At 33.7% G+C, this 60,948-nt stretch overlaps 2 protein-coding genes across 2 annotated transcripts in view; one reads left to right on the plus strand and one right to left on the minus strand.

The window, feature by feature from the left end:
• The window catches only part of LOC138334262 (homeobox protein slou-like), a 9,217-nt gene extending 854 nt beyond the window's left edge, over positions 1–8,363 (minus strand). The window contains exons 1-2 of the mRNA XM_069282898.1: positions 7,912–8,363; positions 1–887 (exon numbers count right to left, since the gene is read on the minus strand). The exon at positions 1–887 is cut by the window's left edge and continues 854 nt beyond it. Coding sequence (XP_069138999.1) covers positions 319–887; positions 7,912–8,293 — 951 coding nt within the window. The 5' untranslated portion in view covers positions 8,294–8,363 and the 3' untranslated portion in view covers positions 1–318. The remainder of the gene's footprint in view (positions 888–7,911) is intronic.
• Positions 8,364–37,167: 28,804 nt separating this feature from the next.
• Positions 37,168–43,064, plus strand: LOC138334263 (allantoicase-like). Its single transcript, XM_069282899.1, has 5 exons — positions 37,168–37,338; positions 38,287–38,341; positions 39,027–39,076; positions 39,969–40,026; positions 40,852–43,064. Exons 1-5 carry the CDS (start codon positions 37,195–37,197, stop codon positions 41,088–41,090), a joined length of 546 nt encoding a protein of 181 aa, XP_069139000.1. The 5' UTR covers positions 37,168–37,194; the 3' UTR covers positions 41,091–43,064.
• Positions 43,065–60,948: the final 17,884 nt, after the last annotated feature.

The following is a 60,948-nucleotide window of genomic DNA, read 5'->3' on the forward strand; positions in this document are numbered from 1 at the left end:
TTGTGTCGTTCATTATGACGTCAAAATAGTTTTACTTTGTATCATATAAATTTTTTATAAAAAAATCTTAGATTGATACATAGCAAACCAGCACTAAATGTATCTTACTTATATGATCCCATCTTAAATACACTGTATCGTGGATAAATTTTATATAATTGGTTAGAACGTATTGATACAGTTTGTCTGTCAAGTTTCACGACTGGACGAAATTCATGTACAATTTGGTGGTAAATTCGAGACTCTTACCAAAACATCAGTAAGGGAAATATTTGTATACATTTAGTCATGTGATATAAAATGTTATGACGTCATTTTCTACGTGCTCTGACTAAAGTAAGGGTAGTACACGGGATGGTTCTGTCCAGAGTATGCAGGGTGTGCTCTAAGAAGTCCGAGTGCGCCCATTATATTGTGACTAGGCAGATAAGGATGTCCATAGAGCATGCTAGAAGAATAGGGGGAGGTAAATGATGACAGACTGGATGGTGTTGGTGGAATGGTGGGGCTATTCACATCCATCCCTGGGTTCTGCTTCTTCCACTTTGTTCTCCGATTCTGAAACCATATCTTGACTTGCGTTTCGGTGAGGTTTAGCGATAGCGCCAGGTTTAGTCTCTCACAAACAGATAAATATCTCGTGGTTTTAAATTTGTTTTCTAATGCTACAAGTTGTTCGTATGTAAATGCTGTGCGTGCACGTCTAGGTTTTCCAGCTGATTTTGATGAATCGAATCCACTCTTACACCGTTTATCGTCCCTTTCACTGTCACTCTCACCAATGTCATTGTCCATGTCATCTGTTTCATCTAACAGAGAATTATCATCTGTATCGACATCTATTCTTTCATCTTTAGGACCACAATCCCTGTGACTTGAATGAGATCCTGTGGACAAAAGAAAAGAGAGTTAATATAAATCCCACAACTCGTTATGTAATGCGTTTATTGGGTTAAAACATGCTGTATGAGTTGTTTTCAGCTGTTATTTAACAAGGTATCTCACATGTGTACCGAGAAAACCTAATAACAAAAGAATGTTTTTAATTTACTTTTTATTTATTTCAATCAACAGATTTCCCACATTTTATGATCTAAGTATTTTAGATATGGACCTACCTACATATATTATTCAATAATTTGACATAGATATACTAAATATGATAAAGTTTATACACAGGTGTATGTAATTACAATTTGATAAAAAATATTTCTGAACTACATTTGCAAATACATGTAAGTACAATATATGTTTAAGAAAACTGAGAAAAACAGTTTTCTCTCAAATAATATTTTCTACCTAATAATAATGTTTATCATACAAGTTTTGTAGTGTATATTGTAAGAGTCTTGTTTTTATCATTTTGACTTTTATTTAAGTCATTTCAAATCGTTACTATCATCCTAGTATAATGATGTAGCTGTATAGTGTAATTTACACTATGACCCGGACCCGAGGAAGAGATATGCGTATACCTGATGTAGCTGTAAAGAGTAATTTACACTATGACCGGACCTGAGGAAGAAATATGGGTGGATCATTCTGAGGTGGTTGAAAGTATATATTTGATATTATAAAAGGCGAGGGGATGATTTAAAATCGACTAATTGGATATATATGATTATAAAATGTTGTAACTCTAAATAAATGAATAACGGTAATATGGAGGAATATTATAATATATGTACCGCTACAATATGTATCATCGGTTTTATTTTACACGTCTTTAAATAAGTTCGCATTTTACATGTACCCGATTGTCCTTTAACGATTTATCTTAATTTCAGAATGGCATTGTTTGACAGCGCCTGCTGTTGGTCAACTCGAGATAAAAGTACACAAACTACATTATCATTTCCCGGCGATCAGTAGTAAACAAGCTGTTTATCCGCATCAATCTGCTACATAGCCCACACAACAAACACACACATTCATAAATTAGCATCACTAATTGTTTCATCAAATAGCATTAAAAGTTTGATATATTGTAATTACTTTAACTCAGAAGCCATTACTGTAGATTAGAAATAAATTGGTAGTCTTTATATTCTACGTAGTATACAGCGATTATTATCAGAACATATTTATAAACAATAACATGTATTTATAGTTGTTTAGAGATAGGAGTAGAGTTGATAGCTGTTATATATGGCTGATTAAGACATGTACCAGCTGCCGGTCCTCAGGTGCCAATACTCTCAATAAAACTCACACACTTAAAAATCTTCTCTTTTTTTTACAAATTTGAATTACAATTAATGAAAAAATCCTTTGCTATTCAGAATTTATGAGATTTTTATATTGAGGTAGGACCGAACTGAATCCGTAATGATGCGGTTTACAATTGTGACTAGTGTGTGTTGTACGGAGTTTTATCTCTCCACCATACCCAATCCATCCTTCGCTTTGATTTATCGCATAGAAATGCAGCATAATAAACGGAATACAGAGAAAATGCAGCAAAATGAAACAGTTTCCTGTTTTTAAGTGGTCGTAAATGCGCTGAATGTAGATATCGTTCCGAAACAACTATAGTTATTAAATAGTATACCGATATTTCACAACAAAAGCAAACATTTTGATGCTAGCTAACCGCAAATACCAATCTAATATCAGCAGACAAATATTCAAATAAAGATGAATATATTGTTGATCAAAGTAACAATATGGTCCGTACTATCGTTTTTCTAAATGATAAACATTTTCTGAATTTGTTTTTATTATTTTTTTTATTTAACATACATATCTAATATCTATTTATTCTGTGTTTAATGCCTATTATATTTCGTTATAACATTAAATAACAATGAACTATAATTAACAACGAGAAAAAAGGTAAGTATACGAATAACGGATACTCTATGATCCCAACTCATATTTCGTCACTCGTGGCATAAAGTGATTTTGAAATACAATTGTAAATATAATCTATTTCCTCTTGATCAAGGTTGGGAACAACAATGTAATGAGTGTCATTGATTGGAAAAGACCCATGGATTTTGGATATCAATTATATTATGCGTGTGAGCATGTTGTTTTGAATTCCAAAGCTTTTAATTTGTTGCTCCTGCATTCCCAACAACAATACTAAGAACAGTCATAGGTATGTACAAAGATAATTTACTATCAAAGAGAACACCGAAATATTTCGCTCTGAAATACTAAAACACATTGTTACATCATAGTGTTAGAATAACGCGTAACGTTAACTCGGCGTTTGTGAATGGATTAGGAAGAGAGAGTGCGGTGAGTAAATGTTTATTTTCCCCGTCCGATCAATGGGATTAGGCCACTATAAGACATAACACACGAAAACATAACACATGGGATTAACATTGCCGAAACCGTTAATTGCTTAAGAATATACAATAGATAAACTTTAAATGACGTGATTTGTTTACAATCATTACGCTTCGTTTATCCTATCTGCTAAGGGAAACCGTTAGACTAATCTTTGTCTTCTTATCTATTTTTGGTCGAACTCTAGTCGCTTGCAATGTCGAAGTGCGAAGTCTACCTTTCCTATACCAAATCATTAGAAACGTACTGCAAGAAGTTTGTTGATCACAACAAGGATTTATAAGTGAGATATACGTCCTTGATCACAACAACAACAAAAAAAAAAAAAAAACCACCTAGAAATAGTGCCCGTGATTTAAATTTTATTTAGTAGTTTTGCGGGATTGGAGAAACGTGGTCAAGAGTACACTAATTGTCCGTTCACCCTCGTAAACGGCATTAAATGATGCATGTCGCGGATGTGGACGTTTGACATTTGAGTGACAAGGACATGTGGCGCAAGCACTTGTCGCTGCTGTCGGTCCGGTGACCCGCGGAGGGGGTCAAACTCATGCTAGTAACGACTTTTACAGAAATTTTAAAAGCATTGCGAAAAACGTGTGAAAACATTTCACCCCTTATTGGAATTCATGTAACCAAATTGTCTGTCATTTTGTTTAGCTTTACGGTAGTTTTATTATCCTAAACAGCAAAGTTTTATGAGTCTCAGAAATGCATCTAGCAAAAGTCGACCTACACAGGTCAAGTCAGCGAACAAGTGCTTTCTTGTGAGAACCAGCAACAGTTGCTCGCTTCATCAACATCTTGGTGTCGACACCATGTTCATGTAAATGGGAAACTTAATAAACCACCGGCGCAAAGTCCTGATTCATATCGCAGAGATCTGTCTCCTGAAAATCATAGATAGGTTTTACTGGGAACCTTTCATCAAACAGAGGGTATATACCTACACATGTATCTAATTCAGTTCCGACATATTGGGACCGATGAATATATCACTATTGGTTAAAACACTCACGCGAATTAAAAATTCTTTTTATCCTGTCATTATGATATTAGCATACATTTAATGCATGGGATTAATTGATGTATAATAACATAACCATAATTTAATATCCTGAAAGGAGAAGCGTTAAAAATTTGATGTTTTATGGAGTTTTAATTATGTGTATCACCTTTACAATTACCAGTAGATAAGGGAACTATACACATCAGGTATAGACTATCGATCAGCGGCCCAATTCATTGTAACAAACACAAATCCAGCGTATAAATTCTGGTTCCGCTAACAAATCTTTCAACCCATGTATCATATTCTCCATAGATATTTATTTACGTAGATACATTTGGAATAGTTATAATCAATATAAGTATATACTATATATTTAACAAAAACAAAGGTGACTACTCAATTTCACTGCATTGACAAAGGTTGAAAATTTACTATTATACATCATCATAGAGGACACAGATCTACATTAATTCATTTACTCGCTTTCACATTCCTCAACACAATTGTTTGACCACAGAAGCCGGTCATTTCCATTGATAGTGGTCAGTGCCTAAGGTAAAATCCCGGAAAATAACCGTACAAATCCAATTACTAGGGTATACGTGTGAATGTTTAAACATTAATGATTGGTTAAACCTGTTTAGGCCGAGGACAGATAATCGGTTTAATACATTTACTGTTGACAAAGGCTTCTGTCCTGAGGTTTTAGGGTCAAAAGACCAGTGTTGTGTTTACTTAGTAAAATACACATAATTTCTTGTTATTTATCCAAGATTTCGACCTAAACGAAGACGGGCCGTTCTGGTCACGCGCTACTACCTAAACCATTAAACCAATTGTGGAGAGGTTTTATGTATCGTAGTTTTGTACTTATATAATTAATAAAAACTTTAAGTTAATTGGGAACCTCTTCATTCTCCTACAGTGGCACTCGAGTGGTGAATCTGAACCCTAGCCGGACTGATATCGGGTGAAATGTTTCCAGATGGCGTATGATGTCCCAGTAGGCCTCATGCCCAGACCCGACCTGGTCTGGCTCACGTGTCAGATAAACGTTTAATTTAGTTATCTTTATTACGTTAATTAATCTTAATTGGCGATAATCATCTAGCACATTGGTTAAAACAAGGGTAATGTCTTTATTTACAATGAAATTGACACTGGATGGTAATAGATGATGGTGTTTACGATGTGTCGCTATGTAGCTGAGGTGCAATGATCGGGCGATGTCGATACAGAACACAGATAGAAGTGTTAGGTTGTCTATAGAACACAGAGATAGAAATGTTCTGTTGTCTACAATCTCTCATCAGTAATGACTTGCGTCATAATGAATTATTTAAGGACGTCGCAATGTGCTGATGTTTGACACAAGGTCAGATATGGACTGGTACAGTTCTACTAATTTCCTACAAATACGATTAACACCCTACCATTCTGCAAAAATTATCAAACAAAAAAAATCTATTATAATATTTACTTTGTTTAAAAATGACAAAAGAAAATGAACACTGATTAATTAGAGTGTGTTATAGGAAATATGTCGTTGTAATAAGAGAATTTGATTTGATACAGACTTTATCAAGCGCTCCATCATATGCAAATAATTACCTCGAGTATATTTCACACCAAACCATGCAGTACATGAATTTATATTGCTTATGTGAAGTATAAGAAACTATAAGATTAAAAGTGTTTGATCTTTTGACATTTGTTAGATGTATCCGCACTTTGATGGAAAGTCCTGCGTGTTATTTTTATATTTATTGCATCTCGATAAAAATAAACAGATAACACTTATTAGTAAATGACAATTGTCTATCACTATATTGTACTGTATCTTGTATAAACAAAAAAACTACTTAATTTTACCATTTAAAATAATTCTTCAAAATATCAGATAAGTTTTTGCACATGTAGGCTCTATTTCCCACATATTATAAGGCGAATGGTGTATATCTACCCTATAATTTAATTCAAACTTACACTGTTATTGTATAACAAATTTGCATTTGTTTTTGCAAAACATTTAAATTTCTATATTTACCAAAATACATTTAAATAGGATAGACTAATAGCTATCTTTACCAGAAACATAACACTTATTACGCTTTTTATTCTGTATCCGTGTATCACAGGAGGAATATACGTATCTATACAAGTCCCACGTGCAATAAGTCACGGTATTTCACGAATAGGGTCACACGATTATCAAAATATGTATCGGCAAATTATTATGCTCATGTTAATTCTATATATAAGTAAATTGAACACACAATACAGAATGAAACAAATAACTGACTGTATGTTATCATGTCGATTACTTGTGAGTTAAGATTGTATGAACATATTTAACAAATTTACAACAAAATTTCACACAATTAAAAACCAGAAAAATAAATTGCTAATATATTACATGAAGGAAAATTCGATTTTATCTACTGACGATGACTTAACTTAGAATTTCAAAAGATTTTTTAAAACATCATGTAGCCTCGAATTTGAATTTGTTTTGTCCCTTGCCGCTGATCAGAAGAACCGAAGAAAAGATACAAAAATATAGATATTAATTAATTAGTTTTATAGACTTTTATATATTTCCCTTGCCATAATATTACACGGCTAGATACATGTACATTGGAGAATGTTATTGTTAAAATCGCTGAGAGGTTTAATATGCAACTTTTGTTATTACGACACGATTTACAATGTAACTGTTTGTATAATAAGAAATAATCACAGATTGCAGTATAAATGAAATACAGTGTAATTATGTGGGTAATTATTATTAAATGTACCTGTTGTAGAATTGTTTTCAATTTTTTCGCTCTCTGAAATGAAATACAGTGTAATTATGTGGGTAATTATTATTAAATGTACCTGTTGTAGAATTGTTTTCAATTTTTTCGCTCTCTGAAATACTGTATGCCGTTAAAATTAATTTCTACAGTTTAAATGTTAAATATAATATTTATCAATGATTCCGTTACAGCAAAATAAACATATTTTTTGCAATTTATTCCTTCATTTAAACGCATATCTTCCTGTTTTATATATATTAAGCTTGCTGTAAGTAAGAGTAACTGCAGGTTTGTCCAAATATTTCAAAACTGATAAATTAGTGAAATTGGAAAATTAAATCTAAATGTGAAACTGCATGCATATTTGGGATGTTATTTTGTTTGATAATTGTATTTCTATGAAATACTTTAAATGGTCTTGAATAAAATGAAAAGATGTTTCTTATAAGTAATTAAATTTTCCTTACTTACAAGTTCTATTTCTACAACAAAATACCACATTAATGAAAGTAAATTACTATTTTCAGTAAAATTTAAACAGATAACATTTAGTAATAAAAAAAAGTGTTGTAAGACTATTTCTCAGAATCAGCAAGCGGATAAATTAGTTTCTAAACTCATAACTGTAAAAAAAATGTATTTTCTTTTGATTTAGACTATTAAACTAATGAAATGATAAATAAATAATAAAATTTCGTATGAAATAAAACCGTATTTTTGTCTTTATCTAGAATCATTATTGTCATGTTATAAGATTATTTTTGAATTGTTTGTTTATATTTTGTGTCCCCAATTTACCTGTATGTTCGGACTGTTCCTCTTCCAGTGCGGAGTCGTTGCCCTCGGAGTCCCGGACAGAATGGTCCTTCCACGGACTCCACACCTGTCCCTTTCCTGTCACGGGGCACCCTGTAAATTTCTTAGGGTCTAAAATGTCAGCCATAGAAAAGGATATAGGCATGGTTGGAGACTGTGCCTGAGTCGGGGCCTTGCTCGATAAATTTTGTTTTGATTTCTTAGATTTGTTTATAGATCTCGAAGAACTGTGTGTTTCCGGAGACATATTACTATCCTCCTCATGCGACTCGTCTCCGTGTTGGCTATCAGAATCGCCTTCGTCACTGATATTTTCGGGAGTCGGACACCGGTGAACCGGAGAAGCCCTATTCGTGTTCTCCATTAGGGTGTCCAATCTATTGCACTAACAGTCGAGAAAGTGTGAAATACCAAAGCGACCAGAATATAAAAGTTTGTTAAGTAGTCAGTCACACTGCTGATCATAATGAGGATGTTACACTTTTTCTGATTGGCTTATTACAGGCTCTTAAAGCGAGCGCCCGGAGTCATCATTCTCTGGGCATGCGTAGATGATATCGGTCTGAGGGCGGCCACAGATGGGTTACACCACTTGGCCATAAGTACGGGTTTATCAAAGATTAATTTCACGGAGCCAGTTAATTGGCTGACGACTAATTGATGGCAGTGAGTCTGAATTAGGACGATCATTTGAAGGGACACGGTAAGATGATGGAAAATGCTACCAGCAGTTAGCGTAATATTCACGGCATCATTAATAATAAAGTAAAATATTTATACATACCGGTAATAATATATATCGAACGCTTCACATCAAGATTAAGGTTTTCTTTACATTTTTCCTTTACGTTTTTCTTCATAATTTTCTTTGGCTCTAAACTTGACAATTATTCACGATAATGCATTCTTAAATAGTTTTTATACCGATTTTATATAATCGATTACATTTTTGTAGTTTAAATTATACCCCGACATAATTCTATAATGTCATGAGCGTTAAATCTGACTTTATGTAAGTTGTAAATGTATAAATAAATTTCTTTTTAATGTGATTACTCTGAAAAACACGTATTAATCACAAATTATCGTTACACTGTAACATAATAAACACTGAAATAATCAATCTTTTCATATTATTTGTGTATCTTCATCTTATTATTAGCTTCATCTAAATCATATTGTCTATTAGATATAATATATAGCGTACAATACAATACTGAGGGCAACTATATTGGATATAAATTTAATGAAAAAATGAAAATTGAAGAAAAAAATATTGCATGTATATTTTTATAGATTTTCCTTTGAACTAATTTTTTGCAACACCGAAGAAATATTGATTTCTGTTTTCAAGTTAACCTGAGAGCTTTTATAATACTCTATTTCATAAAGAGTTTATATTTTAGTTCGTTTGTGTATTTAATCATTTCAACCTGTCTTCTACGTTGTTTATGTACAAAAATAAATAACGAACACTACGGGCTAATATTTTATAACAGAAATTAATTTAAGATTTTGAGATTTTTCAAATCTTACTAATGTTGATAATTGTGTCTATTTCATCGGTGGATTTAGTTAAATTATTTCTCATTTTACAGAAGTACATTATTTAATTAAAGCTACATGTTAATGACAGTCTATAACTATGTTCAATCAATTAAAATCTGACGAAACTTAAATTCAGGGGAAACAACTAAGCGAAAGGGATGTAGAAAATAGCAATAGTTGATCAAATGGACCGTTTACAGAATACAATATTGAATATTTTTTTTATTTACTAGCATGTTTTCAATACAATGATTTATAAAAGCAGCATCAAGTATAAGCTTAAGTTAAGTGTAATATTACAATGGTAGAACGTTTAGATAATAATATCCTCTTTTGGTTTTGTAAATACAGTAATGCAGTTATTGATTAACTCCTCTGATTAAAAAAGCACGCGCTCAAGGTTAAACAAATTAACGGAGAAAAAAACCAACATTATTTTATTAAACTAATTCAGCGAATATTTAATACTGTAAAAGGATGGGTAGGAATTAATCAACAAAGTCAAACAATATAACAGACATGAGCGATGAAGCACCGTACGACAACAATTTTAAAGAAATAAAATTCAGCTTTGGTAAAAAAAATATGTGCGACATTAATACCGAAACTCCGTGACCGTAACACCAGATGTTATCAGAAAGTATCTCTTACCTACACGGTACATGTCAGTAATGAACTACGGTGTGAAAATAATTAGTCTTCAAATGAAATTGTTTCTAAACCAATCAGATATCGACTAATTTTACATACCACTTAATTATATAAGTGCTTGATATATAGCGATCATGTATGAATACCAATTTTGTGCATTTACTTAATTCCAGGATTTTAATTACTCGACATGCATTATCTCAGTTAATTAACGACTATTATTAGTTTGATACTAAAGTAGTGCACTTTAAGATAATGTAGACGTGATAAGGTAAATTGATTAGAATTAAATCTAATTGTAGAACACTCTACCAAGCTACATTTGGACCATACGTAATTACTGTTCACAACCACAGTACAAAACATATCCAATATTGTCCTGATAGTTTTTCGTATCACTAAAAGTATAAAAATAACACCAATAAACACATCAACAAGAAAATTAAACCCATTTATTTCATCAGATATATTTATCAAACACACAATATATATACATTTGTTAAGATCATAACACTTATACTATTATAGATACTAGACCATCACAGTTATACTGACTCAGATACTAGACCATCACAGTTATACTGACTCAGATACTAGATCATCACAGTTATACTGACTCAGATACTAGACCATCACTGTTATACTGACTCATCAGATACTAGACCATCACAGTTATACTGACTCAGATACTAGACCATCACAGTTATACTGACTCAGATACTAGACCATCACAGTTATACTGACTCATCAGATACTAGACCATCACAGTTATACTGACTCAGATACTAGACCATCACTGTTATACTGACTCAGATACTAGATCATCACAGATATAATGACTCAGATACTTGACCATCACAGTTATACTGACTCATCAGATACTAGACCATCACAGATATACTGACTCAGATACTAGACCATCACAGTTATACTGACTCAGATACTAGACCATCACAGTTATACTGACTCATCAGACACTAGACCATCACAGTTATACTGACTCGGATACTAGACCATCACAGTTATACTGACTCATCAGACACTAGACCATCACAGTTATACTGACTCAGATACTATGCCATCACAGTTATACTGACTCAGATACTAGATTATCATATTTATATTGTCTTAAAATAGTTAGAATTTTGTCACTAAATAACCATGTCTTTATATTTACTGTTGTGTATATAGCAGGTACTACCTATCCATGTTTAGTGATTTTATCACTGGAGCATGCCGCCGAAGACAACAAGCAACACACAATATATATACATTTGTTAAGATCATAACACTTATACTATTATAGATACTAGACCATCACAGTTATACTGACTCAGATACTAGACCATCACAGTTATACTGACTCAGATACTAGATCATCACAGTTATACTGACTCAGATACTAGACCATCACTGTTATACTGACTCATCAGATACTAGACCATCACAGTTATACTGACTCAGATACTAGATCATCACAGTTATACTGACTCAGATACTAGACCATCACTGTTATACTGACTCATCAGATACTAGACCATCACAGTTATACTGACTCAGATACTAGACCATCACTGTTATACTGACTCAGATACTAGATCATCACAGATATAATGACTCAGATACTAGACCATCACTGTTATACTGACTCATCAGATACTAGACCATCACAGATATACTGACTCAGATACTAGACCATCACAGTTATACTGACTCAGATACTATGCCATCACAGTTATACTGACTCGGATACTAGACCATCACAGTTATACTGACTCATCAGACACTAGACCATCACAGTTATACTGACTCAGATACTATGCCATCACAGTTATACTGACTCAGATACTAGATTATCATATTTATATTGTCTTAAAATAGTTAGAATTTTGTCACTAAATAACCATGTCTTTATATTTACTGTTGTGTATATAGCAGGTACTACCTATCCATGTTTAGTGATTTTATCACTGGAGCATGCCGCCGAAGACAACAAGCAACACAGAGTTCCACTACACAAGAATACGAATATAAAGCAGTCTTCCAAAACACCTATAGTATTTAGCACTGCACTCACGCTAAAAACCGCATACATATATATGGAAGGCCGTCTTTACATGACCAAAGGTATTAATAGGACGTGGATTTAATAAAAAAAACAAAACAAACAAACAAACATAGAAAATATTTGGTCATGTTTGACTTTGTTAAAATAATACATAGTGATTCCTTTTGACCTTGGCATGCGTATGGCTGTTAAAATTGATACGATAGAAAGAACATTAATTCGATTATCAAAATGATCATATTAGAACTTTTAAGAACATTGAACTTGGTACTAAGACAGGTTTTGATAATTTGTTAAAAAAAAATAAAAAATTGGGCAAATCATGCAGACATGTGGGAAACGACTGATAATAACTGTTCACTATCCTCAGGTGATATGATAATATTGGAAGCCTCCATATATTCCATATCTAAGTGATATAACTTACAATCGCCATATGCATGCAAAGGTAAAAGACTCAATTTTAATTCTTTTGTAAATTTAGATCTGGTCACACAGACGCTGGTAGTACTGCTCTAGACTAACATAATGGACTGTTGATGTGGTAACAGGCAAATATATGTCAAACTTGGTGGACGTTTGTCCTTAAATTTACATTTTGTTGCATTTATGTCAATTGACAAACACTTTATGATTTAATTGTATTACATAAGGCTAGCCATCATGCATGTTCAAGTGTAAACAATAGGTTGTATTTACGGATACACAATATCACTAATAAAAAAGAGTGATATTAGAAGTTCTTTCATCACTCATTGTACTTATTCTATGATAATGCAATTATCTGAGTGTTTATATGTTATCAAACGTTGTGGGTCGTCATAAAAATAAAGAAATAATAAAATATCGATCAAGGATTAAACAGTTTTACTGACATGATAGATAACTAAATGAAATATACCATCGAATAGAATCCCTGTGACTTACACTGTTTCCAGTTTTCGATAAGACTCCCTACATCATAGATTATTTGTGTTCTTAATGTATAGCCGATGTAGCGGTCTATTGAATATGGTTGGCTATAAGGATTACCAATATATAACTTATCTAACATTCAAACAGTCATATGTAATGTGCGGTTCATTTCCGTTTTTACTCAAAATCTTTCAATTAGATATTTAGAGAATTTTTTTATTAGAAAAGGTTTAAAGATACATTTGTTGGTTTAGTTTAACTTCCTATTAACAGCCAGGGTCATATAAGGACGTGCCAGGTTTGTTGGTGTGGAGGAAAGCATTAGTACCCGGAGAAAATCCACCGTCCAGCGGTCAGTACCTGGCAACTGCGCCACATGGGATTCGAACCCGTATCCCAGATGTGGAGGTCTTGTGGTAATATGTCGGGACATCTTAACCACTCGGCCACCGCGGTCCTTTTTAAAGATACAACGACTGTTTCAGGATTAAAACGAAGAAACATACCAACAGTACATTTTGTTATTTAGTAGAGTTAATAAGTTCAATAAGTTTTATTATCAATAAGTCAAACCAACAAGGTACTAAAATCAATAGAGGTTTTCTTATTGCATGTTTTACGGACTTTTTCGCGTATTCTTGAATCACTCAATTTATTTCATAGCTTTATGCTAATTACATGTTGCGGATGCTGCTACCGTGACGAGTGCTTAGCGGCCCGTGTAACAAGCTACTGTCAAGGTTGATGTGCAGGGCCTTAAAACTGATTAATTGTTCTCCAATTAACTCGACCGTTATCCTTTAATTATACCACTCATACACGGAGAGCGTATCCATTAATCGTGTTTGATCAATATAACTACACCCTCTATAATGGCACTATACTGTGGTTTATTCGATAGACGGTCTCAATGCAGTAAATTAATGGCGGACATTCCTTTCTGCGAAGTAACTCATTCACAACAAACCGTAATGTACAGCGTCTTGAAAATTAATTATTATAATTTGTCAGTATTTACCCTAGTTATAGTCGGTAGAGTTCTGTCATAAGATTGGTGAATTATCAATGGTTTGAGAAACCATCAATAAACCATCAATTCTTCCATCAGTGTTAGTCTTTCTTTGATATCCATCATCAGATTGTTTTGGTTAGTATGAGAACCACACTTATGTAAATGACGCCCAAGTCCTGGTTCTCTGATCCTGTTTGCCTTAGGAACGTTCCCTTGGGATTCCGGATCATAACAGTGTTTGTCTTAGCCTAGTTATAACGGCACGTTGTGATACAGCAGGAAAATCATAATCCTATAGACTCTTTGAACATCCGTTAAGCGCCCAAATCACCTTGATGGTTGACGACAAGAGCAGACATATTATGACTGTGTGGAACACATCATAATTAAATAAGCGACTGTTCATTACCTTTGATTGTGCCCGGGGATTACAAATAGAAACAAAGCAATTGATGGTTACGAGAACAGTAATTATAACTTTATTCCATTATATAGGTTAAAGATGATCCATTTAATTCACTCCTTTTATTTCTCTTAACCTTTATACACAGTGCAACGTCCAACAAAACGTAATTAACAAAATTATAAATATTTGACATACAGACACACAAATACACACAAAACGTACACGACCGCAACGCCAGTGTAGAGGATGTTTATTTTTTATTGTTTAAAACAGTATTTCAGTGGTTATAACGATACATTTTTTTTTCTAAATTAGACGAAGGAACTCCCAATAATTTCTTGTTTCAAGAAAGTTGTCGGACGACATCATCTCCGTTGCAATTTTGATTGTTTATGTGATATGATAAAACAAGCTCTTACTACAGATTTGTATCCCTAGATACAAACGCGCTAGAATCGTTTATCGTTTCTTCATTGTCAAATTTCTGATAGTTATATCATATTGATTACCAGGTAGCTGTGACATACCATACATAGGTATTTATCAGCCTGGTAATTGAAAGACCCAGGGTAGACTGATATAGAGAAAGGTAATAAGGGACTCCTCTGGGAAGCAGAAACGGGCAATTTATTTTAATGTTCTGCAAAAACATTTACCAGACAAAATATCTCAACAGCTCTGGTCTTCATTCATTTTCCAACAATTATATAGACAAAGACAAGTCAATGGGATAAGGCATTAACTTGATGGTGTTACTTTATAGTAAATATTAGTACCATACGTCATCAAGTCAAAGTGAACTAGTATGATGTTGTCACTGTGACGTCTTGGTATCATGTTTAGTCTTATATAGTTCATACTTTACATTAAGACCCCCACTTTAGAGATCAATTGTCTGAATGTATTTCAACAGTAATTTGATATAAATTGCCCAATTTTGCATCTAGTAGGAGTTCCTTACCTTTCTCTATATATTAGTCTATCATGAGTAGGTCGTCGTCTTATCAGCGTGATAAATGGTACGTCACATTCACTAACAAATGATGCTTGCATATCTCATTGTATCCAATACCCGAGTTTGTGGTGCAGTTAAGTTTTTCTAGACAAATGTTGATTGATAAAGGATACATAAACGACACGCCTACTTGATTAAGACTGATGTGATATTTGACGAAATATTATAGAAAAGTCATAAAAACAACAATTTTCCTAATGAATATACACGATCAAGGTTTTTTTTAATAAACTATTCGTTGCAAAGAAAATCTTTGTTGGTGTTCTTTGATATTGATATAAAAAGTCTAGCGTAGACATTTTTATTTTTGTATTTTTCGGCTTTAATTATCAGAATGCTATTTTATTGGCTAAGGCAACATCACGTGATCGATGGCCCCTGTCTCTGAGTGTTAACCCCATGTGTACCAGCTTACAACCATCTTTAATCCCTTTAAGTATTCTAGGAAACCTCTGTGAATACACAAGATGAAACCATTTCAATTTCCTTGAGTAAACAGAGCTTGCTGTCCTTTAAAGAGTTGGTAGGGTTGAACATCCGAAAAGAAGTGAAAATGTATCTTTTGATAACGTCCATTTCTTACAATATACTTTGGATCTTTAGTTTAAGATAATATATGTGCGTACAGCTTCCCCTGAACGAGTACTGCTATGTCCTCGCCGTTTAATTCGGTACTAAATGGAATTCATAACTAGGTGTGCCACTACGATGTATTTAACTGAAGTTTCGACCATCTATTTTTTATAGAGTCCGGTACGTCTCGGGTAGTGGAGGTACACCAACGTCTTCATATCTTTCATTGGGAAATTACTCACTTCATGGGGCTCAACTGAAGGTCGAAAATGTAAAGGTATCAAGGTCACTTTGGATAGAAAAGGTCAAAGAAGAAAAGAATACAAAGGTTACATGCCTATCAGTAGGGCTGGGACAATCATTGTGGGACCAGTAAAAATCTGTACAAAGAAATAAGATAGTTCTTGTTCTGGAACATTCCTGGTCAGGCATCTCCCTGGTGCACCTAATGTTTATAACAGTTTCCACATAAAAACCACAACCTGAAGTAGTCACAGTTTGAAATCAAAGTAAAAGTTCAGGTAATTTCTTTCGGCATTTAATTATCGAAGTTATGATTGTGACAATTATCGCATTCATTGCTTAATCATGCCCTTATCTACTTTGAATCGCGGCTTTGGGGTGATGCTCCGTCATACAGTCATACGCGGTATTCCTCCATCAATGACAAAGATAACTCCGGCCTTATAACGACCTCAATTATATTACACCAATTAGCAAATTACATAAACAATTCGCCAATAACGGTACACATTTATAGGTTGTATCTAATATCTAGCACGTGCCCGGGTGAGGTAGAATCCGGAACTAACAAAACAGCGAAGTATCTATCCAGGTTAATTTATAGTTGACATGCTATTTGACGTAGTGCATTGTATTTGCTAAGGGAGTTTGAACTTGTGTGTTCAATTTTTGAAATAATAAAAAAGTACATTTAATTTCAATTTCAGACAGCAAATTTGTCCTATTGTTTGAACACTTAAAATGTCATAGTCTGTTGACAAAGGTTGTTTGATAAGGACTCTTTATCGTTATATCGTGATAGTTCAACTGAAACAACACGAGCATGTAAACCCCTGTTTAGATGTCACGCTGTCTGTTTTGTATACAGAACTTCATAGCTTAAAATGATATTTTGTTCTGGAAGTTTAAATGATTACATTCGTTTTAATAAACATCAAACGAACTTACCTATATAGAGAGGAAACATATCAGGGTAGATTGCTGTACGTTTGACTCTCGGAAGAATTAAACTTACCTATATTGAGAGGAAACATATCAGGGTAGATTGCTGTACGTTTGACTCTCGGAAGAATTAAACTTACCTATATTGAGAGGAAACATATCTGGAAGAATCAAAGATTGCTGTACGTTGACAATCTCTTGGAAGAATAAACTTACCTATATTGAGAGGAAACATATCAGGGTAGAATTGTTACCTTTGACTCTCGGAAGAATCAAACTTACCTATATAGAGAGGAAACATATCAGGGTAGATTGCTGTACGTTTGACTCTCGGAAGAATCAAACTTACCTATATAGAGAGGAAACATATCAGGGTAGATTGCTGTACGTTTGACTCTCGGAAGAATTAAACTTACCTATATAGAGAGGAAACATATCAGGGTAGATTGCTGTACGTTTGACTCTCGGAAGAATTAAACTTACCTATATTGAGAGGAAACATATCAGGGTAGATTGCTGTACGTTTGACTCTCGGAAGAATTAAACTTACCTATATTGAGAGGAAACATATCTCTTGGAAGAATCAAACTTACCTATGAGGAAACATATCTCTCGGAAGAATTAAACTTACCTATATAGAGAGGAAACATATCAGGGTAGATTGCTGTACGTTTGACTCTCGGAAGAATTAAACTTACCTATATAGAGAGGAAACATATCAGGGTAGATTGCTGTACGTTTGACTCTCGGAAGAATTAAACTTACCTATATAGAGAGGAAACATATCAGGGTAGATTGCTGTACGTTTGACTCTCGGAAGAATTAAACTTACCTATATTGAGAGGAAACATATCAGGGTAGATTGCTGTACGTTTGACTCTCGGAAGAATTAAACTTACCTATATTGAGAGGAAACATATCAGGGTAGATTGCTGTACGTTTGATTCTCGGAAGAATTAAACTTACCTATATAGAGAGGAAACATATCAGGGTAGATTGCTGTACGTTTGACTCTCGGAAGAATTAAACTTACCTATATTAGAGAGGAAACATATCAGGGTAGATTGCTGTACGTTTGACTCTCGGAAGAATTAAACTTACCTATATAGAGAGGAAACATATCAGGGTAGATTGCTGTACGTTTGACTCTCGGAAGAATTAAACTTACCTATATAGAGAGGAAACATATCAGGGTAGATTGCTGTACGTTTGACTCTCGGAAGAATTAAACTTACCTATATAGAGAGGAAACATATCAGGGTAGATTGCTGTACGTTTGACTCTCGGAAGAATAAACTTACCTATATAGAGAGGAAACATATCAGGGTAGATTGCTGTACGTTTGACTCTCGGAAGAATTAAACTTACCTATATAGAGAGGAAACATATCAGGGTAGATTGCTGTACATTTGACTCTCGGAAGAATTAAACTTACCTATATAGAGAGGAAACATATCAGGGTAGATTGCTGTACGTTTGACTCTCGGAAGAATTAAACTTACCTATATAGAGAGGAAACATATCAGGGTAGATTGCTGTACGTTTGACTCTCGGAAGAGTCAAACTTAATTATATAGAGAGGAAACATATCTCTCGGAAGAATCAAACTTACCTATATTGAGAGGAAACATATCAGGGTAGATTGCTGTACGTTTGACTCTCGGAAGAATTAAACTTACCTATATAGAGAGGAAACATATCAGGGTAGATTGCTGTACGTTTGACTCTCGGAAGAATTAAACTTACCTATATATAGAGAGGAAACATATCGGAAGAATTGCTGTACGTTTATATAGAGAGGAAACATATCAGGAGAATAATACCTGCTGAAACGTTTGACTCTCGGAAGAATGAAACTTACCTATATAGAGAGGAAACATATCAGGGTAGATTGCTGTACGTTTGACTCTCGGAAGAATTAAACTTACCTATATAGAGAGGAAACATATCAGGTAGATTGCTGTACGTTGATCTCGGAAGAATCAAACTTACCTATATGAGAGGAAACATATCATGGTAGATTGCTGTACGTTTGACTCTCGGAAGAATTAAACTTACCTATATTGAGAGGAAACATATCAGGGTAGATTGCTGTACGTTTGACTCTCGGAAGTCAAACTTAAATTAAACTTACCTATATAGAGAGGAAACATATCTCTCGGAAGAATCAAACTTACCTATATTGAGAGGAAACATATCAGGGTAGATTGCTGTACGTTTGACTCTCGGAAGAGTCAAACTTAATTATATAGAGAGGAAACATATCTCTCGGAAGAATCAAACTTACCTATATTGAGAGGAAACATATCAGGGTAGATTGCTGTACGTTTGACTCTCGGAAGAATTAAACTTACCTATATAGAGAGGAAACATATCTCTCGAAGAGTCAAACTTACCTATATTGAGAGGAAAAACATATCTCTTGGAAGAATCAAACTTACCTATATAGAGAGGAAACATATCTCTTGGAAGAATCAAACTTACCTATATAGAGAGGAAACATATCTCTTGGAAGAATCAAACTTACCTATATAGAGAGGAAACATATCTCTTGGAAGAATCAAACTTACCTATATTGAGAGGAAACATATCAGGGTAGATTGCTGTACGTTTGACTCTCGGAAGAATCAAACTTACCTATATAGAGAGGAAACATATCTCTCGGAAGAATCAAACTTACCTATATTGAGAGGAAACATATCAGGGTAGATTGCTGTACGTTTGACTCTCGGAAGAATTAAACTTACCTATATTGAGAGGAAACATATCAGGGTAGATTGCTGTACGTTTGACTCTCGGAAGAATCAAACTTACCTATATAGAGAGGAAACATATCAGGGTAGATTGCTGTACGTTTGACTCTCGGAAGAGTCAAACTTAATTATATAGAGAGGAAACATATCTCTCGGAAGAATCAAACTTACCTATATTGAGAGGAAACATATCTATATTGAGAGGAAACATATCAGGGTAGATTGCTGTACGTTTGACTCTCGGAAGAATCAAACTTACCTATATAGAGAGGAAACATATCAGGGTAGATTGCTGTACGTTTGACTCTCGGAAGAATTAAACTTACCTATATAGAGAGGAAACATATCAGGGTAGATTGCTGTACGTTTGACTCTCGGAAGAATTAAACTTACCTATATTGAGAGGAAACATATCTCTTGGAAGATTGCTGTACGTTTGACTCTCGGAAGAATTAAACTTACCTATATTGAGAGGAAACATATCATGGTAGATTGCTGTACGTTTGACTCTCGGAAGAATTAAACTTACCTATATAGAGAGGAAACATATCTCTCGAAGAATCAAACTTACCTATATTGAGAGGAAACATATCATGGTAGATTGCTGTACGTTTGACTCTCGGAAGAATTAAACTTACCTATATAGAGAGGAAACATATCAGGTAGATTGCTGTCTTTCTCTCGAAGAATAAACTTACCTATATTGAGAGGAAACATATCAGGGTAGATTGCTGTACGTTTGATTCTCGGAAGAATTAAACTTACCTATATAGAGAGGAAACAATCAGGTAGATTGCTGTACGTTGACTCTCGGAAGAATCAAACTTACCTATATTGAGAGGAAACATATCATGGTAGATTGCTGTACGTTTGACTCTCGGAAGAATTAAACTTACCTATATAGAGAGGAAACATATCAGGGTAGATTGCTGTACGTTTGACTCTCGGAAGAATTAAACTTACCTATATAGAGAGGAAACATATCAGGGTAGATTGCTGTACGTTTGACTCTCGGAAGAATTAAACTTACCTATATAGAGAGGAAACATATCAGGGTAGATTGCTGTACGTTTGACTCTCGGAAGAATTAAACTTACCTATATAGAGAGGAAACATATCAGGGTAGATTGCTGTACGTTTGACTCTCGGAAGAATTAAACTTACCTATATAGAGAGGAAACATATCAGGGTAGATTGCTGTACGTTTGATTCTCGGAAGAATTAAACTTACCTATATGAGAGAAACATAGGTAAACTGTATATTTGACTCTCGGAAGAATTAAACTTACCTATATTGAGAGGAAACATATCATGGTAGATTGCTGTACGTTTGACTCTCGGAAGAGTCAAACTTAATTATATAGAGAGGAAACATATCTCTCGGAAGAATCAAACTTACCTATATTGAGAGGAAACATATCAGGATAGATTGCTGTACGTTTTATATAGAGAGGAAACATATCTCTCGGAAGAATCAAACTTACCTATATTGAGAGGAAACATATCAGGGTAGATTGCTGTGGTTTACCTCTGATCTATAAGTATTGTGAACTGGCGAGGTAATCTGGTAGAAAACGTCATAGTTACTGGAGTAATCTACCCGAATATACCTCGCGATATAAAGTTCATAATAAAATAGCGGGCAGCTCAATACTCATGCAACATATAAGTAGTTCTTCACTGTTTAATAAGGCGACATCGTATGTTTATCAACAGCTGACGGATCTGTTTTTACGACTCAATGAATTCTACTGAATCTTTGAGGATGTTTCCATTAAAATAAAATGTCCACAGCGTTTATAGAGAATATATTTGTTCATGTGGACTTACCGTAAACAAAGATAGGAGTAGATGAAATGAAAAGAGAAATAAATTATATGATAGAGAAGTTATGCGTTTAAATAAATCTAAACAAATACATGAAACCATGGTTAAACAACATCGAAATCCTAAAGGTACATATTGGAACGTGAGCATATCGTGAACAAAAATTGGCCGCTACAATTAAACACGATTTTACAAAAAGACATTATTAAGAAGATTTAAAATGCAACAAATTAATTTGAGATTCCGCGAAGAAAGTATATACTAAAAGTCCTCTACGTCAAAAATCACGTTAAAAATTCAGACGCTGACAATTTCAAATGTTTCAAAATCAGTCAGAAATCATATGCATATTTATTGTGAGTATTTTTCTCTCTTGTATTCTACCCGCGCAGGGACTCACATTACATCAAGGTCTTAGTTATATATTTTACGCAGTTTACATTTCAAGGAACGCTATCAAAACAGGAGATGTCATTCGTGAAACGACGCCAAAAGAGAAGGCACTTTTCTAACAGCGATCTGCTAACACGAGGCACCATTCGGGGAAAGCTTTCACAAGAGCATGCACATTTCAAAACAGGAATCGCCTTTCAAGGAACGCTCTCAAACCAGGATCCATTCAAGGAACGTTCTTTGAATAGGATGCACATTTCAAGGAACGCTCTCAAAACAGGAGGCGTCATTCAAAGAACGCTCTCAAAAATGAAGCGTCATTCAATGAATCCTCTCAAAAAATGAGGCAACATTCAAGGAACGCTCTCAAAATAGATGGTGCTATTTCATTCTATATATTTATGTAGTAACCGTTCAATGAATGCCTAAACACGGTATATGAAGAAATAAATGATAGTTACACTTCGTTTTGCCTCTGATACTTTAGTAAATAAATCATTAATATAACATGATATGCATAGCCGATTTTATTAGCAAGTAGAATCTCATTACTGAATTCATGTCATATCTTACTATGTATTTGATAGTGACATGGCTTGCACATGCTTAAAACGTAAGGTGTTTACGATATGTATGTAACATTTTTGATATCAGATTGTTTATTTGTAGATTATATTGTCATTCTGTTTTGATAGCCCACAAACACGTGTCATTTGACCACAGCATAATACACCGTAACAGCCGGGATTCAATAAAAATAATTATGATAACTTGTTACAAAAGGAACTGTTTCCTGTCAGTTTTCCACTCTGTCGATTTCCCATTTAAAGGCAAAAAACATCATTACCATCAATTACGCACTATGTCGTTCATGTACATTTAAATATCACTTTTAACTTTCTATTTCAAATCATTTTAAGGATGGGGAGATCATTTAACTCTGAAAACCAATTACGGAAATGTTGTGATGGACAATGATGGGACACTGACTGGTACTGAGATCTGTGTCTTTGAAATAATTTACAGAAAAAGTGCTTTTTAAGGAATAATCACCGATGTTAATATTTATGTTTCTTGTCCAATGTCACACCTGTGTAGATCACTATCCTTTAGGTGAGGACGGGCAGGCACGGTGCCAGGGCCACTCTGTCTTAATTCATTAAAGTTTATCTCCCCGCTTTACGTGCTAGCTATGTAAACCGGCCGAATATTGTTTACAGTGATTTTAATAATTTTAGAATAATCTGTAAAATGGTTTTACAAGATATCACAGGCTTTCACTAACTTACCGGATGCATTAAGACCAGATTCTAATGGCTGGTTCTAATGGTGATGGTCCCGAAGCTGGCGGAGATACGGTAACCAGGCACCTAAAATGGTCACTAATAAATATTCAACATCATAATTATAAAAAAAATGTTTTATTTACTTCAGAGTTAATGCTGTTGCTATGTATGCTGATAGTCTGGATTGATACTCGATTACAAGTTATTGTATACTTCATTACGGTCATAGTACACTTGTGTCTGTCCATCAATCCTCCGAAAGGTGACAAAGAGAACCAGATATAAAATACACTTATTCAATTATCTTTTTCATTTAACAAAACATAATTGTAATCCTGGTCAATGCTAGCCACAACATACCTCTCGGATAGACCGAAAGTCTCTTTATAAATTCTGAGGTTTCAAGTTCGATCCCTGATAGAGTCAGTGAATAAATTTATCATAAAGTCATAAACACAGCCTACTGACGATAATTGATAACGGGTTATAAAGAGTTATATAACCTGGTCATTTCTTCTGATCTCACGAAGAAGACGTTACGTGTGATTTGTGCCCTATGTCCTCGTTTGATCATAATGTAATCCTGACTCAATGACACGATACTTGTTTTCACGAGTTAAGTTAGATATATATACACCAATACAATGAATTGACAGTTTCCGGAAAACACAATCGAAATAAATGCTATCCAATTTGAACGCTAACCAGTATAACAGGTGTTTTTATTTATCAAATCCTTTTGTACTCTTGTGCAATTATATTTCCCTGTATTTGTTTAATACCCCCTTCTCTACAAACGTCAACAAAACAAAGGCATATATATGCATATTTAATTATGTAACCTTATCTTTGGTTATCACTAGCTATATATATCATTGTACTCTCTTACATTATCAACACGGGGACGATTTCTTAGAAGTAAATCGATTGTCAGAAACAGATAACGTAACAAGTATACCCCTGTTTGTTGTATAATTGATGCCTTGATATCCGCGATGGGGTGGGGAGGTTGGGTTGGGGTAGTAGATGGGACCAAATTGAACCCAAGGAACCAATTACTTAATACACAGATACATATCAGTTAGGCGTCAGTTTGTGTCAATGTTTAATAAATGATGTTAAACCACTTCACACCACAACAACATTAGTGAGCCTGTCACTTAGCGCAATAAATTATAAACAATTGTAACTTTTATCTATCCTGCTATTCATAAACGTGTATGTCAATTAGTGAGTGCAGTTTTTGACAACGTTTTCTTTTATGGCACTAATAGTGAAGTTTCCCAACACTCATCAGTATAGGCTAAGGTTTCATTGGGTACAAATTGTTTCCATGAATTATCTATTTAAATTACAGAATGAATATAAAGATAACACATAGAAATATTACCGAGAGTGAAAAGGGGTTATGATAAGGCAAATATATAAGAATACAATTTAGTTCCGACAAGGATACAAGCTTTGGCAAATGTTAGCATTTATGTTTAAAAATCAAGTTATCACTATAGACTGTTTTCCTATATCGACAAAAAAACAAATGAATGGATTAGACTGGATGTACAAAAACCTGTCAGTACTGAAGTTTAAATAGGTACATTAATATCATGATACTTAATTTGAGTGGATTTGGATATTGTTATATGAAGGCCAGATAAAGCAGCTATGTTAAATAAAGGACGATACATTTAACCCATTAAATCACTGTTAGCACAAGTTAATAAACTATTAAAGTTGGACTTAATTTGAAGTAAAATCATCTGATGTCGTTAGAATTGCATTAATAATAAATATTCATCTTAAAGTGTATTAATTTGTGGACCACGTTCATTCAATAAAATGTTGATCAATATTGAATGAATGCATGTTACATCATATAAAAATGAGCACGGATATTTATTTTACCTTATAAATCTTAACCACAAGCGCATTTAAGGCAAAATGAAAGCCTTGATGGTTTGTCAATATATTTTGAGATGACACATTAAATTCAAATTAAGATATGGACCGTTACGGATCTATTAAAATAGGAATTTATTTCTATTTAAAATCTGTGAGGATCATTGCCTCTATCTAGTTCGGAAATTAAGCCTGAACACTATGGTATAGGTCGGATTGATTTATAGCAATTTAATAATATCCTTACTTATCTGTCGGCCGGCTTTCGGGACGTTCAAGAAGATATGGTGTCATGAATACTGCGTCTTATTTATAGAAATACGAACTCATTTGCACGATGTTAGATAGAATTATCAGGAGATGTGTTTTACCTTGAGTTTAAATGTGTTATACTGTCAAGCAGATAAGGTAATGAGAAATCTAAATCATTATTGAGAAGCCATTCTGAAAATTTAATATTAATTTAATATATCTAAATGTAATAATATCGGATGGATGTTTTAATGTTGTTTTAAATGTATTGAGTCTCAGTGCTTATACGACTATTTCTAAATTGATATCAGATTGCTCCATTTGATCAAATTACATTAGACAATAAATCTACATTGAATATTAAAAGGTGGTACTGGGTTACTTTGGATGTGACCCTAACGCATCATGTAGGTGCGGTAGTCTAATCAAATGTGTCCACCAAGAGCTTGTAGAGATGTGATTATAAAATAATAAAATTATAAAGAATATGATGGCAAAAATCTAAATTGAAATCATATAAAAGTCTAACAGGTTAAACTGATTGGAGTGTAAGGCGTTATAGCGTTCACAACAATGTATTTAGATGAAGGTTAATATCAAATTAAGTCGTCCAAGAGTAAACGAATTGGAATTGACAACGCCTGGAGGTAGATTATTGTGTCTTATTGGCATAATTTATGATCATTCAAGTAATTTAGTTAACTAAATCGAAAAATATCAAAAACTAGAAATATGCAAATGGATGGGCATTAGATACATATGAAGTGGTGGATCTCCACCTAACTAGGGAGAGTATTCCTTTATATGGAACAATGGCACTGAGTAGACTCGAGATTTACACACATATGGGTTCGGCTGGACTCTTTCGTTATTTTAAAGTATTGTTTTACAGTCAAAAATTGTATCATCCTTACCTCTGCTAATACGTTTTATATTCCAATTTAACCCTCCTTTTGATCACATTGTCTTGAAGACAGCAATGGCATAATTTCAGGAAGTAACCGATATAAAAAAAAGTTTTAAAATAATCTGCTCCAGATACGAATCGTTGTATCACATACAGAAATACATGTGTTTAGTATATACATATGTGTGTTTTTTCATTGTTTTATACATTATCGACACATTGAAAGACAAGGATTATAAATGATTTTTTTTAAATTCGCATGATTTGCTTTGATTTTAGAGAGTTTTGGAAATGTCAAATAAAATTGTTACTTATAATTAAAACTATTATTAATGTAACCAGTTTCACATAAACTACTTCAATTAGCAGGTCTATATCCAAACCGTACCGCAAAAATTGTAGCTTGTATGTATGATATAAAATTATGTTTTTGTATTCATATTTGCTATTATCCTTGTTTTATATTTAATTTGCGTTATCAATTCTAAATCATCATATAGCATTAATTAGCTGAACAGAGCGTTTCCTACCACAGTAATGGGTTTGAATCAATTATGCATTGTGAAATTGGGTCGATTTGTTTTGTCAACTGGTACCTTATTCAATGTATAACATGCCAATGAATTATAATTAATGCAGCCTGGTTACCTCACCATTTTTAACATATCCACATATCATCAGTATGAAAGACGAGTACCGCCCTGTCAATCTGTGATATTAGAGAATGCTCGATTCCAAACACATAACACCAGAAACGTCATCCAATGCACCTTTGTCAGATAGAAATTAATGTAATTAATGACCTTTATTATATGTACATGTGTCTGTTCTGTGTCAGGTACAGGTTGTTTTCAATCTAGGAACAACTTGTTTATTGTTTATAAAACCTCCAGAAAGGGGAGGTAACTTAGATAAAACCAACATCAAATAGGTACGTCACTCAGAAGTATATCTGATAACCTCTAGAAAAACGAATTAAAAGTTGTACAAAACATGGAAATATTTCTTAATGGCGTTTGATTGGATGGGTGAAATAATAATTAGTGTTACGTCACATAATAATTCACCGGATTGGTAAAGTTCATCAGTGGTATCTAAGTGTCACGTAAAATGAATATCTCGCATAATAATCCACAGGAATGTCACATTTTAATAATCTGCTTTATGTATAAGTGTCACACGTAACTTTGCGCGAAAGTCACATTATTATTTCAAAAATGTTCATTTCAAAGTTCTTCAGAGTCATCTGGAACGGCCACCACACAATAGGTCATCATCAGCAAAACAGGTAATTTCAAAATGTTCATCGTAGCCCAGCCTTGTTCCGGTACTGCGACAGGCATGGTACAAGTACGTGTACACACACAACGTACAGGTACATCTTCCGGTTCGTCCATTTTATTTCAACAAAAATTGGGTTTCTAAGGCTAGCGCTCTGGATGGATCACCACCACAACATTATCTTTGGAATCAGCCCATGTTCATGTTTCTCACGGGTACTGGTTGTAACAGGTTCCAGGTCACACTTGGGACATCACAGCTCATACAGCATGTAGTTTCTTGCCTCCGTGTTCAACATAAATCCCCCATGTGGACGTCTGGATTTCTAAAAGTTGAAGTTAACCATTTCTTCACGTCACCAAAAGTTTCTGTTGTCTACCACCAAACTTTACATTGCTTGGTATGGCCATGTAGACACTTCGCTATTAATGCGAAGTTTTCACCAACTTCCTGACATATGGTTCTGGATCGGTTTCTGGTGATTACATCTTCCGCGTTGCCTCTGTTCTTGAAGAATCAGTCCGGACGCCATCCTGGACACCACATGTCACAGGAACGTCACTTGTCTGCAGAACAAGTGACACCTTATAGGCCTTCAACTTCATATCGGCACCGTCAGGTATCTTCATGCATGACTGCCATCAATACAAGTTGTCCATCTTCTGACTGAAATTCTTCCCGTACACAATAACACAGTCCAGATAAAACACTGCAATGTTCCACTGTAATCCACTCAGCGTTTTCTCAATAATTCTGGAGAAAGTGATCCAGGCGTTGACCAAACCAAACACCATCACTATAACATTGGTACAATCCACCTAGTGGAATAACGAAGGCGATCTTCAATCTATCGTCTTCACTGAAAGGCACTTGATGATAATCCATTTGTAGATCCACAGATAAACACAACACAACTTTAATATCACACACCAAGTTGACGTCTTTACGAATAATATACACAAAATGGGGTTTCCTCACAACGTCGTTTTTAAGTCGACAACACTGTCCGGCAACTGTCCCAATTAAAATACAATATAAACTTTATGGACTCTCCGATTCCCTCTATCAATCATTGTGGTTTCTTGCATGGCTATAATCCCTCGTCCAATACTTCACACTTGTCGAGGTATTCTCTCCATAGTGCTTCCTTAAACAGCACGTGATCCATTGGCTTGATCGACTGTCTTAACAACGATAGTTCCCGAATGATAAATTTTGATAAAATCACTACCACAAACAACGTGTTTACATCGGCTGTCTTACACAGGGAAAGGTCAGGCTCCAATACAGGACGATCCTCATAGCACCGCTATAGAGATCTACGGATATAAAAGTACGTCTCCGGTGTCAACTTTCCAGTCCACCATATTACGCACTTCCGTAGCTAAATCACACATTATTACATCACACATTACTCTGGTTTCGAGTAAGTCGTACTCTTCTTCCTGTTTGCAGTTTCCCGCGGAAGAAAATAATTCATTTCACAAAACTCTGTGTCTGTATCCCTCTTAGTAGCACATATTGCTGGGTACAGTCTTAACTCCGTTCCTCGCCTGTATTAGTCCTCCATTCCCGCGCGGCCGACGCGCACGCATGGCCTTCTGCTCCAGCAGGGACACACTTGACGGAATTTCGCGTACATAAAATATCGCTTCATCTTGGCTGTTTGACGACATTAATTCACTATCGTCCAGTAATCCCTGGGACATATTTGTCGTTATGTCTACTATCACGGGATTCTGAATCGAATTCACTATCACAGAAAACGTGATACACAACCAGAACACTTGAGTTCCAAACACTTTAAACTCTTTTATGAAGCACGGGATAATGTGGTTTGGGTATCTATGGTACATTATACCCACAGAACTTGCCACATACAGCAACACAATAATCCATCTTAGAATGAATCCCTCATATTGATGTTCCGACTTGCGTTGATTCGCTGTCCGTGAACTCGACGCACAAATATCAAAATTTACTGTAGTCCCTAGTCCAACACTCGGAGTAGAGGTCACTGATGATATTTCAACATCCGAATCACGGAATGTCCGAGGTGAATAATAAAGCACATCAGCACTCATCACTTCACTATGGTCGAAATTATAACTGAAATTTCGACGCACATGCGGAAAAGTGAGCCCTCGCTGAAATGATCTCCTCGATGTTTCCGAAATATCCATCATCACAAATAGTCACAGATATAAAATCCAAAAAGTTCAACAAAGTAACATTTCCCCTGCCATAATCATGGTAACTTCCATCCCACCGCTGCCACCATTTGTAGCGTTTCTCCAAAATGTGATAGCACTTAGGCTATATGACGAGACGCTATTGTATATCTAAGTCCGTGATGGAAGGTGACTACGGCAGGGAAAACTAGAAAACGTCACTTTAAAATTCACATAGTTTATTCACATAAACATCCACGTAATATAGTTCACAATAAATCCACTAGGAACACACACACTGGCACACTGTTTCACTTAAGTTCATGATCACTGCTAGGTGATATCCATAATTGCGAAGTATTCAGTACATCCCAAATGCAAGTATAAATCCCATGGTCACACACTAAGAATGATAGAGTAATCCGTATGTATATCACATCACTGATACATGTAGGAAATATCCGTACAGTACATCCCAAGTATAAATCCCATAGTCACAAACACTAAGTGTAGTAAAGTAATCCGAATTAAAATAACTGATCCTGAGATGTGTGGAGTAGGTCCCAAAATTTCCATGTACTCTCTCTTTTGGTTCCCGCGATGAAACCCCATTTTGTGTATATTATTCGTAAAGATAAGACGTCAACTTGGTGTGTGATATTAAAGTTATGTTGTGTTTATCTGTGGATCTACAAATGGATTATCATCAAGTGCCTTTCAGTGAAGACGATATATTGAAGATCGCCTTCGTTATTCCACTAGGTGGATTGTACCAATGTTATAGTGATGGTGTTTGATTTGGTCAACGCCTGGATCACTTTCTCCAGAATTATTGAGAAAACGCTGAGTGGATTACAGTGGAACATTGCAGTGTTTTATCTGGACTGTGTTATTGTGTACGAGAAGAATTTCAGTCAGAAGATGGACAACTTGTATTGATGGCAGTCATGCATGAAGATACCTGACGGTGCCGATTTGAAGTTGAAGGCCTATAAGGTGTCACTTGTTCTGCAGACAAGTGACGTTCCTGTGACATGTGGTGTCCAGGATGGCGTCCGGACTGATTCTTCAAGTTTCCAGAAAATGATCTGAAATGTTAATGTTACCTTGGGTCTATTACAGAAATGTTTAAATCTGTTGTATTTGTGTAAAATGGTGTCTGACAGCAGACATAAACCTACTAATGAATTACCTACCATTCATTCATAACATATGATGTAATAATCTCACTGATGCTGTCGCCTAGCTAATGACATTATCAACAACGGGTGTAGTATTAATTGGATTTTCCTCTGAACTCAAATCGACACCAGAACATTCTGCTGAATTATTGTTTTACTTGTCACAGATATATTATTTACGAGGTATAGTTACGTAGGTAAATTGAGCTCATTATCTCTAGGTTATGAAAGGTATGCGTAGTCACCTGACTGTATGCTTTGTTAACTTCACAAAGATGTCTTCTTTTCAAACTGAAAGTCACATTCTGGTCTATCTGGTAGATCGATGTAAATTAAAGTCATTTATTTCCAGTAGAGTAATCAACTTGTGAAAGTTTGGATATCAGCTGCACCATTTAAGTATTTTTACAGAAAGTTTGAATAACCCAGGGAGTTGTCCAGGAAAAATGTATGTACATTTGATATCCTAGAAAGTCTAAGGTTCGATCCTTACAATCTATAGTAAATTATCACTACGTAGGTACAGTGTATACACTAAGGGCAAACCTCATAGATTAGTGGTCTAAAGTATAGAGTATACATGTATGTAACATTCTTAGTGCTTCCCTAAACATTTAATTGTAATGTGGATAGGACTGATTTTCTTAGTGCTTCCCTAAACACCGTCTTAGTTTGTGTCTTGATCAGTTGAGTGGTACTGGCTCCTGTGAGAAACCATTGGATGAGAAACACCATAGCCAACCAAAGTATAGCCAACCAAAGTAGTAGTTCCTTCTCCTGCTTAACTTTCCACATATAGAAAGTGTGGGTTAACTCGACATAAAGAAAGTGTGGGTTGACTCGACTTAAAGAGAGTGTAGGTTGACTCGACATAAAGAAAGTGTGGGTTGACTCGACATAAAAAAAGTGTTGGTTGACTCGACATAAAGAAAGTGTGGGTTGACTCGACATAAAGAAAGTGTGGGTTGACTCGACATAAAGAGAGTGTAGGTTGACTTGACATAAAGAGAGTGTAGGTTGACTTGACATAAAGAGAGTGTAGGTTGACTTGACATAAAGAAAGTGTAGGTTGACTTGACATAAAGAGAGTGTAGGTTGACTCGACATAAAGAAAGTGTGGGTTGACTTGACATAAAGAGAGTGTAGGTTGACTCGACATAAAAAAAGTGTAGGTTGACTTGACATAAAGAAAGTGTGGGTTGACTCGACATAAAGAAAGTGTAGGTTGACATGACATAAAGAGAGTGTAGGTTGACTTGACATAAAGAGAGTGTAGGTTGACTCGACATAAAGAAAGTGTGGGTTGACTCGACATAAAAAAATTTGGGTTGACCTGACATAAAGAGAGTGTAGGATGACATGACATAAAGAGAGTGTAGGTTGTCTCGACATAAAGAGAGTGTAGGTTGACTTGACATAAAGAGAGTGAAGGTTGTCTCGACATAAAGAGAGTGTAGGTTGACTGGACATAAAGAGAGTGTAGGTTGACTGGACATAAAGAGAGTGAAGGTTGTCTCGACATATTGAGAGTGTAGGTTGACTTGACATAAAGAAGTGTGGTGACTCGACATAAAAAGTGTTGTTGACTCGACATAAGAAAGTGTAGGTTGACTCGACATAAAAGTGTGGTTGAAAGTGTGGGTTGACTCGACATAAAAGAGAGTGTAGGTTGACTTGACATAAAGAAAGTGTAGGTTGACTCGACATAAAGAAAGTGTGGGTTGACTCGACATAAAGAAAGTGTAGGTTGACATGACATAAAGAGAGTGTAGGTTGACTTGACATAAAGAGAGTGTAGGTTGACTCGACATAAAGAAAGTGTGGGTTGACTCGACATAAAGAGAGTGTAGGTTGACTCGACATAAAGAAAGTGTAGGTTGACTCGACATAAAGAGAGTGTAGGTTGACTCGACATAAAGAGAGTGTAGGTTGACTCGACATAAAGAAAGACAAAAGAGAGTGAGGTTGACTCGACATAAAGAGAGTGTAGGTTGATGACATAAAGAGAGTGTAGGTTGACTTGACATAAAGAGAGTGTAGGTTGACTCGACATAAAGAGAGTGTAGGTTGACTCGACAATGACATAAAGAGAGTGTAGGTTGACTTGACATAAAGAGAGTGTAGGTTGACTCGACATAAAGAGAGTGTAGGTTGACTTGACATAAAGAGAGTGTAGGTTGACTTGACATAAAGAGAGTGTAGGTTGACTCGACATAAAGAGAGTGTAGGTTGACTTGACATAAAGAGAGTGTAGGTTGACTTGACATAAAGAGAGTGTAGGTTGACTGGACATAAAGAGAGTGTAGGTTGACTGGACATAAAGAGAGTGAAGGTTGTCTCTCGACATAAAGAGAGTGTAGTTGTTGACTTGACATAAAGAGAGTGTTGGTTGACTCGACATAAAGAGAGTGTAGGTTGACTCGACATAAAGAAAGTGTGGGTTGTTTCGACATAAAGGGAGTGTAGGTTGACTTGACATAAAAAGAGTATAGGTTGACTTGACATAGAGAGAGTGTAGGTTGACTTGACATAAAGAGAGTGTAGGTTGACTAGACATAAAGAGAGTGTAGGTTGACTCGACATGAAGAAAGTATGGGTTGACACGACATAAAGAGAGTGTAGGTTGAATTGACATAAAGAGAGTGTAGGTTGACTTGACATAAAGAGAGTGTAGGTTGACTTGACATAAAAAAAGTGTGGGTTGACTCAACATAAAGAGAGTGTAGGTTGACTTGACATAAAGAAAGTGTAGGTTGACTCGACATAAAGGGAGTGTAGGTTGACTTGACATAAAGAGAGTGTAGGTTGACTTGACATAAAGAGAGTGTAGGTTGTCTTGACATAAAGAGAGTGTAGGTTGACTCGACATAAAGAGAGTGTAGGTTGACTCGACATAAAGAAAGTATGGGTTGACTCACATAAAGAAAGTATGGGTTGACTCGACATAAAGAGAGTGTAGGTTGACTTGACATAAAGAGAGTGTAGGTTGACTGGACATAAAGAGAGTGTAGGTTGACTTGACATAAAGAGAGTGTAGGTTGACTGGACATAAAGAGAGTGTAGGTTGACTTGACATAAAGAGAGTGTAGGTTGACTGGACATAAAGAGAGTGTAGGTTGACTCATTTGTCCTTGAATACATCTCAGACTGACAAGGCATTGCCGTTGGGTGAGGCTGTGTTAACAGCAGCAACACTGCTGACAATATAACAATATACTTGTAATTTGAAGGCCATGAAAACCTACCAGTTGTGAATGAATGTCATATAAACTTTGCATCTCAATCTAATATTGATAGGTTTTATTAAAATGGTTTCTGAATGGATAAAGCTTTCTATACAATATCTGTCGTAATTAGTACACTAGAACTGTTTTTGGGTCTAACTAGGTGCATCAACATTTTAATGACTCCAAGCTATAGAGACAATAACAGGTGCTTGATTGTTATGTAATCTTAAGTACAGCTGGTTGAATGACCTGCTGTTTTAATCAAACTGTTTTGACCTGAATGGCCTTTGATATTAGTCATATACTGGATGGGTGTTTTTACACCTCTAGACTGTTTTTACCTGAATGACCATGGATGTTAGTCCCATACTGGATGGGTGTTTTTACACCTCTAGACTGTTTTTACCTGAATAACCTTGGATGTTACAGTAGTATATACCAGATGGGTGTTATTACACCTCTAGACTGTTTTGACCTGAATGACCTTGGATGTTAGTCCCATACTGGATGGGTGGTTTTACACCTCTAGACTGTTTTGACCTGAATGACCTTGGATGTTAGTCCCATACTGGATGGGTGTTTTTACACCTCTAGACTGTTTTGACCTGATGACCTTGGATGTTAGTCTCATACTGGATGGGTGTTTTTACACCTCTAGACTGTTTTGACCTGAATGACCTTGGATGTTAGTCCCATACTGGATGGGTGTTTTTACACCTCTAGACTGTTTTGACCTGAATGACCTTGGATGTTAGTCCCATACTGGATGGGTGTTTTTACACCTCTAGACTGTTTTGACCTGAATGACCTTGGATGTTAGTCCCATACTGGATGGGTGTTTTTACACCTCTAGACTGTTTTGACCTGAATGACCTTGGATGTTAGTCCCATACTGGATGGGTGTTTTTTACACCTCTAGACTGTTTTGACCTGAATGACCTTGGATGTTAGTCCCATACTGGATGGGTGTTTTTACACCTCTAGACTGTTTTGACCTGAATGACCTTGGATGTTAGTCCCATACTGGATGGGTGTTTACACCTTTAGACTGTTTTGACCTGAATGACCTTGGATGTTAGTCCCATACTGGATGGGTGTTTTTACACCTCTAGACTGTTTTGACCTGAATGACCTTGGTTGTTAGTCCCATACTGGATGGGAGATTTTACACCTTTAGACTGTTTTGACCTGAATGACCTTGGATGTAAGTCCCATACTGGATGGGTGTTTTTACACCTTTAGACTGTTTTGACCTGAATGACCTTGGATGTTAATCCCATACTAGATTGGTGTTTTTACACTTCTTGACTGTTTTGACCTGAATGACCTTGGATGTTAGTCCTATACTGGATGGATGTTTTTACACCTCTAGACTGTTTTAACCTGAATGACCTTGGATGATAGTCCCATACTGGATGGGTGTTTACACCTTTAGACTGTTTTGACCTGAATGACCTTGGATGTTAGTCCCATACTGGATGGGTGTTTTTACACCTCTAGACTGTTTTGACCTGAATGACCTTGGATGTTAGTCCCATACTGGATGGATGTTTTTACACCTTTAGACTGTTTTGACCTGAATGACCTTGGATGTTAGTCCCATACTGGATGGGAGTTTTTACACCTTTGGACTGTTTTTACCTGAATGACCTTGGATGTAAGTCCCATACTGGATGGGTTTTTTTTTTACACCTTTAGACTGTTTTGAACTGAATGACCTTGGATGTTAGTCCCATACTGGATGGGTGTTTTTACACCTCTAGACTGTTTTGACCTGAATGACCTTGGATGTTAGTCCCATACTGGATGGGTGTTTTTACACCTTTAGACTGTTTTGACCTGAATGACCTTGGATGTTAGTCCCATACTGGATGGGAGTTTTTACACCTTTGGACTGTTTTTACCTGAATGACCTTGGATGTAAGTCCCATACTGGATGGGTTTTTTTACACCTTTAGACTGTTTTGAACTGAATGACCTTGGATGTTAGTCCCATACTGGATGGGTGTTTTTACACCTCTAGACTGTTTTGACCTGAATGACCTTGGATGTTAGTCCCATACTGGATGGGTGTTTTTACACCTCTAGACTGTTTTGACCTGAATGACCTTGGATGTTAGTCCCATACTGGATGGGTGTTTTTACACCTCTAGACTGTTTTGACCTGAATGACCTTGGATGTTAGTCCCATACTGGATGAGTGATTTTACACCTCTAGTTTCAGTTCTTTTAACAGTTCAACAAGTTTTCAACAACTGTCAAAACATACATATTTTGTATAGTATGACTTCTCCAATGCTGTTTTGTTAGGAATTAAATTGTTACAAACAAAAGAAAAACATGTTTACATGTGCAGGTGTTTAAAACAATCACCCAAACTAACTTTGATCACTAGTTGTACAGAAAGCTTTGTCCGTGTCTCCGTGTCTACTCACAGACAGGACAGGATGATCACGACTAAATAACCATGAATAACCACTAGATGTTCTCAAAATTCATTTAGTTTTAGTCTTCTAAACTAACACCATTATTGAAATGTTTTCTGTCCTGTAATGAACTGGACACTGAAGTCTATGATACATGTTTTAGTATGTAAATAATTCACTTGAAGGTTTGAGTGAGTTTGGATTTAGAAATAATAAAAGTGTTTTGTCAAGATTAAGTAAAACAGAACTTCATCTTTTTAAAAAATCTTCTATTAAAAAAGAAACATTATTGATGTTTCAGTTGATAGATCTGGTTGCCATGGAGAATGGTGGATTGTGTATTGGGTACAGTGATAGTCATTTTGGTCACGCTCGGAACCTGATCCAGCCTGGCCGTGCCGAGACAATGGCGGATGGCTGGGAAACCAAGCGACATGTATGTACATTGTATAGACACCTATACCATAACTAGTCTGTTCCAATAGTACAGCATAATAAAGATGTCTGTCTTCTAGCTCAGTTGCATTATTTTAAACTTAATAGAAGAATTTGAAAAGTTTCTGAAATTGTTGAGTTTGGTCGAAAATGTTTATATCACAAATGGCGTTCATTAAATTCATGTTGTTACAAGTAAAATCATGCAAAAGGTTTAAAAGGAACCAAAATGTTGGCATTGCATCTAAAAGATTAAATTTTGAATTTTTCTTTCCTGAGATCTCTGATTATCAAACACCATTGCTAATTGTAAGTGCATTTTCCATATTGTTTATACTGAATTTGACCCCTTTTGAGACCATGATTTCAGATGCCCAGGCATAAAGAAAGACCAAAATTGTGTTGGTTTGCAATAATTTTGTCTTAATAAGCACCTGTTCATTTATTTTTCTAACAATTTTTAAAACGCCCTGGGCACTTATTGGGTTGAATACTGTCAGTGTTATTTGATGTCTGCAGATAATGTCACTAGTGACTTCTACTTTCTGATATATATATGATTGTCTGTGTAATTATATATATATATAGGGCAAAGAAGTAATTGTAACAGTGTGGACAAAAGATTGTCGAATTTTCGTGGCGATCTGCCCCGATGTCAAGACACAAGAAGAACAAATAAAATTACATGTTAAGGACGGTCATGGACGTACACAAAAATATAAACAATGAACACATATAGAACATACAGATAAACTAAAGGGACAATATCAATGCGTATTGTCTGAATGATCCCTTCGGTCAGTTGCTATAATTAGTTGCGATCGGCGAAGGCTTATTTAGTTCATCTAAAGAAGGGCATGTCAAAATGGTGTGTAGTCAAAATTAGTTTTAAATTATTATTATATATAGTTACATATATATGAGATAACGTAGTACATGTGTTTTACAGCCCGAGAGACCGGCGATATTAACAGCAGATGCCCAGGGAATTCTTCATGTTCCAGGTAGTTATTAATGTCCACTACTAAGTTTTAATATTTACCTCTTATGCTGGAAAGTTTATTACCAGTGTAGCATGGTATTTTGAATCATGGTATATTGACCACGGGGTGACCCTGGGGTCAATATACCATTATGGTGAAATGACCCGGGGTCAAAATACCATTATGACACCCCACCACCCACCCACCCACCCCCCCCCCCCCCCCACCCCCATGGTAAAATGACACCACCACCCCCCACCCCCCTTCTAAAAGTTTCTATAACATTTGAAGACATGATTTTTTTCTTCTCATTGATAATAAACTCCAAATTGGGATTAAGTTAGACCAATGACTAGCAGGGGAAGGTGTTTTTTTGTTTTTTTTTTAAAGGGGGGGGGCAAAATACCATACTACACCGGTAACCTCTTTGCTTGGAAAGTTTAAATATTAACCTCTTTGGTTTGAAAGTTTAAATATTAACCTCTTTGGTTTGAAAGTCTAAATATTAACCTTTTTGGTTGGAAAGATGATCTTGCTAGGTATAGCCGGATATGTATACCTTTGATTTTGAGCTTTTTAACTTTTACAAATTTCATTTTTACCAGAAATTTGAATAATAGTGAAGATGTTTATTTGCTAGGAATCATGCAACAAACACAGCATTATTCTTTTCTAGTAAATTAAATGTTAGCCCTTTCTTTATAAGGTGACGATTGGTGTATATTCCGACTGGGCCACCCTGGAACTGTCACAAAGGTAAAGAAAACTTCCTAGCATGTTATATAATAATATCAAATATCATCATCTCAAAAACCTCATGCTATATACTGCTGTGCTTGCATATATATAAATAAATATGCTGGTAAACCACACCCCCTCTGTCTTTAGGTAGCAAGTTCAATCCCATATGAGGCAGTTGCCAGGTACTGACCACTGGTGGTGGTTACTCTCGGGGTTCTCTGGCTTTCCTCCACCTAGAAACCTGGCACATCCTTAACTTAAGCTGGTTGTTAAGTGTTAACCTGATCAAATAGAACTAATAAAACAATAGATAAAAATAGACCATGAGGCATTCTAATGATTCCTTTAATACATCTGACAAACTGAGAAATGTAATTCACCTAAAAGTACACCCTGGTATGTACATACAGATGTAATGGATTTGTTATAAGAATAAAATGTACTCTATTACATTCTTGATGGTAGATTTTATTGTAAAATTGTCTGTGTGTGAATCACATTATTTATATGATTTTTATTTAAATGTTTGATAAAATGATTTTGTACAAAAATTTTAAATATTTTAATTTTGAGAATTAAACATATAAGATTAATGTTTTATTGTTGTAATTTGAATCACTTAAAATATTTTGTGTTGTAACCATCTTAAAAAAATGAAGTTATCATCAGGAAATGGCTAGCTGAATCTACTCACAGCTGATGATCACCAACAAATATTTTGATGAATTCGAGGATAGCACAATTAATGTATTTGAATGAATCATCGATGTTCATCTGAAACCTAGTTTTATTTCGGTTGTAAATTCAGTTTTAAATATTTGACTGTTATCCAAGCTTGATGTCTACATTGAATTATTGAAAAGTCAATTCAATTTTATTTTCATCACATAATTTTTATTCATTTCAGATTGAGATTGATACAAACCATTTCAAAGGAAATTTTCCAGATTCTTGTCGCATTGAAGGTATGCAATCTGTCATGAGCTATTAAACGCATAACCCCTAAATAGTCAACATGGCATCACCCTTTGAATGAAAGTGCATGCCCATTGGTGTGAATTAGGTTAAAACCCTTTCATGCCCTAAGGTCATAGTGTAAATTGTCTGAATAAAGAAATATCATCTAATATCATGATGCCTCATTATAGAGAAATTTAAATATCTTTTAAACTAATTTTTGATTCCTTGCTATTAACTTGATCATATTGATTTATACCAGTGTCATCAAGGTGAACATCTGCCTTTATATCACTTAAACTTTGATACACTGCTGTACTTTTAAGGTGATACAGTTCAGTGTGATCATTGTAATTTATAGGGGCCAATTTTGTAAAGTAATTATCATTGATAAACCAGTATTATTCTGATCTGAAGCCTGGAGTCCAGCTGTTTTTATATCTGTTATCTGGTAAACTGTTGATAGTGTGTGGGGTATAATCTACTCTAAAAAATGCCAAAACTATTCTATATTATACAGAAAATGATTAAGGCTGTGATGGTTTCTTAAATACATGACTTTGGAAATGATTCAAATATATTTGTGAAATAATCAAAATTAATATTTCTAAAAGTAACTCATACTTTTAATTTTGTAGACTTACTACAGTAGATGAAATTATATTGTAAAAAATGATTATAAAAGTAATTTTTTATATTTTTTATGTCCTAAGGTATTTGTATGGCTACTATTTTGTTAAAAGACAAAATGAAAAAGATTGTATTGCTGAAGATGTGTGATTTTGTAACCATGACGACTGTGTGTGATGTTGTATTCATGATGACCATTACAGGATGCTGGGTTGGAGTTGACCATGAGGACAATCTGATAAAGAAGTACGATACACACACCTGGCAACCACTACTTCCTGTTAAGAAACTGTCTGCCCATAAACAGTTCCTGTATGATTCGGAGGAGTTGTTTAGCTGTGGAGTGATCTCCCATGTACGTCTCTCTATAGCACCAGATGGTGGTATCAGTAGAATGCGTCTGTGGGGTTACATTACAAATATACCCAATTCAAAGTTGTAGTGAATCATGTGTTGATCGGGTAAATTATACTGGTCTTGGTTGGTAAATTGTACTTCAAGCGCTTTTGACTAAAATGTACTTGTTTTCTAAATTGTAGTTAAGATCATCAAAAAAATATTGAAAACTGAAATGAAAATGTTTTAGAAAAAGGGATAAGGGAATGTATAACTTTATTCTTGATTAAAACGTAAAATTGCTTTAGATCTGTTTACATGTATTTCCGAACCTCAAGGAAAACCTCAAAAATCGAAGTGTTGTCTTCTTGAAATACATTGATCAATACTTTACAATCAATGTTGTAATTTTGATAACACATCTATAACAGAATAAGCACTGATGACAGTAAAAGTGTTGTTGACAATCATTTTACTGAAATCCCTAAATAGAGCTTACATGTTTAATTATATGTAAAATCCAGTATTACCCAGTTTACCTCACAGTTTATAACCAAAGTTATTATGAAGTTTTAGTTTTATTGCTCAAACCTGATCAGCTTGTGTTTACATATCAGTTTACTTATATATATTGCTTTTTTGTTTTCAAAGATACTGTACCTAAGATTGTGTGAATGTAAATATGTATAACACATTTTAGAATCATGAGCAAAAATATAAAATGAATTGTGTTTATTGTCAGTATGTCAAATTATTATATCTTAGAGGATTGTATTCATATTATATATATTACTTTTAAATATATACTGATAATATTAATAATTTTGCTAACGAAAAAGAGTACAAATATTCGAAAATGTTCAGTTCTTTCAAAAGCCAGAGAATATTTTTAGTTACGTTAAATATACAATTAATAATCAGAATAACACAATATCTGTTTGACAAAAATCAATGCATTTGCTACATCTGTATGCCCATGGATGATACAAATGATTATCTAAACTTAATCTTACAAGAACAAATAAATTAATTTATATACCAGACTGGATCAAATGGAAATAAGTACATCCATATGACAAAATGTAAAATAATACAACAGAATCACGTCTTTGGACAAATCGTTGAAATAATTTACCAAAATCACATCTTTGGATAAATCATTGAAATAATACACCAAAATCACATCTTTGGACAAATCAATGAAATTATACACCAAAGTCACGTCTTTGGATGAATCATTGAAATTATTTACCAAAATCACATCTTTGGACATATCAATGAAATGATACACCAAAATCACATCTTTGGACAAATCAATGGAATGATACACCAAAATCACGTCTTTGGACGAATCACTAAAATGATAAACCTGAATCACATCTTTCGACAAATCATTTTAATGATACACCAAAATCACAATTTTGGACAACTCATTGAAATAATACACCAAAATAATTTCCTCGGACAAATCAATAAAATATCAAGTCCTCAGACAAATCAGTGAAATATCACGTCCTTGGACAAATCAGTGAAATGATACACCAGAATCACGTCATGAGACAAATCATTGAAATAATACACCAAAATCACATCTTTGGACAAATCAATGAAATTATACTCCAAAGTCACGTCTTTGGATGAATCATTGAAATAATTTACCAAAATCATATCTTTTGACAAATCAATGAAATGATACACCAAAATCACATCCTTGGACAAATCAATGAAATGATACACCAAAATCACATCTTTGGATAAATCATTGAAATAATACACCAAAATCACATCTTTGGATAAATCATTGAAATAATACACCAAAATCACATCTTTGGATAAATCATTGAAATAATACACCAAAATCACATCTTTGGATAAATCATTGAAATAATACACCAAAATCACGTCTTTGGATAAATCATTGAAATAATACACCAAAATCACATCTTTGGATAAATCATTGAAATAATACACCAAAATCACATCTTTGGATAAATCATTGAAATAATACACCAAAATCACATCTTTGGATAAATCATTGAAATAATACACCAAAATCACATCTTTGGATAAATCATTGAAATAATACACCAAAATCACATCTTTGGATAATCTTTGAAATATACACAAAACACATCTTTGGATAAATCATTGAAATAATACACCAAAATCACATCTTTGGATAAATCATTGAAATAATACACCAAAATCACATCTTTGGATAAATCATTGAAATAATACACCAAAATCACATCTTTGGATAAATCATTGAAATAATACACCAAAATCACATCTTTGGATAAATCATTGAAATAATACACCAAAATCACATCTTTGGATAAATCATTGAAATAATACACCAAAATCAACATCTCTTTGGATAAAATCTTTGAAATAATACACCAAAATCACATCTTTGGATAAATCATTGAAATAATACACCAAAATCACATCTTTGGATAAATCATTGAAATAATACACCAAAATCACATCTTTGGATAAATCTTTGAAATAATACACCAAAATCACATCTTTGGATAAATCATTGAAATAATACACCAAAATCACATCTTTGGATAAATCATTGAAATAATACACCAAAATCACATCTTTGGATAAATCATTGAAATAATACACCAAAATCACATCTTTGGATAAATCATTGAAATAATACACCAAAATCACATCTTTGGATAAATCTTTGAAATAATACACCAAAATCACATCTTTGGATAAATCATTGAAATAATACACCAAAATCACATCTTTGGATAAATCATTGAAATAATACACCAAAATCACATCTTTGGATAAATCATTGAAATAATACACCAAAATCACATCTTTGGATAAATCATTGAAATAATACACCAAAATCACATCTTTGGATAAATCATTGAAATAATACACCAAAATCACATCTTTGGATAAATCATTTGAAATAATACACCAAAATCACATCTTTGGATAAATCATTGAAATAATACACCAAAATCACATCTTTGGATAAATCATTGAAATAATACACCAAAATCACATCTTTGGATAAATCATTGAAATAATACACCAAAATCACATCTTTGGATAAATCATTGAAATAATACACCAAAATCACATCTTTGGATAAATCATTGAAATAATACACCAAAATCACATCTTTGGATAAATCTTTGAAATAATACACCAAAATCACATCTTTGGATAAATCATTGAAATAATACACCAAAATCACATCTTTGGATAAATCATTGAAATAATACACCAAAATCACATCTTTGGATAAATCATTGAAATAATACACCAAAAATCACATCTTTGGATAAATCATTGAAATAATACACCAAAATCACATCTTTGGATAAATCATTGAAATAATACACCAAAATCACATCTTTGGATAAATCATTGAAATAATACACCAAAATCACATCTTTGGATAAATCATTGAAATAATACACCAAAATCACATCTTTGGATAAATCATTGAAATAATACACCAAAATCACATCTTTGGATAAATCATTGAAATAATACACCAAAATCACATCTTTGGATAAATCATTGAAATAATACACCAAAAATCACATCTTTGGATAAATCATTGAAATAATACACCAAAATCACATCTTTGGATAAATCATTGAAATAATACACCAAAATCACATCTTTGGATAAATCATTGAAATAATACACCAAAATCACATCTTTGGATAAATCATTGAAATAATACACCAAAATCACATCTTTGGATAAATCATTGAAATAATACACCAAAATCACATCTTTGGATAAATCATTGAAATAATACACCAAAATCACATCTTTGGATAAATCATTGAAATAATACACCAAAATCACATCTTTGGATAAATCATTGAAATAATACACCAAAATCACATCTTTGGATAAATCATTGAAATAATACACCAAAATCACATCTTTGGATAAATCATTGAAAATAATACACCAAAATCACATCTTTGGATAAATCATTGAAATAATACACCAAAATCACATCTTTGGATAAATCATTGAAATAATACACCAAAATCACATCTTTGGATAAATCTTGAATAATACACAAAATCACATCTTTGGATAAATCATTGAAATAATACACCAAAATCACATCTTTGGATAAATCATTGAAATAATACACCAAAATCACATCTTTGGATAAATCATTGAAATAATACACCAAAATCACATCTTTGGATAAATCATTGAAATAATACACCAAATCACATCTTTGGATAAATCATTGAAATAATACACCAAATCACATCTTTGATAAATCATTGAAATATACACCAAAATCACATCTTTGGATAAATCATTGAAATATACACAAATCACATCTTTGGATAAATCATTGAAATAATACACCAAAATCACATCTTTGGATAAATCATTGAAATAATACACCAAAATCACATCTTTGGATAAATCAATGAAATAATACACCAAAATCACATCTTTGGATAAATCAATGAAATAATACACCAAAACACATCCATTGAAATAATACACCAAAATCACATCTTTGGATAAATCATTGAAATAATACACCAAAATCACATCTTTGGATAAATCATTGAAATAATACACCAAAATCACATCTTTGGATAAATCATTGAAATAATACACCAAAATCACATCTTTGGATAAATCATTGAAATAATACACCAAAATCACATCTTTGGATAAATCATTGAAATAATACACCAAAATCACATCTTTGGATAAATCATTGAAATAATACACCAAAATCACATCTTTGGACAAATCAATGAAATAATACACCAAAATCACATCTTTGGATAAATCATTGAAATAATACACCAAAATCACATCTTTGGATAAATCATTGAAATAATACACCAAAATCACATCTTTGGATAAATCATTGAAATAATACACCAAAATCACATCTTTGGATAAATCATTGAAATAATACACCAAAATCACATCTTTGGATAATCATGAAATATACACCAAAATCACATCTTTGGATAAATCATTGAAATAATACACCAAAATCACATCTTTGGATAAATCATTGAAATAATACACCAAAATCACGTCTTTGGATAAATCATTGAAATAATACACCAAAATCACGTCTTTGGATAAATCATTGAAATAATACACCAAAATCACGTCTTTGGACAAATGAATGAAATGATAAACCAGATTCATGTCTTTTGACAAATCAAGAAATGATACACCAAAATCACGTCTTTGGACGAATCACTAAAATGATAAACCTGAATCACATCTTTCGACAAATCATTTTAATGATACACCAACATCACAATTTTGAACAACTCATTGAAATAATACACCAAAATCATTTCCTCGGACAAATCAATAAAATATCAAGTCCTCAGACAAATCAGTGAAATATCACGTCCTTGGACAAATCTGTGAAATGATACACCAGAATCACGTCCTGAGACAAATCAGTGAAATGATGTACCAAAATCACGTCTTTGGACAAAGAAGTGAAATAATAAAACAAATTTACGTCTTCGACAAATCAGTGAGATGATAAACCAGAATCACGTATTTGGACAAAGTAGTAAATCATTTGGGAAAAAAACACACTAAATATTGAGGTACCACACTAGACTCCGTGCAACGTACAAATGTAACCATGAACCTTCGTTTAGAGAACTGCAATGTATCACAAATAAACATACTAACACGAGAACTGCAATGTATCACAAATAAACATACTAACACGAGAACTGCAATGTATCACAAATAAACATACTAACACGAGATATTTCTGTTCTGTACATTGCATTCTATATGACAAGAGAGCAGCATCATATGATAACGTCAATTTCTGACATTGTTTGGTTCCATTTATTTTTAGCCAGGACTATTCATACAGATACATGTATTATGGGTTTAGTAAATTTATACTACAGAAATATATCGTTAAACTAGATATTAGGTTTCATACAGATACATGTATTATGGGTTTAGTTATTTTATACTATAACAAAAATATATCGTTTAACTAGTGTCAATGCATAGAGTCATTTGATTATATCGGGTTCTGTACTACTTTTTAATATGAATCCGCAATGTAGAAGGCACTTCTCCTCTCTGTAGGCTAATTGCTATCAAGATAATAACCAATTAAGTCAATATATATTTTAGAGATCTGCCTTTAATACCGGCAGTAATTATCTTTATATGCTTGTTTATTCTAATATTGATCATTAATTATTCAAAATTCCACAGCAGGTGTAACCGGTATTTTCCACCGGTAATTAATTTCCTGTACACACAAATAGCTAGCTCATGAATATCCATAAGACCTTAATGAGGGATGATACCTTATTATAATAGAACTTGTGATATAGCATGCATAATGAATAGGGGATTTAGAAGGATAATAATTATCTAGATTTGTATAGCTTTGCCTACTGATGGGTGTCTATAGATTGTTTTATTGTTTACGTGACCAATTTAATGATAGCTTTATTATGAGAAGTTGCTTTACTCTCGAGACGTGAATGTCCTTGTAGATAGTAATTAGTAATACACCCTAGTGGTGGTACTTTGTATCTCTCTCAGTAAGCGGTCCCATGTGTTTGTACCTTTCCTGGTTTTATAAATTGACTTATCTGATCTTTGTTGATAAATATAAAATATAGATTGGATATTTTATCGAGTTTTATATTACCTTTTTTTAACTTGCATAATGTGTTCGTATTGTGTATAGTTCGAATTCATAGTTATTACACGATTATACCCAGTTTCATTTCTAATTTAGCGAAATGTTTTCTGACGTAAACTTATTTTCTGTATTGTGCAATTGTCTAAAAAACATAATAAGTTATCAAACTATGAAGACATGAACATCAACATTTCAGTAAAACATTGTTATGAGGAGCACGCTTACAACGAATTCGTGATACAATAATACCTTCCAGTCTCTCTCAAGTTTTCTATAAATTGTTTAAAATATATGAATAATACCTAAGTGACGTCCTTGGTCAACAGAGATAACCTTATGTTGACTGTGTAGTACTGTGTAGTATAATTTGCTATTGTATTATGATGTTAGAGTGGATACTATGATTTACCAGTCATCCATTTCCCTGACGATAAAGTTTCCATGCAGTAAATGCTGATATGACGAGGTAGGACGGCTGTTCATTGATCTATCCTTTGTTAACATATCTTTTGTCTTTTCCACCATGATTTATTATACATTGTATGTATCTGATATTAATTGTTTAAGCTTAATGCGGTTGTTATAACAACTTATATTTTCGTCCAAGTGTTCAGTGTTTAGTGAATTCCAATTACCCATTCCTACTGAATTATCTAATGATCTGAGCAATATATTGATATGTTGAGATTTATTATTTACTCATACTTATGTATTGTTATGTGCATTCCTTTTTTTTTTGTTTCTACTGATCAATAATGACTGCCCTATAGGTTTGATAGTCAGATTTGGTCCGGACGGTAACCGTTAATCACCCCACAGATCTAACTATTATATAGATCATATTTTAAGCAAGTATTTTATATATATATACATGTATATAGCGATTCTAGAACATCTATATAAAATTTATATTTTCTAAAATGGGCCATTTTATTATTATCATTTTTGTGTTGCCTCAAATGCCAATCACATCAGTCTTTAAACTCTGTTTATCTATGTTTGTGAAAATAAAATCACCTTTATGTTATGCATACTTACAAAGACACTGATCTCAATTCTAAGAAATCGTACGGTTTGTAAAACTGAGCAGACGACTGTTTTATTGAAAAGTATTGCTTTATTTACATTGTGTGCTGTATTCGTGCTAGTGAAGCCTAAATGACATACTGTAAGTAATAATTGCCATGTCCCTTAAGTTAACTGGCATAGATTGGTTAACGGGAAGCTTATAACTAGGAGTTAATTGAAACGTATTGTTGTTTTACGTTGTGTGCCGTATTTGTACTAGTAAAGCCTAAATGACATAAGTAACAATTATGCCATTAGTTAACGGGAAGCTTACAAAATGAATCAGTATATCGGACTAGAATTACACGAACACTTATAATTCAGTTTTACTATTTGGTATAGTCATGTAGCATGTACATTTGCTAAATTTTATTCGACACAAACTAGAAACACATACATTAACATCTTCGCTAGCCAAGGACTCTGATTACGTTACACGAACCCTTGGTTAGCGAAGATGATACATTGAGAGTATTGATCAAATGCTGTTTTACTAATATTCAATTAATGCATCATATATATGTAGTTGTGCCTTGTGAGCCTTAAGGTGAAGAAATCGAAGGTATATAGGACTGTGTTGTACTTACCCATGTTTTATGTGTTAGTATTGTAACTCTATTGCTCGGTATTTGGTTTGAATTCTTTACTATATCCAAACTAATAACTGTTTTGTATTTCTAGATGAGACATAATTTCTAGAAGAAACATATTTTATAATGTTGAACTAATATTCTTTGATTCTGGTATTTTTTATAGGTTTATCTATATGTATGTCATAATATGCCAGTATGCCATCATTTCATCAATAAAATATACTTCACAATGACTCGATCATTACTTATTTATTGCATTAAGAACTGATATGACGTTATCCATGCTACTCCAATGTTATGTATAACCATCCAGTTATGTACCTAAAACATCTTGAGGTTCCCAGATACGTTCAGCAGATTCACGCTGGTTAATTGAATCGTCTTCCATAAAACTGGCATTAATATGTCGACCGACAAACAGGCACTCATCACAAAAAGAAATATATTTGGTATTGCAACTTAAATGAGCAAAGTATATATAAAAAGGACGCTTTTCACTCTTTAACAAATCTTGGAACATTAAAACATAAACAACGAAAGCTCGTTTTGAGATCATATAAATTGAAATTTACCTAAACACTAGATGTTATTTGACTTTCCGAGAACATAAATATAACAAAAGTTTGCCGTCAGCTCAGATGTTCAGATGACGTTTGGTATAGAAACTAGACATTGTATAAGTTGTGTTAACACTATACGGAGTAAACGTACTTAGATTAGCAGTAATGTCTATTTCCATAGGGTATTTGTACAGTTATAGTGTTACTATAAACACATAGATTAGCGATACTTTCTATTTTAGCGGATTTCGCGTCGTTGGACATGATGCACTAAACATAATTATCATTTTTATTATATGTCGTTTTGATATCTAATACTAAATTTATGTGAATTGATACTTGGTTAATTTGAATTGATCATCGCGCATGCATGTTCAAAATCAACATTTCCACCAATTTGATTTTAAGCATAATACAATTTCCTTTCTGTATTTGTTACGCTATGTGTAATTCACTTCCTTTATGGCGCGAGTGCATGTCTCTGGTATATGTCCTGATGGTGTGAAAATAGCTCAGCGGATATAGTACAAATGTTCCATGTACTCTAGCATGTGCTTTTCTATCAGCAACTGATGAAAATAATTGAAGCTTACGTAAATAATAATTATTGTGTTTATGGTAGTAATGTGTTTGTTTTATCCGCCTATAACATTGCGTCTACAGGGGCACACTGCAATTTGTTCTGTATGGCAAACTGATAGCTTCTACAGCAGCCATAGTGATAGGGTTTGTCACGCCTTTCTAACCCTATAAAAACACAGCACTGTCAAAGTTTTCACGCAAAGAAAACAATTTCCGTCCCTCGTCACGGCTCATTTGGCGAAAGAGAGAATATCACGACCATAAAGTATAACATTTTAACGTTTATTTATGCATCATTTATGCTGATTTTCTACCGAGAACAGAGAACGATTCCAAATGATGGCTTAAACATATGTTTAAGATATTTTGTAAAAGATTACCCGAGGAAATGTACAGAACAAACTTTTTTGTCGTTTAGATAAGGAATCCTGTGTTTTGCTATCAATCATTTCCAAAATGGTCCAGTTATTCTCGATAGCTTACAGATTACTCTTGGCTCATTTTTTACACTTATAATACCGAGCCGTTTTAGTATAAACATCACCACGCTTATCGGTCACTTTTGCCTGGTAATAAAAAAGAAACGTACATGTACAGGTGCTGTACTGAGACCGATGGAAAACTAAGGTTTTTGGCATCTGTAAAAATAACCGTTTTCAGACTCTTGTAAAAACAATCCCAAACTCCTTAGATAAGCAATGAACTTTTTGGCCATCAATCACCTTAAAAATACTCGCAAATCATCCAAACCGAGACCAGAGGGTGATGAAAACGGCCTAAGTATGACTTTATAATGGCAGTTGATGACTTCAAGCGATGCCGTGGTGAATTTATCTTTCTGCACCCTCATCGAATATTAAAAGTGCATTTACTAAACCATTTGGAAAGGAAATAAGTATGATTTGTAAATCATTTTGCCATGGTTGTATTGTGTGGTCAATTGTTTTTGTACTAGCCTCTAGACGGTATCTGCTTACCGGCCTGGCCTTTAATTCTCATCATTACAATCCTCTGATGATACACCATTGATCTCTATAGCATACCTCCCTTATTTCTACTGACATTCAATCCCCGCTAATTCGACGGAAATCCACTTGTGTTGCTCGTTTTGAGACATTAATTTTTCATTAAGGTGATTCCTTTTAAATGTGAGCGTGACGTCAGATTTCGCCGGTTGTTTGGTTTTGCAGAAGTGATAGCAATTTGATGTGGAGAATTTCTTCACAGGGACGTGTGTTTACGATAATTTATAAACGTGTTAGAGCGAATGTATGTAACAAGACCAAACTACAAATTGGGTTAAAATTCATTTTATTCATTGATACATGTACAATACAATAAAAAAATAACATAAATTTTATGCTGAGGAGGAAATAGGTACTAGTCTACATAGTCTTTTTTTCAATTTGAACCAATTTTATCTTAAAAAATAATTGAAGAAGGATCGAACAACAGGCATAGCCTATATGGGTTCTCTCCCTATATGAGTTCTCTACAGAGTCCTTTTCGTCACATAATAAACATGGCGTGTGGTTTGTACAGTGTAACAGGTAGTGAATCTTCTATTACACACAACAACACAATGGACTATCAACAAGATTCGTTCTACAGAAGTGAAATTTTAAGGAGCTAAATTCGAGTCGTGGACATCAATGATGATATTTGACCATATCTAAACCCAGTATTACATTACTCAGTAAGCACCCTCTATGTATACATTCTATGCTATTCGCCTTTGAGTATGATGATTGTAGGAAAATCAGAGTGAAAGTGAAGTCAAAGCGTTATATCGAATGATATGTATTTGTATTCATAAAGATTTTTGTAAATTTTCATTTAAACGTAAGAATGTTATTATTTTTTGACCATGACATAGTGCCTTTGTTTAAAAAAGTAAGTTAAAACCATGAATATCTTCGTCGTATTCCTTTAATAATACAACAAAGATGTTTTTGATGAAATATAGAATTTGATTCTAACGTTCGATTACTATCACTACAACAGCATTTGTTGTTCAGTAACAGTCTACATCTAATATGTTTAATTTTGTATTAAACTTGTATTATTATATTCCTGATCATTTTGTTACATTCATATTATGTTTCTCTTGGATTGCTATTGATTGTTTGAATCTAATGTTTTAATCATTCCGTAGTGATATAGTAGAACTTGGTTGATACGAACTCGGATAATACGACAACCCGGCTTAATACGAAGTACTTTGCCGGTCCAGGCAGAATTCCTCTTTATCTTTATTTTAAAAAAACTCGGAAAATTCGAATTCGGAAAACTCGAAAAACTCGTTTAATACGAAGTAAATGTTTGGTCCGAGTGACAAATATTCTATATAAAATGTTCGTATAGTACGAAATGAGATTTTTTATGAGTAATAGATCGCCAAAAATGCCGGAAAAAATCTGCCGTTTAACGTACGACACTTTAAAAGCGGCTTTCAACTACATAAACATGGAAATATATGTTGGAAGTTTAGCAATTATCCTTAGTTATATTGTATCAATAATCATCAGTGTATAATTTGTTGCAATTTTATTTAATCAATATTTTGGATATACTTCAGTTTTATAGTTACATGTATAACTTATAAATTGAAATTGGTTACCGGTATATTAAATATTAAAATACTGTTCAATCTATGTTCACACAATTCCATCGTCTTTTTCCTTGGCTTATATTGAAATCTGAATAATTTTGAAAATATTTTCCATTTCCACAAGGACTTCAATATAAGCGGTTTCCACAGTAAATATACGATTTTGACATCTTCCTTCCTTACGACAAGGCACTAGTACATGTGTGTATACTAATTAAGTGAAGAGATTGACAGTTGACTTGAGAACTCGCTTAATTCGAACACTCGGATAACTCGAAGTTTTCTTGTGGCCCCTTCGAGTTCGTATTAACCGAGTTTTAATTAGATTTCTCTGGTACGAATGTGTTGTATTTGTTATTTTTTATATTTTAAGTCTTATATACTAACAAAATATATGGTTTCATAAATAATGGTTTGTATCACTTTCAACTCATATGAGATACAATACACTATAAAAATGTCCAATGACAAACCTTCCTGTTTTTGTGTGAAATGGGATCCATCAGTTAAACAAAACATAAAAGATCCTACCTGTAAATGATTGACATTAGTCTAACAGAATATTGACCTACAAGTCATATAACACAACTGTGAACCAAAGGAGACATTCTCATGCCATTTGAGAACGTACATAGTGAAAGGTATTGTTAATGTTTATGAAAGTCATAGCAAAAGGGCACAAGACTTATTTTATTTTCACTATACCGATTATCCTTATTTGAAGAAAACATTATTTGTATTAAGAATTACTAGAATGCCTACTTATACGGACATCAAGTATAAGGTTAACTTAACGTCATTAGCAATAGAATATATTTCTGTTATATAGAGTATTGAAATTATATCAAGGTAATGTATCCATTTTATACCTCCGTTTTAAGACCATTTAGGTCACATAAATTCTTGAAGTTGCCATTAATGTGTATTTGAGGAAAGAGAAAACTAACTCATTACCTCCCTTTGTTTCTTTAAAACTATCATGTTTGAAATAGATGATAAACTCTGTCGTGTGCTACTAATAAGGGTAAACTGGTAATGACATCGTCTTCTTTATATACATATTAAGGCATCAACTCTCCAATGTTGAGAATGCTCTTAAGTGGTCTGGTCTGAAATTTATTGTTGATTCCAAGGGTCCACATTGGTAAAAGATAAACAAAACAGAGACAATTTGTGAAGCGTTTTGAGGAGTTTGATAATGGTACCAGTAAGTACATATGTACATGTTTATATCTAATACAAATTTAATTTCATTTTTGATTAATAGCATTGACCATTTGAAAAGAAAACAAAAACAATTTGTGAAATGATGACAATTTTATTCTTCACCTTAAAAGTTTAACCTGAAATGAATAAGACAGTAATGCTTATTCTTAGTATATAAAATGTATGTATTTAGTAATGGAAACGTTAACATACTACGGTTGTATAGTAAGACAAGTTTTATAAAATAAATGAATTATATCACAACACTATACATAGTAATAGTATGCTGCTAGTATTGTAGGAAAACAATAAAATGTCTCAGGAGGAGACTTAGATAGGCCACGTCTGATATATATTTCTTTTGGCATTTTAATTTCTTTTTGTCATTATATGGAAATTGAAAACGAGCAAATAAATTTGCCGAATGTCAATTACTGACTGAATATATCAAGTAAACAAAACAAAACAACTCAAACATAAACTCATTGTGTAGATCCTTGATTACGATTTCTTTTACGTCAAACCAAAACAAAGCTAGATATGTTCAAAATATCAGATATTCAAATTCTATTTTCATACAAAAAAGTTTCAAACTGCTTTTTCTTGTAGATAATACTTTACTTTCCATTAGTACTAAAATAAGCGTGTTTTAGCAGTTCTTTGAGACATTCCCACCACCTTATGTAACGAACCGTGACGTGTAGTGTTAACAGCAAACCACTAATTTGTCCTGGTAACATTGGACAAATTAACACATCTGATTAGTGAGGGCACCTGCCGGGGTGAACCTGATAAGGAATATGTTCCCAACATCTCTCACATCGTACCACCCACCAGTCTCTGGAATTCCAGTTAGCAACTTTTGCAATGATGCTGAAAAATGTATTCTCGTTTTCATCATTCTACAAGCAATTTATTTGCAGAGCTCTAAACATGAGTTTCACACATCAGATAAAAATACAATTTATTAGATAAAGATACAATTTATTGAAAGCGAGAGACTTTACACGTTAGACTGGAGATGACCCGAATCATTTCTACACGACGAAATGTATGTTTTTGCAATCTGTAATGGCCGCCTGACTTTACGGAGCACCTGTCCATAGTCACACTGGCTTTGGATGTTCAGACGGGGACTTATCGTTCCAGAAAATATCGAAAAAGCGAAGTTTTATGACACTGATAAGATTAGTGGTATGTTATTTCCATGGTGACTGTTGAATGCTTAGTAACAGGATCTGAACCCAAAGTCGTTAGATAAATGCTTAACCCGAGCTAAAGGTCCGTTCCTTTCAACTCCCGGTTTTTAGCGAATAAATGATATGAAAAATGAGTCAACATCTTATCATTTAGCTTAAATATCAAAGACATTTAATGTCTACTTATGATCGGTTGTTGTAATTCTAGATGCGTTGATTGCTGAAAATACTAATACTACGCAACAATATGTAATTTCCTAATTTCAATCTACATACATTATATTTCTAAGTATTTGGCAATACGAACAATTGCTAATGTGTATTCTTTATTTCCCCTTCTTTGTAAGGATATTGAGGTATGGATTGTGTAATGAGATCACTATTGTTTCTCAGTAAAAAAGAATGAACAGTGTCGTCTTATTCGTTAACTGGGTAGGGAAACAATTACGCCAAATTTATTTTGAGCATTTATAATTTAAACGCTGTGATTCTTTAAAGGAGGCAATCGACATAGTTCATTATCCTATCCGTGTACATATTCAGAAACGTTATTGAAGCACATCCGTAATTCATTTCAGATATTATTTTCTAATGTTTAAGTGGTAATTGGACTGATTTTTCTTACATTTATTTCAATGCTTTGCATATTTGCAAATGGCCATTGAATAGGATGAAATGAAGTGCGAGTCTACTGTATTTATTTACTTTTTATTTGTTTTGTACAGTGTATCCACACGGGCAATATATTCTGAACAAATCTTGACTTTAAATTGACTTTAAATTCATCCGAAGACATTATGCCTTTGTATAGCTATTTTTAATTGTTCTTTATATTTAATTTGCGATATACTTTTGAATGTTGTTCAAGTGAATTACACACATCAATATTTTTTTTCTAATATGCTTTCTTTTAAAGAGGCTGTGACATTCATTGGTTCAGGACTTTTATCAAATAATCTTTTTTACAATTTTTCATTAGTGCATTTTACCATTTATGTTCGTTTGGTTTGTAGCTCTAATGGTACGTATCATCATTATTTTGTGGATCTTAAAAGAGTGCTCACTTCAAATAAGATTCAATTACATAATCCGACTGATATCCAGTGATTTCGCCCGTGGTATATTTTTGCATATGTCAATAGTGTGATATGACCTGGAGCGATTTTCATTGGCTGGAAATCCATTGTGACGTCAAGACAAAAACAATAAATTGACGTCAGGAAAAAATACGTAACGTCAGGTTTCCGAGGACGGCAGAACAAAATGACGGCCTGTGCAATGGTTTCGCATTGTGAATTTCGCAAAACATTTGGGCGTGATATTCTTTGAAATGAAGGTTTTTGTTGTAACGATAAAAAGTATCTTAAATTTGTATTTATATCATATGAGATTTTATGAAACTGGTGTCATTTTTTTTAATCTTATATGAAATGAGTATTTATATAAGATCCTATACATTTGTATTTATGAAACGTGTCTACGAAGTTGTAAATTTTGGTGAGCCTTGGCAAATTAACATATATTGATGAAACTTTTTATTACGTAACTACAAAAACCTTCATTTAAAAAAATCTGACGTCAAAATGTATTACGAGAATCCAGCAGAGGCCGCCATTTCACCAATCCTGGCGTCATTTTATTTTTTCTGTCTTGGTGTCACAATGAATTTCCAACCAATGAAAATAGTTCCAAGTCATCGTTATTATTCTTTACTATAGCTGAATTTGAAGTTTATCCTCCCCGATTGTCAGTACCCCACTTAGATGTAAACTTAGTGTATAATTATAATTATAGTGTACATATATAATGATACGCTGTTCTATAATTGAAATATAGTGTTCATATATAATGATACATATTAAGATATAGTGTACATATTTAATGATACGCTAGTCTATAATTAAGATATATTTTACATATATAATGATACGCTAGTCTATAATTAAGATATAATGTACATATATAATGATACGTTTATCTGTAATAAAAATGTAGTGTACATATGTAATGATACGCTTGCCTATACTTTAAATATAGTGAACATATATAATGATACGCTATTTTGTATATAATTAAATACATTGATATACATGTACGCTGGTCTATAATTTAAATATATTGAACATATATAATGATGCGCCTGTCTATGATTAAAATATGTTGTACATGTATAGTGATACGCTAGTATACAATTAAAATAAATTGTACATATATAATGATACGCTTGTACATAATTTAAATATAGTGAACATATATAATGATACGCTAGCCTATAAATAAAATATAGTGTGCATATATAATGATACGCTTGTAAATATTTAAAATATAGTGAACATATATAATGATACGCTTGTATATAATTAAAATATAGTGAACATATATAATGATACGCTAGTATATAGTTAGAATATAATTTACAAATATATTGATACAAATGTATATAATTAGATTATATCGTACATATCTATTGATACACGAGTTCATAATGCATATATAATATACATATATAATAATATATAATATATATTCATATTCTGGTTTTATCATTCTGGTAATATCTAACCTATAGCCCGCGACAATTGTAGCATTGTCCATCGATAAGCTGTATCAGTAGATAGTCGCGTTATTATACTTCTGATAACAAATCGTGTAGCTTGTAGATAATATGCCGGAAAATACGGTAAATATTATTTAAAGATTTAATATGTGTTCCAGCTTACATAACATGTTATCAGCAAAGCACTTATTAATTACATTTGTTGCATTAATTTTTTCCCATTTAGTATTTGTGCATACATTTTTATAGCATATCATGTTGTTTCGTGATCAGCTGTCAATTCAATTGAAAAACCAATTGTCGTTTTCCGTGTTGAAGTCGTATACAAAAAACAAACAAAGAAGTATGATAAGCAATTAATTGACGACAGTACAATAAGTAACCTCATTTAGTTTTCGGTTTTTTTCTGAAACATGATTGGGCTAGTTTGTAAGCGTTAATCGATAATTTGATAACATTATATGCTAATGTTAACCTCATAATTGATCAGATCATACTAATATGAATGATTCGATTTTGTGGCGAACTCAAATCCTCCGTCATTCAATACCCAATTTACGTACGTACAGTAATTTAGCTCTAACCATTATTAGATTAGCCTGTAAGTGGCCACACGAGGGGATATAATTTGATAGCTGGGCATTCTGGTCGGTGTGTTTACTGTGTAAACTTAACTCCCCTTTGATACACAGCACACGTGCTTTTCGTCTCAGTATACGTGTAGTTTCGAATTATTGCCCCTTTGAACACACACGAGTTGCATTAACACTCAAATACGCCTTAAGAACTTGGTATCATTTTTAAATTCAAGACTCTATTTGCATCTTAAATAATATGATATATCTAGACCGTGTATAGTGAAGTTGTTGAGATAATTATTTTACCATACCTTTGTTGGTGTCTCGTAATTCTATAACGTATGATAGTTTATAAAACAAATAAAATTGATAATTCTAACATTTGAGCAACATTTCGCGAGAAACAAATAGTTTCCAGTCCCGAAGAAAAGTACAGTGCTATATTCAGTGTAACAAATGATACCGCAGTAGAGGATATCTAGTACAATGTTTTAGTTTGGGTTAATTGCCTGTTTGTATAATGGAGGTACAGAAGAAAGGAAAAAAAGTAGAGTATTATTATTATGCCTTGTTCTGTAACACAGGCTCTGTTAATTGTTTGACCAAACGTCGTCACGCACTCTCGATTTATTAGACCGTTCGTTTGTTTTACTTTCATTTGACGCAGTTATTTTGTTCTTGGATATTTCAAATAGATGTGGCTAGCACCTAGCTAACCGGACCCCTAAAGTATATGTATACTACGATTTTTTTTTCTTTTGAAAGGGAGGTTGGAACATGACTTTCAGCTTCAGTGACACATATGTTTGTGTGTTCCAACGTTTTGAAAAATGATTACCAAACAACTTGATGACGGTTTAACATTTAGGTGTATAGCGGGAGTCACACAGCCCACGTTAGGTCGGGGTAATTCTGTACGATTTACAAGTGATTAAGATAAGAGTTAGATTGCCGTGTATACAAGCGACGTGGCGATGACGGCAATGCCGAGAATGTTTCCTCTAAGTTCTCATAGGACCGTTAAAGCCGTCGTCCCGTACCGGAATGATGAGGCATTCGTACAAGACAATTGGTTCTGCCAAGGCGGCCAACATAGGGGTAGCAGGAATGATAGGCATCTCGTTATAGAGAATGCTTGATCGTTTCGCACAAAGGAAGAAGCATAAAACAACACGTACACAATCATTTTGCCACTTGGTAATTAAGGCATCACGTGGAGCAGGCAGGGAAGAAGACTTTAGTGAGAGACATGGCTAAATTATAGCGTGTAGGGGTGACAAACGATAACGAGGCTCCACTAGTCAACTTCCTGTAATTGTCAAAAGTATTGTTCTCTTAAGTAAAACATGTTGGTATCAGCTGCAATGTCTAACTAGTCAAACCTTTTGTCTATTTATCATTGGCTGATTAGAAATATACGTGGTGATATGACGTGTGATTGTTGTATAATCTTAGTAATCACGAGCGGACATTACCTTACTAAACATAGATGATTGTTGTATAATCTTAGTAATCACGAGCGGACATTACCTTACTAAACCTATACGATTGCTGATATTCACACCTTGTACACACTCATGTTTTTTGTCCAAAGTCATCAGGAAACCCTATTATAAAGACAAATATAGAATTTGTGGTAGTTACTCACTTTGCACAAGACACATTCTGTGTCTGATTAGCGTGTAACGAATCAGCAACTCAGAATAAAGTCACATATTGTTATCACAAACAATGCTTCTGTATATAAGTTTTCACATTTCAGCTTTATTTCTATCTTACAGCTTTAGAACCAGATATGGTTTGAACGATATCTTATATGTTTTATTTTGCGAATATCCACATTCTATTCAGCAATAATTCTTCACGTGACATGATAACCTATCACGTGAAATTCATATTAAAACGTGGCGTAATCACGTACACGTAAATAATATTGGTAACATTGCAAATTTAAATTCGGAAATATGCGAATCCATCATTGCGCTAAACAAATAAGAGTTTGTGTTATCTAGTTTATTAACATTTTCGTAGTAGTTATAATTAAAATAATATAAAGACTATAATAATGTTTGCAATGACATGACATCAGTTTAGGAGAAATGGCCCTATAAGTACACGTATGATTATTTCATCATCATGATCAATATGGTGTGTTAGGATATTTACATTCGATGAGTAGGACTATATGATGCTGTAAAATGTCCAAAGTCATCAAAAAATGTTTTTCACCTATAATCCATATTTTCAGTATTTTTCTTTAGATATTTAGACACATTCACGTTGTTATTTATTCGGAAAAAAATAACACGACACAGAGAT

Source organism: Argopecten irradians, chromosome 11 (genome assembly GCF_041381155.1).
Source record: "Argopecten irradians isolate NY chromosome 11, Ai_NY, whole genome shotgun sequence".
NCBI classification, from domain to species: Eukaryota; Metazoa; Mollusca; class Bivalvia; order Pectinida; family Pectinidae; genus Argopecten; species Argopecten irradians.

Coding starts and splice junctions, on each gene's coding strand:
- LOC138334263 (XM_069282899.1), top strand. CDS start 37,195: ATGTTTCAGTTGATAGATCTGGTTGCCATGGAGAATGGTGGATTGTGT. Junction 37,339..38,286: donor GCTGGGAAACCAAGCGACAT/GTATGTACATTG, acceptor TGTGTTTTACAG/CCCGAGAGACCGGCGATATT. Junction 39,077..39,968: donor ACCCTGGAACTGTCACAAAG/GTAAAGAAAACT, acceptor TATTCATTTCAG/ATTGAGATTGATACAAACCA.